General features: G+C 45.1%; 1 long non-coding RNA gene across 1 annotated transcript; it reads left to right on the top strand.

The window, feature by feature from the left end:
* The first annotated feature begins 47,701 nt into the window (after positions 1-47,701).
* On the top strand, positions 47,702-66,069 carry LOC147584010 (uncharacterized). The gene is made up of 3 exons (XR_015255093.1): positions 47,702-48,240; positions 59,512-59,580; positions 65,598-66,069. It is a non-coding gene; the product is annotated as an uncharacterized LOC147584010 (long non-coding RNA).
* The last annotated feature ends 6,020 nt before the right edge of the window (positions 66,070-72,089 follow it).

Genomic DNA, 72,089 nt, shown 5'->3' with positions numbered 1-72,089 from the left:
GAAAGTGGCCTGGTGCAGGTTCTTCCTCCAGCCTCAGAAGGAAACATCCCTGCTGACATTCTGCTCTTGGACTTCTGGCCTCCAGGGCTGTGAGACAATACATTTCAGTTTCAACCACCCAGTCTCTGGCACTTTGTCACAGGAGCTCTACCAAACCAGTATAGGGAGATGGCGTGAGTGACACTGAAATGAAGGGTAATTAAAAATCGGGAGAACTCTTTCCATTTAGGCCAAGAGAAATTATAGGGAGGTGGATTTGGGATTCAGTACCTTTTAGTCTCTTTGTCCTTCTCATCACTCTCACCCGTATTTTTTCCTCTCGTGACCCTCCATCGTTGGTCACTCTGCCTCCATTCTTCTGCCTCAAGTACTTTGACGTGCCCACTCGCCTCGTGCCAGGAGCCTCTGTTACCCCAGCAAGGTTACATTCCTGCAGGTGCATCCCTTGTTTCCCACTTCGAGGATCCAGAGAATTCTGCTGGCTTCACGTGTGTCCTGGGATCAGCCAACTTTCCACTCCAGGCTCTCAAAGATTACACGGGAGAGGCAAAGGCAGCGCAGCTTGGTCTCAAATGCCCTCTCTTCCCCCCCAGGCACAGAGCAAAAGAACGATTTTTCTTATGTATTTCCCAATGTGAAACATTTTCTGCACTCACCGGCTGAGTTAGAAAACTTTGAGATGGTTACCTGGGAGAAGTGTCATGCTCATTCATTGACTGGGAAGGATGCCAATAGGATAAATGAGACATGTTTTTGTTGCCGTTGTTTGCCTTCAAGAACGCAGCCGGAGATGGAAGCTAAGGCTGAACAGCAGCGTCACCTGTCACCCTCTGAAGCTGCGCAGAGGGGTCGGTACTGCGGGTGAACCCACCCATCGTCATGGTCTATTCCCCTGCGGTCTCACTTTCGAGAGGATTTATATTTTGGAGTCCCGCTAGAGATTACTTCGGAGACAGATGAAAGGAAACAATTTATAATTGTTCAACGTGTGTGCACAGGTCAACATATCTGCCCAAATTATCTGCCTTCTTAGGAATCACAGTTCTCGGGAGATTTATAGAAGGCACTGGGTTGCAATCACAGTATTAAATTTAGTGACCTTCAAAGGAAACGGGGAGCAAATTATAGCTTCTTCAACTTGTACATGCCTGGAGTTGGCCATTCGTCCTGCTACCAGACAAATGAGTATTGTAGTGACTTCATGCCAGAAAGAGGAGAGAATGAAAAAAAAAAAAAATTCTGGGCAGCGAAGTTGAGTTTGGACACACTTATGATCTACAATTAAGTCATCCAAAGATCCTAATGTCAAACTCTTGGAGTCATTCTAATTGAAAAGTGAGTGGGTCCTGAATGCTTTTGAAGATCTAAAGATGCGTGTATATCGGTAAATAAAATTAGAAGTTAATTTCTTCAAAACCTTTTATGTAAGACACCCCAGAGGCTAGATAGAGCTTGACTCATTATTAAAAATAATTTTTTTTCTTGCAGAAAAATGTTTCAAGCACCACTGTGATGTTCTGTAGGTGATATATTACCTTCTTGGAGGAATGAAACATTTCAAGCTGTCACAGTGAGGTATTCCTTCTATAGTGGGTGTTTCAACTTTTCTTCTTTTCTCTCTTATTCTTTTTTTAATGTCTCTGAACATTCACGATGGATACTTAAGCCCTAGTCAAGCCTCTGTCTGGAGCTGTCTAGAAACAAAGAGTGACTTTTAAAAAGCAGACAATAAGTAGACTGGATGGATTTTATCTACAGAGAAGCACCTGACGGCCCTAGAGTGACCAGCAAAGCCTGAGGTCTTTAAGGCTCTCAGCTTCCAAATGTTACAGCCCTGAGTGAACATTTATAGCCCATTTCAGAGACTGAGCACCTTCCAGGACTGGGCAGCGTGTTGGTCCAGGAACTCGGTCACCTGCTGGCCAATGGACAGTTGTTCTGCCGGATGATCTGTTTTCCATCGTGTGGCTTCCCCATGGTCCTCTAGCTATTTGGCACATCCTGTGGTTGACCGACTGGGACGTTCAAGCTGCACTTCTTGTGTTCCGAATGAGTCATGGGTACATTAGAGTTTGGAACGTAAGAGCAAAAACACAAATCCCAACGGAAGAAATTACTTGTGAGATCTACTGACTAAGTAGATCAATACAGTTCCTGTCTTCAGTGTCTCCAAAAAGCAAAAAACAAAAAACAAAACACACGGAACGAAAGTGCTTTCGAGTTGTAGGTGGTATCATTTCTTTGTCAATTGCAAGCTTTTAAAATTGTAGTGTCCTCCAAAGGCCACATTGGCTGCTCCTGCCACTGACGGTTTTGTCTAGCCAGCTCAGGCAGTCAGACGGTTAAGATAACCTCTGAGTTAATCAAGGTTTGCAGCTTGAGTTTGGACACGACTGCAACCAGGTTCTCAATAAGGCGGGATGTAGAGTGCCTTCTTCTCTCTGAACCCACGCTGTTGGAAAGTGGTTTACAGATGTTGGCTCAGATGGGAAGAGTTTAAACTTTTATTCACCCCTGTGTGTGGAGGCACGCCAGTCCCTGAGAGAAGCGTCTGGTGTCCTGCTTCCCCACTGGCAACCACAGGAGTCCCCGTCATGAGTTTAGCTGCTGCTTCAAGACATGTCTCAAATCTGAGCTCCACCTGGAAAGAGAAAGCATCTCTCTCCGGCTCCACGGATGCCACCAGCCAAAGCTTTAAAGGACGATGGTGTTTTCTTTCAGCTCTTTCTCATCCTCTCTCCGACTTCCAGGTCTGGGACTTTTTAACGAATGGATTCCAAAATTAGAAGAGGAGAGCGATTCCTTCCCAACACCTCACATCACCCAGCAGCGTGCTTTTCTGTTTGGACGAGGTGACGCCGTGTCTGAGAGACAAATCTTTCATTGGGAGCTCCGACCTGATGTGCACATTTGTGCCCATCTGTTTGGGTGGCAGGAGGCCCTTGGAGGGTGGCACCAGCCAGTTCCGAGAAGGCTCATTTGCCAGTGGAGAAGCTGGCTCAGGGGTGCAGCCTGCAGAACACAGAGTGTGCCAACGCTCCTGCCAAAAGAACCTTCTGTTTGGCAACAGTGCCTGAACAGGGCCGCGTGCGGCTCGACAATGGGCAGCATCTGCTGATGGGAAGCTGGCCGTGATGTGCTCTCTGTGATTGATACCGCGGCACGCAACCACTCAGCTCCCTTTAGGACAAGCTAACGGCGAATACCTCATTTAAGCAAGCAAGTTCTAACATCACTTATGCGTGGTGGCAATATTTATCAGATGCCTACTCTTTGCCAGTCATTGTGCTAGCTATTTCCGGACGGTGTAGATGAATTTGACGTGGATCTGAGCTCTAGGAGGCTGATAGCAGCAACAGAAATAGGCATCCGCACACAGCGTTTGTTAACTTGAGAGGAATGCCGTGAGCTAGACACAAACACACCAAAGTCAGAGATGTGCTCCCGAAGAACGGAGGAGGGAAGAAGATGCTCAGCCAAAGGGCTGGAGGAGAGTGGTGTGTGGATGGGGCCTTCAGGTCGTGTTTAAAAAAAAAAATGTCTAAGGGCGTCTGGGTGGCTCAGTCGGTTGAGCGCCCGACTTCGGTTCAGGTCACGATCTTGCGGCTCAGGAGTTCGAGCCCCACGTCTGTGTTGACAGCTCAGAGCCTGAAGGCTGCTTCAGATTCTGTGCTTCCTCTTTCTCTGCCCCTCCCCCTCCCTTTTTTAAAAATAATAAACATTAAAAAAATTTTTTTTAAGTCTAAAATAGATCCACTCGCCACGTGTAATGTTTTATGCAAGATTAGACATGGGGCAAAGGAAAAGTGTGGATGTTTCTAAGCGGTTGAAACCTGATGCCTGTGAATATAAGGCTCTTTGTAGAATGATTTGAAAAGGTTGTTTTGAGAGAGGAAGATCCATTCGGATTTCAGCTTGTGAGATTTGTGTGTTTGGGGGACATCCGTGAGGTGTCCTACAGGTACCTACATACATGGAACTTGAGAGAGGGTGAGTGGTCATAGCTGGGCTATAGCTTTGGGAAATGTTTTCCCAGTTCATAGCTACACCTTGGGGTTAATGATGCTACTGAGACGTTCAGCAGCCAAGAGCAGATGGTCTGGGACAGAAATTTTGAGACTGCCCTTAGTTATCTCTGAGGGAAAAGGAGCCTTCAGAAGAAAATTAGAGAGAGAGAGAAGCTAAATAAATGCACGGTCGGCGAGGCAGAAAAGTGTGGGTCAATTTTGTTTTCAGTTGGCCAGCTTAGTTTGGCACGTATTGAAATATTGGTGTTCTGAAGTTATGAGCCCTCAAGAAATTTTAGGCTAAGTGGTGTTTGTGTGTGTGTGTGTGTGTGTGTGTGTGGTGACTGGTGTAGACATGAGCAAACACTTTTACTTAAATGCAGTTTCTCAGCATAGTGAATAAACATATTCAGAGAAGGTGGATGTTGGACATTTTGGAAGAGAAGGCAGGCACGCACTGATGGAAAGGTGTGGAAAGGTTATGGTCTTTGTTCTGGTCATTTTACCTTATTATTCCAAGAGAGGGGACAAGGGTGTGACAGGCGAATCCAGAGAGGAGGAATGTCTGGGAAACACAGGCAGCAGGACTCGGTGTTTGTTGGACACGTATTGTTGGGGGGACACCGTGGCAAGCCTCTGAAGAGGCCTCCAGAATGCACTGGGTGCACTCACTGCCCTCCACAAACTCGCTTTCTTGTCCCGGAGAGACAGGGTCCTGTGTATGGAAATGACGTACCAGACTCCGTGGATAAGCGCCCCAAGTTTTGGGACTTAGTAAACTTTGCACATTGTTTATTTTCCCCTTGCAGTTCCCATTTTCTGCATTCAAAGACCTTTTTTGTTCTCTGGCCCTTTATTTGGAAATCTTCTTCGTTCCTATAAATCTCATCTAATTATATTTATGTCTCCCCCCCCCCTTTTTTTGCTCTTTTAAAAAATAGTTTATGGCTTCCATTTTCTAGCTTCTTCCTCGCAGTAATTGGTCCCAGAGTGAAACATTATCCTCGAGCTTATGCTAATAAATGAATAATATTTTTTCATTTTTTCTTTTAGATTTTATTTAGCATTTGACATTGCTTCTCGTGTTTCTGTTCGGTTTGGTTTTATTTTTGTTCTTGCTTTGGATTGTTTTCCCAGAATGTGCCTCTTTATTTCCCGGGAAATGCTCAACGCTGTTATCAATAATTATTAAGTCCGTTAGTAAGCCAAATTAAAAAGAATAACCAATAATCCATTGCATCTGGAGGACAGTCTGCAAGCTTTTCTCATTTTATCACTTGTTTCAGCCTTGAATTTAGGCTGAATTTGCAAATGGGTTCATTTGATTTTGGCTTCAGCCTCTTTCCTACCCCCCCCCCCCTTTTTGCTCTCCTGTGTGATATCTAGTTGCCGTCTGTCACATTTCCGAAATACTCGAGGCCCAATCCTACTTGAATTAATGCAACATCCTTAGCGCCTTGTGTCTTTTTCAAAGCTAAGACACGTTGAATGTCTGTCTTACCCCCTGGAGGTGACTCACCTCACTTCTGCCTTCAACTGGGGCTTCTCCAGAAACTAATTTCACTTGCAAGTAATTTATTCACCAAATATTATTAAACGTGGACTGCATGGAAAGCACGAGCCCAGGTTCTGTGGGGGAGACAATGTGGAATGGACTGAGCTTTTGATGTAATGACACATATTAATCTGGCAGAAAAACATGCCAGTGGTATCACACCCAGTACAAGGCACTGGGTCAAGGTGAGGTGAAGTGTACAAACCCCGTGACATTGAGTGCTGGGAAACAGAAATGGGTGGAATTCGCTGAAGGTGATCATTTCATCACAAACGATGGAGGAATTCCGCTTGCTGTCTTTCAGGTCAGCTGGCTCAGCCCCGTTTACATTTCAATATAGACAGTGGCCTGCTGGTAAATGGTTAAGAGCCGGCTCTGGGGGTCTCTGGGGGTCTCAGTCGGATAAGCATCTGACTCTTGGTTTTGGCTCGGGTCTTGATCTCACAGTTCATGAGTTTGAGCCCCGGGTTGGGCTCTTTGCTGACAGCAAGGAGCCTGCTTGGGATTCTTTCTCTCTCTCTCTCTCTCTCTGCCCCTCCCCTGCTCTCTCTCTCTCTTTCTCTCTCAAAAATAAATAAATACACTTAAAAAAATAAAAGTAATAATAAAAAAATAAATAAAGAACCGGCTCTCTAGAGCTTGGAGAGGGGAGTTCTGTCGTGCATGGAACTGGAACGTCCAGTTCCATGGGGTAAATATTTCCAGTATGGCTGATTTTGAGCTGCCAACCTGATGTTCCTGTAAACGCATGGTTGGGAAGGAATGCGCAGAAGTGCCTCTCCTGAACTGAAGCAGCTCCAGTGCACCTCGGAATGTGGGCCAGAAGTGCTCAGGTAGAATATTTTGCATTTTCTTAAAACCTTTTTTTTGGAGGGGGTGGAGGGACAGAGGGAGGGGGAGAGAGAATCTTCCACGGGCTCCACACCCGGCTCAGAGCCCGACGCAGGGCTCGATCCCACGAAACCTGGGATCGTGACCTGAGCTGAAACCGAGAGCTGGACGCTCAGCCAACCGAGCCACCCAGGTGCTCCTTAAATCCCCTGTTCCCTGTAGGAACCAGTAGTCGGGTAGGTAAACAAGGAGAAGAAACTCCATGGTGTTTGTAGAAGGAGGGTGCTGTTGGCCACTTTATATCCCGAGAATTTACCCCAGTGGAAAGAGGGGAAGAAGTGGGGGCCGTGGACCTAATTTGGGGCCACTGGGCCCCGGGAAGAAAAATCGATGCAATGTGTCACACTGGTGATGGGCGTGAGCTCTGGGGCTTAATCAGGCCCTAGATAACATTTGACATTGGCCGCTAAAGACAGGTAGGATTTATTATTGTTAATTCTGAACATTTTATTCTATACATAAAAAAAAAGAAAAAACAAGGTTTCATATAAAAATGTAAAATCCCCATGATAAATATCTAATGACAGTCTATTTCGACTTTTATTTCTATGTCATATATTTTAATGGTGTTGATATTCACGGAGAATATAATATTTATGTGTTCTCTTTTTTAATCAGTTGCTGTTACTCCACTTAGACATTCCCAAGCATCCTTACATTTTGCATTCAGGTTTTAAGGATTGACGTAGGTCTGTTTGTGTTTAATAGTGAGAAAAATCTTTCAGATATGGACACAAGTTGGTAGAGGTGAGAATGAGTGAAGGGCATCAAAATGGAACAGTCTGGTTTGAGTGCGAGGAACAGTGAAGCGTCCAGGAGAGTCTGGGATTCAGAGAAATGTGTCTTACACTAAAAAGCAGTGGGGGGCTGCTTTATCAAAATACTGTCAACTGGGTGGTTTAAAAGGCAGAATTTCATTCCCCACAGCTCTGGAAACTGGGATGTCTGAGTTCAAGGTGCCAGCGCATTCAGTTCCTGGCTTGTAGACATCTGCCTTCTTGCTGAGTGCTCAGAGTATGTGTGAAGGGGGAGACAGGGAGGGAGAGAAAAGAGAAAAGGAGGAGGGGTGAGAGAGAAAGGAAAGGGGGAAAGAGGGAGGGAGGGAAGGAGAGAGAAGGAGGGGGGACTGAGGGAGGAATAGAAGGAGGGAGGAGAAGGGAGAGAGAGAGGGGAAGGGAGAAAGGAGGGGGAGAGAGTGAGGGAAAGGAAGTGAAGAGAAAAAGAGAGATGGGGGAGGGAGAGAGAGAAGAGAAGAGAAAAAGAGAGAGGGGAGAGGGAGGGAGGAAGAGAGAGGAAGGAAAGAAAAGATGGGACGAAGGGAGAGAGGAGGCAACAGAGTAGAGAGGGAGCAAAGAGAGAGGGAGGAGGAGGGAGAGAGAGGGAAGAGAGACCAGGGGAGAGAGGGAGGAAGAAAGGGAAGGAGAGGGGCGCCTGGGTGGCGCAGTCGGTTAAGCGTCCGACTTCAGCCAGGTCACGATCTCGCGGTCCGTGAGTTCGAGCCCCGCGTCGGGCTCTGGGCTGATGGCTCAGAGCCTGGAGCCTGTTTCCGATTCTGTGTCTCCCTCTCTCTCTGCCCCTCCCCCATTCATACTCTGTCTCTCTCTGTCCCAAAAATAAATAAACGTTGAAAAAAAAATTAAAAAAAAAAAAAAAGAAAAGGAAGGAGAGAGAGAGAGGAGGGAAAAGAAGGGAGGGAGGGAGAGGGGAGGAGAGAGGGAAAGAGAAGAAAGAAAAGAGGGAGGAAGGAAGGGACGGAGAGAGAGAAAGAGACAGTGAGAGAGCCAGTGAGCATACATTAGGGATTAAGGCTTCAATACATGAATTCTGGGGGAATACAAACATTTAGTCCGTAGTAGAGTGTAACAGGAAATAGGTTTGGAAAAGCTGGTAGGGCCCAGATTCTAGAGGGCCTTTCAAGTCCAATAGGGAATGTAGAAAAAAATTGAAGTCAATCAACGCTATTGAAGACATCAATCATAAAGATATCATGATCAGACCTCAGCTTTGGGAAAATTCCCCGGGCAAGAGCCATTTCCTTCTAAGCCTCTGTTTAATTCTGGCTCTGTTCTCAGGAACCGGCTGGCTTGGAAGGGACTTTGACTAGATTCTTTTTTGTGGAAAATTGTATCCATTGCAAAAGGCCTCAACGATACATGGGAAGATTCCACAGAGAATACAGAATTCACAGCCAATGAGGAAGTAGACCATGGTGCCAGTCAGATCTGTACAACGTTTGCTACTGGTCCACAGCGACGTAAATACAGAAATTGAGAGTAAACATTTAGAAACTTTTCTATTAATTTGACAGAACAATTTTATATTTTCTGAGCCTAAAAAAAATTAGATTCCCAGTTAGTATGATTTTATTTATTTTAATAGTTTATTTCTGTTGTATTTCACAAAGGTTTTGGTGCATACGGTTTGTTGGAAATTAAGAATAATCGTTTGGACCTTTACTACTGGGAGCTTGAGAAGCACTGACTTGGTAGAGCCAGTAAGAGCAGACGCTGCTGTTGTTCTTTCTACCTGTGTTCAAATCCTCACGCTGTCACTTGCTAACTGCCCCCCTTAGGTAAATTATTCACGTCCTCTGAATCCTAGCTCTTGGATGATAGTACCTACTTCATAGGATAGGGTTAACGTGAGGGCTAATTGAGATTATCGGATCTCGTCACTCCAACGTTTAGTGTTTGGCACGCATTCGGTAACATGCATTATTCCTTCTCAGGTGGGCACATGAACAGTGGCAAGAAATTTAGCAGAACTTGGATATTTTTAGAGGTGAGGTTTTCACCCCAGAAGTGCTCAGATCTCTTTCTGATAATGATCCCTTCTCCTTTTTAGGTTTCTGTGAAAGTAATATATGAAACAGTAGATAATTTAACTCTGTGGCACTTTGTTACGCATTAATAGAAAACTAATACGCTGGTTTTTTTTTTTAATTTTTTTTTTCAACCTTTATTTATTTTGGGGATAGAGAGAGACAGAGCATGAACGGGGGAGGGGCAGAGAGAGAGGGAGACACAGAATCGGAAACAGGCTCCAGGCTCCGAGCCATCAGCCCAGAGCCTGACACGGGGCTCGAACTCACGGACCGCGAGATCGTGACCTGGCTGAAGTCGGACGCTTAACCGACTGCGCCACCCAGGCGCCCCTAATACGCTGTTTTAATGTAACATCCCACTGGTTACTTTTGGAGAAAGCATCCCTGTGGTTGCTCTTTTGTGGTTGCGAAAGGAGAAACGAGTGGATGGGGATAGACCGGTAACATAAGTCAGAGTCAAAATGGTATTGCAGGGGATGGAGAGAAGTGAAACGATGGAAACATTCAGGAAGTGCTGAAAGATGAGCGTAACGGAGAAGGGCATGTCAGAAGTGACTCCTCGGCTTCTGACTTGCAGCAGATCAGTGACTTTCCTGAAGAATTGAGAGAAGACTGATTAAATCTATTCTTAAAATCTGAATGAAGACACTGAAGAAATGCTGAAGCAATGAAGACTTGAAAGGCAAACCATTGAGAAGGAAGGGACTTACCGAAAGGTAAGCTAACGCTTGTGAGCTGCTTCTCTCTCAGAGCGTTTACAGGGGGTGAGGAGTTGAGAAACCAGAAAGAGATCCCTAGATATAAGGTAGAGAAAGCAGCTCAACTTTTAACATGAGGTTGGAGAGCAAAAATTTGTAATTTGAAGTTGCCAAGATGGGCAGAACGGGAGAAACCGAGGTCTTGGAAATATGCATGGCCTGGAGAGGGAAGTCCAACTTTGGTGGTTTTTTTCCCCTTTAAGGTATTCACCTGATTCTTAAGCTACATTGGGCTGGATGCTAAGGAGCTGAGTAGAAAGCTCCTGAAAACAGGAGGTTTGAGAAGTCTCAAGGTTTCCAGGAGACAAAAAATGGAGGTCAGGACTTGCCAAGGAGGAGAGGTCCTAGTACACAGTAGGTGTCCCAAGCTTCTACTTGGAACCCACAGGAAGCTGTATCCCAGGAGCAGAGATGAACCAGAGACAGGGATTTATAAAAACTGCAGCCTTGCCTCAAGTCAGTCTAATGTCTAGTTGGGTTGAGGTGGTCTGCTTCAACATAGACTGCCTACCAGAATACAGGAAAAACTTTCCTGGAGGAAGGTAATGTGCTCTAGAGCTTTTGCAAGTTTTAATAGATAACGTCCGACTTTCAAGAAAAATTACCAGACATATCAAGAAACAGCGTCAAGGGAAAAAAGACAATAGAAGCATACCCACAGATGATAGAGTTTCCGCACGTGTACATTAGAATACCTATGCTTGGGGGAGCCTGGTGGCTTGATCAGTTAAGTGTCCAACTCTTGATTTCGACTCAGGTCATGATCTCGCAGTTCGTGGGTCTGAGCCCCGTGTTGGGCTCTGCGCTGACAGGGTGGAGCCTGCTTGCGATTCTCTCTCTCCCTGTCCCCCAGCCCCTCCCCTGCTGGCTCTCTCTCTCCCCCTCTCTCTGAAAATAAATAAATGAACATTTTAAAATAAAATAAAATAGGGGCTCCTGGGTGGCTTGGTCGGTTGAACATCCGACTTCAGCTCAGGTCATGATCTCACGGTCCGTGAGTTCGAGCCCCGCGTCAGGCTCTGTGCTGACAGTTCAGAGCCTAGAGCCTGCTTCCGATTCTGTGCCTCCCTCTCTCTGCCATTCCCCTGATTTTACTCTCTCTCAAAAATAAATAAACATTAAAATAAAGTAAAATAAAATAAAAGTCGATGTGAAATAAAGACATTTTTAGATAAATATAAACAGATTTTGTAACTAACAGAACTTCACTGCTAGTGAAATTCGAAAGGCAGTTCTTCAGGTAAAAAAAAAAGAATACCATGGGGGGAAAAATACAGTAAGAGAGGATAAGAGGTAGAGGCAGTGGAAATAAATGAATACTGACTATACAAAGTAATAACGATGTCTTGGGATTTAAAGTAAGTGTAGAATATATAGAGTTAAAATGCATGACAATAATTATTCAAAGACATTAAGGGGCAAATGGAGTTCACGTGTTGGAACAGTATTTCGATGGTGGCAAAAATCGTAATTCATGTTAGACTTGAAAAGGTCAAGGGTGCATGCTCTAATCTTTAGACTCACGACTAAAAGATGGCAGATGATGTATAACTAAAACCAGATGGGAAAGGACAAATGAGAAAAACAGGGTGAATACTGGTGCCGTTCATTCAGTGGTGAACTCTGGAAAGTTTTAAGAAGAGCGGTAAACTTGCTGGTTGGATAAATTCGCGTGGATCTCAGAAGAGATGTGAGAGCTACAGGTAAATTCTTCTGGAGGCATCTGCTTCCCAGGTAAAGTTGAAGAGGAGTGAGGAATATTCCATTTGCGCAGGTCAGTCCTTAGTTTATCTCACCTTCTCTGCTGCTGGAATTGAAGTGATGAACGGAATAGGTAGCAGATCCCCACGAGGGAATCGGATGCGGGAAATACGTGGCAGTAAGCATAACGGTAAAGCTTTTACCGCATAGTCATCTTGTTTGCTGATAATCTTGGTCCATTCAAAGGTGAACCGACCCGGGTCTGGCCTGATAGGGGCTGAATGTCATAGCGCATAATCTATCACATAAAATATTCTATATTAAAATGGCCAAGATATAAATGCTTAATTGTGAAATATTGGAAAGGAAGAATAATGCTTGTGATTTTAAGTATAGAATCACCTGTAATGAACTCCTTTTTTTTTTTTTTTTTATAGGTGTATCTTTACTCCCTCTGACACCACGTTGCATAAAAAAGGTACTCATCCGTGGTGGTTCAGCCTCACAAAATGCTCAATACCTCTGATGTTAAGCCTGTAAAGAATTTTGCTCATTCATTCTTTATTGACAGCCGAAATCGAGCTTTGAGTAATTTTACATTTATTGGGTTCCTCAAGCACAATTTCTCATGTTTCAATGTAGAAAAACACCCTCCCCGTTGTGAGATCGTCGAGGGTGCTGTGATAGTAATTTCAAGGAGTTTCATCACCTCACTGAAAGCTTGTCTTCTTTATTTTGCTTAAAAAAAAAAAAAAGAGTAATGGAACAGATTTCATTCACTTAGGAGATCTGCTTGGATTTATAAAAGATTAAGGCTAAGGCTGGTCTTCAGTGTATTTCATTGTTTGGTAAATCAGGACGTCATTTCATGGCCAGTGTTATGTGTGAATTCTTACCCCTTGCTTTCTCATAGCAGCTAGAATGTCAGCAACCTGGGGGTTCAGCCTCCATTATGCATGTACGTGCTGGGTTTCCATCAACCCCTCCCACATTTGTCACTGCCTTTCTGCTGCCGTGACAAGGCCTGGTTTTGCCGATCTGCTCAGATTCCACAGCCGGGCACGGAGCCCCCGTGGCCCTGGTGCCTGTACCGCTGGACAGCGGTTGGTGACCCAGACCCGTGCGGCGGGCCTGAGCTCAGAAGTTCAGTGTAACACGTTGTGTCTGTGCACAGGCTTCTGGAATCAGGCCCCCAGCCTGCACTTACATATCCAGTCAGTCCAGGTCTGAAACCCGAGCCTCCCAAGCTCCCGCCGTGGACTGCTGGGTTAGCCCGTGGCCGATGTTTAAATGCACAGCAGAGAAAACGCTGAAGGTCAGTGTTCTCTATGTGAATCATTTCCAGCTCTGCAGATGACCTCGAGGGACCGAGCTTCCTTCACAATGAGATCATCGCACCTTCTTTTCTCATCCTGAAATATTCATATCAGAGAGGCCCTTTCCTGGGCTTGCTTTTTGACGTGATGCAGCGGAGAGCAAGGCTCTCAGAATGAAACTCTCACTCGGCACTTAAAGCTCCCAGCACCTCTGACTGATTCTGTCTTGGGAACTGTGGATGGGAAAATCAGGGGTGCATGTCAGTGGTGACCCCACGTTGCTGAGGAACAGGAATCTCTGCATCCCGAGGTGTCAATTTGCATCACTTATGCATGACTGTCACAGCTGTAGGTGATGGTTGTTGCCTTTTCTTTGCATATTTGGGGTGAAAAGACAAGCCATGGCTCGAGAGATGTCTCTGCTGGCACGAGGGGTGGGCTTCTCTGGGGACATTTAGATTAGTGTTGCATCTACAGTTTCAGAGTAATATTCCATTCTCTTCTCCAACCTCCTGTGCTCCCACACACGCTCGGTCCTTCTCAGAATCACACTCTGGGGAAGAAGAGGGAGCCACTGACGCTCCTGGAGAAGAACAAGGATGGAGTGAAGATACTGAGTGTGGGTGTGCCAGAGCAGAGCCCCCCCTCCCCCCAAGCTGCCTGGGCACTTTGACAGATTTCTGGACCCCATTCCAGACGGAGAGGATTAGAACCCCAGAGAGCTGTGCTTTTTCAAAGCTCCCTTAAGTGATTCTGATCATCCTCCTGACGGCCACACCTTTCCTGGGCCACTTGTCCCTGCGTCCTCACCCATGGACCTGACGGAGATGCTCACCAAGTATAACCAAGGCTTGGCCTGTGGTGTGACCCGACTGAGGAAGCAAGGCTGGGACTCAAAGATGTCAGAGAACAAGGGAAACCACAGGAGAGACACAGACTCTTCTCAACAGCAAGCAGATGATCTAGTCATTCATTCGGCACCTATTTACTGTGCACCTACTGTATACACCAGGTGCCTTTCGAGATGCTGGGGCACAGCAGTCAACAAGACAGAGAAGATCCCCGCTCTCTAGGACAATACGATCGGGGAGATAGGTAATAAGCCAGACAAATACAGGACTGTTCCGCGAGTCTGGAATTTTGTTTTGTTCACGTACGTCGTCCCCTGCATTAGAGCAATGCCTCGTGCATCGAAGGCCGCTGCCGAATGAAGGAAGAAGGTATTTCAGATAGAGATAATATCATGGAGGGAAACAGAACGAGGAGGGAGGCTAGGGGTCTGGGGTGAAGGAGTTTAAGAGGAGCCAGGCTCGTAGGTGCAGCTCCCGGGCAGGTGCTGACCTTGGAAACTGGGTGACGAGCTGCCTCTCCAGTATGGCTACCGTGGGCCCTGTTAGATGGATCAAGGATCGGTCTAGGGTGCCGCTCATCTATTTCCTCGCAAGGGATACTCTGGTCAATTAGCCACCACCTAAGATTCCTGTGGGAATCAAACATTCTGATGATCACCTTATCCTTGCTGCCCAGATGCTCACCTGGCTTGTAGGTAAGTGCTGTCACTTGGCCTCTACTGTTCTGGGATTCCATCATGTCCATCCCAGTCACCACAGGCCCAGTCTCTGGCCTTCAGAGAACTTTTTTTTTTTTAAGTGTTTTTATTTGAGACAGAGAGAGAGAGTGTGGGAGGCACAGAGAGAAGGAGATAGAACCTGAAGCCGGCTCCAGGCTCTGAGCTCCAAGCTGTCGGCACAGGGCCCGATGCAGAACTTGAACTCGCGAGCAGTGAGACTGTGACCTGAGCCGAAGTCGGACGCTTAACCCACTGAGCCTCCCAGGTGCCCCGATAAGTGCACCATCACCTGGAAAGTTACCTGACTCTATTTAATATGCAGTCTATGAGGAGTAAAGAATATTTTTTGCTGTCAAGTTCCCAGCATCTGATGATAATACAAAGCGGAGGTTCTCAGCTGGGGGAAGTTTTGCCCCACAGAGAACATAGGGGAACATGTGTCTGGAGACAGTGGTTTTTCACAGCTTGGGGTGGGCAAGCTAGAGGCGTCTAGTGGGTAGAGGTCAGGGATGTTGTTGAACATCCTACAGTGCTCAGGACAGCCTTTCACAACACAGAATTATTCAGCCCCAGTTGTCAACAGTGCTGAGGTTGGGAAGCTCAGTATAAAGGGATTTAATGGAGACAATTTATTCAATGTTGAAGCTCCAAATGACACATGCAACTGGCTTTCGCTGGGCTCTGATGATGAATTTATTCTAGATTCAGTTTGCATTAACATCCACTGGGTTCCTACTGGATGACCCATCCTGCACAATCTTCCTACATCATGAGCTTCTTTCTATAAAAAAGAACCCTAGGGGTAGCCGGGTGGCTCCGTTGGTTGAGCGTCCGACTTCGGCTCAGGTCATGATCTCACAGTTTGTGGGTTCGAGCCCCGCGTTGGGCTCCGTGCTGACAGCTCACAGCCTGGAACCTGCTTTGGATTCTGTGTCTCCATCTCTCTCTGCCTTTTCCCCACTCCCACTCTATGGCTCTCTCTCTCAAAAATAAAGAAACATTAAAAAAAATAAAAAATAAATAAAAAAGAACCTGAATTGAGAGAGGGTCTTGCCCAATTTCAGGGTGTCAGCAAGTGGGGGAGCAAGGATTTGAACTCAGAATCTTTGCTTCTGAGACGTGACTCAGTAGGGAATGGCTGTCATGGTGGTACCCTGGGTCCTTCCTCACAGGGCAGTGCTCCCCATTCACAAAACCTCCTCTGGGCTCGAGGTCTGTGTCTAGGATGTCGTTCAGGATGTTAACATCCTTCTGAGAATTCGTGCTGAATTCTTTTCTTTCAAAATTGGCTGTTAGAGATTGAATGGGGGACAGCCAGCAATTATTCCCTTCCTTCTTTGGCCTCTGTTCCCTGGTCTGATTGAGAGGGACAAAAGAAAACCATTCTATAGGCGTGGAGTGCCAGCACATTGCTGGGAATGGTTCTTAGATTAGCCACATGACACGGGATGAATGCTGAATGGGCCTTTTAGAGGCGTTTCTCACGTGAGGCCCTGTCTGCTCCTTGCATTTCGAGAGTGTGGTGACCGAGGGGCTCCTCCTGGCCACGGCCAAAGCTCTGGGAGGCCCCAGCTTGGCCAGACTCTGGGGCCCCAGACCATCACAAATTCCTGTGCGCACATGTTTCTTCTTTAGCGAACCGAGTGTGGCCCAGCGCTGCTCTGCGCTGGCTCCTTGGAACTTGCAACTACTTTGGGAAAGGAAACTTTTCATATCCTTTGGCATTTACGAGCCCGGGGAAGCCAGGCAGATGTTTTTCCGAGCTGCAGTCCTGCCCCTCGGAGCAGGCGGGCAATCAATGTCTAACCTGTTGCCAGGCAGCTCAGGCATCATGAAAGCGACTTAATCTCCAACGATTAAACATTAAGTGCTTTCTAACATTTAAACGTTAGGCTCGTTTTATGATTGTGAAAGCAGCAGTAAAGCAAGGGGGAGAGAAGTTTACTGCTTCTTAACTTGAGCAGCAAATTGAATTTCTATCGATGAGGAGAAATGCTTCTCCCTCTGGATGGAGAAGATGGGCAGAGGTTTGTGGGTTTCGAAAAAAGATACAGTAATAACGTTTATAGAGATGAAACTGTCAACACTACCCCTAATACTGCAGATTAATTTTGACAGTCGTGTTTATAATGCAGGGGAGAGAGGGATCGCCTGAGTCCCTGGGGAGTGTCTAGAGCTGAAACTAGGAAAATACAAGTATTTGCTGTGGTTGCTCTGCTGTATTTAATCTGGAGGTATTTCTTTCTCACGGTACAAACTTTCATCCGTATGTGTGAACACATTAGCATAGGTAACTCTGTACTCCGGGCATATTTTTATATCTGTTTCAACGGACGCACAGACTCGTCTGGAATTGCACGTGTCACGCGAACAGCTAGCATCTGGAGTTTCTTGGCGTGCCAGGCACTGTTAGGTTGAGGACTTTGTATGTGGCGACCCAACCAGGACTGACGTGACCCTCGGAGACAGGCCATCTGGGGCTCCGGTTCCCGATGAAGGAAGTGGGAGCCGGAGGTGGAGGTGGAAATGTGGCCCAGGCGGGACTTGAACCCTGGCGGCCCGGCTCCTGGGTCTGCTCTCGGAGTGCCTTCACCTGGGCCAGGCTCGGTGCGCATCCTTCTTTCTACATGTGAGGCGACCCCGTGCTCCTCCAGATTTGGGGGCGCCGGCTGAGGGGCCTTGAAAGCAGACGTGGTGGAGATTAGGGGAGATGGTAGGGACCCAGGTAATCTTCACTCTGAGCAGAGCAGTCAGCAGCCAGGAATCACTCGCTTGAGATGCCCTCCTTTGCTGCTTGCTTGGGGCCAAGTTTGCCAGTCAACCTTGGGGCTGACGCTCAAAGGTTGTCTTCACAGCAGGGAGTTTAGCGCTATAGCCAAAGGCCTGCTTCGAAGGATCTCAATTCTTGATCTCCAAGGAAGGATATACATGTCACATATTAATTTATTTGGTTCTGTTAAACAATGTCCGACCTACCAAAGCAGCAATTTCAGAGAGGGCAGCCGTATCTATGTTTATGTTATATTTATAACTAATGGCGAAACAACCCTTGATCAGATTTGGCGATTTTCGGGGGAGGATTTTTCCTTTGTACCAACCAGACATTTTCCTTCTCTTATAGATGCGTGTGGCTAATCCCGTTTTCCCGTTTCAGGTACCGTAACGGCAATTCCTTTTCATCTGATGAATGCTGTCACCCAGCTGCCTTCCAGTATGCGTTATCTATGAACATTTGTCGTCCTTTTCTTTTTTAACCCTGCTGGGTCATTTGGTCATTTACAGAGTTTGTAAGTTTGAAGTTTTTCGCAACTTACAAAGAAGCAGCAAGGTTGAAAACTTTTTTTTTTTTTTAAGTTACATGACATAGAGACGTATTTAAAAAAAAATTTTAATGTTTATTTATCTTTGAGAGAGAGCATGAGCAGGGGCAGGTCAGAGAGAGAGAAAGGGACAGAGGATCCGAAGTGGGCTTTGTGCTGATGCAGAGAGCCTGATGTGGGGCTCGAACCCACAACTCGTGAGATCATGACCTGAGCTGAAGTCAGACACTTAACTGAGCCACCCAGGCACCCTGTAGAGAAGTATTGTTAAAGCCCTTCAATTCTCTTATCAACATTTAAGAAACAAATTTTTTAATGTGTATTTATATTTGAGAGAGAGAGAGAGAGTGAGAGAGAGAGTGCAAGCTGGGGAGGGACAGAGAGAGAGGGAGACAGAATCTGAAGCAGGCTCCAGGCTCTGAGCTGTCAGCACAGATGTGGGGCTCAAACTCACGAGCCGTGAGATCATGACCTGAGCTGAAGTCCGGCACTTAACTGACTGAGCCACCCAGTGCCCCTATTGTCAATATTTTGGTTTGCTATGTCTTTTTCACTTCTTTCAATCAATCTTACTTCAAAGCCTTCCAGCTTGCACAGAATCACTTGCTTTGTCGACATGTCATGCTTTTTGCTCACTTTTGCTGTGTACACGTATACAATGTGTCCCACAAGGGAGACTCTTCGAATCTCAATGGTTAACTGTCTCCTCTGCCTCAAGGAAGGCTTGAGAAGTGGGGGTTCATGAAGATTACGGCCTGGCAAGGACCAGTCTCCAGCACAGAGTAGCTCCAGGGAGAACCTTGGCTAAGAGTAGATGTTGGCCGCGATGGCCAGCCTTCTACTCTCTCAAGAGTGTTGCTATTTGCCTCAATGCATGATTCATCGTTTTGGTCAAGTTTCTAACATCAATACTCAGCTATTTTCAGTCATGAGTCTGAGATCCTGTTTCAGGATGAGCACAATTGTCTTTCAGATGAGTCGCCTCCCGGATTCTGCTAAACCTTGTCTCTGCTCCTCTCCAGTATGTGAATAAGGAAGGTTGTGAATGTGTCTAAACAATCGTAAGGGAAACGATGCTCGTTATTTTACTGAAAATCGGTGAGATGCAAATTAGGTACATTTTCGTTTATCCTTAGGTTTCATGAATATATGAACAATGAGCATAAGACCCAGAGTGGGTTCCAGAAGAGAGAGAGAATGAGAGCCAGACCTGGGAGTGAAATGGATGTGTTAACCAGGTTCTGTAGGTAACAGAGTAAGAGAAGAGCCTGGCCGTGGTGCTGATTGGCTCTGGGACACCATGAAAGGCACTTCATTTTTCTTAGCCTCATTCTTTTTTTTTTTTTTTTTTTGCATTAAAAAAGTCTGAGTTAAACGGAGATAACTCGGGGCGCCTAGGTGGCTCAGTCTGTTAAGTGTCCGATCTTGGCCCGGGTCATGATCTCGCGGTTCGTTGAATTCGGTCCCCACATTGCGCTCTGTGCTGACAGCTCGGAGCCTGGAGCCTGCTTCAGATTCTGTGTCTCCCTCTCTCTCTGCCCCTTCCCACTTGTGCTCTGTCTCTCTTTCTCTAAAAATACAAATAAACACTAAAAAACAAAAAACCCAGAGATAACTAAAAATTCCCTTGCTTTCTATCTCTCATAACAGAGATCCTATGAGCTCTTTCATAATATATCAGAATTTTCTTTGGAAAGTTCTTAAAGAAGGACCTAGAGAAACTTTTCAGAGAAGGGTAACAAATGTAATTAAAGAGTTGATTTGGTAAGACTGTGAAGAAAAGGTTTAAGGAACAAGAATTATTTTGCCTTGGCAGAGAAAAGACAAGAGGTTGATAGTGATTTTAAGATTTAAGTAATTTTAAGATGTAAAAACGATGTATCTGGTAAGAAGCCTATGTGTTCTTTAAAGTTAATGCGTTGTGATTTGGGGAAAAAATGCAATATGCTCATTAGAAAGAAGTATAAATTGCCAAGGAATTCACACCCACAAAAGCAAAAACAAAACAAAACAAAAACCCTCAAAATCATCTTTCAATCGTTCATTGGATTTTCTTCTGGTATCTATTGTTCTCTGGTTTAAAAAAGTCTAACCAGTGTTGTGTGTTATACAAGTCAGTTATCTTGTTATTTTAAATTTATATTAAAATAAGCATTTCTAAATGTTATCATTTTTGTTAACATTTTTATAGCTTCATATTACTGTTTTGTGAGATTATTCCATAGTTTATACAGCTATGTAATCTTTTGCTTCTAGTCATAACGCCATAGAAAACATCTTGCATAACACTTTGCTCTCTATTGTCACTATTTCCCCGTAACAAAATACTATTTCTGAGCTTCCTGCACCCCTGGAAATGCACATGTTGGTGTTTGTCGATAATATTGTCCAATTGCCTTTCAGAATTCTGTCTAGCTGCGTTCCCAACGGCACTATGTGTCCTGTCTCGTCCGTGTGCTCTGCAGCAGTTATAATTATATAATTTGATATTAGATTTTAATTATATAATTACGCTATAATTAGAGGCTAATTTGATACAGAAAACTATTAGTTGCTTCAATTCTTTCTCTTTCTCTCTGTCTCTGTCTCTCTCTCTCTCACACACACACACGCGCGTGCGCGCGAATACTTTTCCATATGCTTGTTAATAAGGTTTGTTTCTTCTTTTTGTAAATGTCTCTTCATGACCTTGGTCCATTTTTTGTTGAAGTCTTAGTGATTTTGACCAATTACCAGATGAACTTAGATTTTTCCAAGGACATGAAAGCATAGCATGATTAAAAAAGAAAATCCACAGGTGTTGGAATGTGTTGGAAAGACTAATACCTCTGAGCGAATGCAGTCTCAGGAAAAATGCCACAGACTGAGTGAGTCGGTCTGCTTTTCTACATCTGTGTTCAACTCTGTTAAATAGGCATCAAGTGAGATTATCTTTATGACCATGAAAATATGCTCTTGGAGAAGAAAGAGGAAAGAGACCTCAGAGCTGGTGTCCTGTTTTTTAGAGGCACCGGAGCAATGACTCTTACTTTGGTGTCAGACTGGCACTTCCAGATCCCTTGCAGCAAGTTTTATGCAAAAGAATTTTCCAGAAAAAATTCAGTAGTTTGATACTTATACTTGTGTCTTGCCTACCTCTGTCATCCATCTGTCTATCTATCTATCTATCTATCTATCTATCTATCTATCATCTAGGTCTCCATCTAGCTATACATCTATTATCTGTCTACTGTCATCTATCTATCTACCTATCTATCTATCTATCTATCTATCATCTATCCATCTAGATAGCTAGCTATACATATATCTGTCTATCATCTATCATCATCATCTATCATCATCTATGATCATCTGTCTAATCTCCTTCTGTGTTTACTCAAGAACCCTTTCAGCAGACCTAGTGCACTTAACAGTTACTTCCCTCCATAGGCAAAACTGTAGGTGGTCTACGTAATACCCTTGTACCTTCATACCCGTTGAAGGTAAGCCCCCCATCTCTGTTTCCTCTTCTGAGCCCCCTTTTTCCTGCTGGTGTGCTGCCTCTGGTTTTGACTTACACTTCAACTACACCTCTCCGTCCTGATCTCTGAAGAGCATCTTGCCCTTCCAATGGTTAGTTGGACCATTCTGGAAGGGCAGGTACAGTTCCCTGCCACTCCTGGGCCCACAGCTTGACACTGAGATCTGGCAGAACCAGGTTTCTGTCTTTTCAGCAGAGCACAGAGGCGGGACTTAGTGGTGGACGTTTTTCTCCCTTACAACTGAAAACGGAAAGAGAAATATACCTGGATTCTAACTTCAACTATCAGTGAAATTAATTCTTCATCAAAAGGAGATTTTAGGGGCACCTGGGTGGCTCAGTCGGTTAAGGTCTTGGTTTCAGCTCAGGTCATGATCTGATGATTCGTGAGATTGGGCCCAGTGTCAGGCTCTGTGCTGACAGTGCAGAGCCCGCTTGGGATTCTCCCTGCCTCCCTCTCTCTCTCTGCCGCTCACTTGTTCTCTCTCTCAAAATAAATAAATGGATGTTAAAAACAAGAAGAGATTTTTATTTTGAATCACGTTAATGATTTTGGAGGATGAGAACTTTCCTTGTCTGTGGTTGTAAACAGAGGATAGAGGAAATATTCTCAGAGGAACAGCCAGGTGGTATCTCTGGGTCCCTTCCCCATTCCACGATTCTTATCTCTCTGATACTCACTTGCCATGGCATGATGAAGGTGTATTTTTTGTTTTCAGTAAAAATTGTTAGACCTCTGGATTAACAAAACAAGTGCTGGTGAGGTTAAAATTGTAATGCTTTTGATTATTCAAAAGTTTCTATCTCACATCTTTTGCAGAAATTTTAGCCTCTGGCTAAACAATCAGTACTTTGCAGCAATTTTTTCCCCTTAGCAGTAGATAGCCTTATATTTTCTGGCTTACCTTCCAACATAAATCCATTTATTTCAAGGTCTTAACCCAGCTGAGGCTCTTTATCAATTGCTAATTATCACTCACACTATGCAGAAACACATTTCCTCTGTATTCATGACATAGCACTTCTGTAATCTCAGCCTCACAGTGAATGTTCCAACAGAGAAAGGCCTGTGTCCCAGGCAGACATAATAAAACTATTCTCCACTAACCTGAGGTAAAATAAAAGGCTATGCCTTTTTGGGGGTCTTGTTGTTATTACGAGTGATGTTTCAAGGCTGAAGCATCATTTCTCTGACTTACAGCAGATTTGGAATATGACTGTACGATAAAACATAATCTATAGCATTTAATTAAGAATGGACAGCTGTTTATAGTGGTCTGGAATCCAACTGTATCATTCAGAATGAGTTACCCCCACTTATCTCTATATGACTCTCCAAGTTAGGAAATCACATGTGTTTTAGCTTCAAGCACATAAGAATGAGGATGTGAATCAAATTAAATGAAAAGTAATTGATTAACCAAATGCAAAGTAATCAATCTTAAAGATAGATTCTGTTTGGAGACTATCTTGTTATCCATGAATGACCTTAGTAATACTTATAGCTATTGTTAGTAAGAGCTTATATCATGTCAGTGCATTGAGTTGGTGCTTTCGGAGCATTTAACATTATACTGACAATGTGTAATTCCTAGGCCTCCAGTTGTAGTCATTAAGATGGGGCCTAAAGACCCGGCAGAGGGACGGGGCCAGGACAAGTGGATGGGCTGGGATGCCGTGTAGCAGGTGGGAGTGAGAGCAGGCCCTGGAGTTGGGTAAGAGAGGAGGTGACAGCAGAAGGGAAGTCTGATGGCTGGGCCATCAGGTGGGTGCAGTGTCTGACACCAAGAAGACTGGGGGACAGATGGAGGGGGACAGGATGATGAACTCAAAGTGCTATGTGCTCTATGTCCAATGTGTGTGGTTGTGTAATGGAGATAGCCTGTGAGCAGTTGGATGTGTGTGTGTTGGGGGCTCAGGAGTTAGGTCACGGGTAAAGCTATAGAATTTAGATTTGCTAATATGTAGGTGGAGATTAAAGGCAGGAGAGTGGATTCAATTGTCCAGGGAGAGACACAAGCATGGACGATCATAGGGAACACTGGTGTTTAAGAGACAGTGAGAAGAGGGACTTCAAATGAGCCTGAATATCAGGTGCAGGAAAGTCAAGGGGTGTGTTCCATGGATATGAAAAAAAGAATGTTTCCAAAAGCAGGGAAAAGCCTAGAGAACAAGGTGGGTTGAAGCTAACACGTGTCCCTTAATAAAACACAATTTTAAGTATGTTTTAAGGTGAAAAGTGGTTTAAAAGAGATGCTAACTTATCTTTAATATGTATTAAATGAAAATTCTGCTAACTAGTAAAGTTAACTTTGCCAGGATAAGTAAGACATATTCTTATATCTTGTGCACACATTTGTAAAAACAGTGGAAGGATGAACAAGAAATCAATGAAATAGTTACCTACTAATACATTTCAGTGTGTTCCTTTTGCATTGTTTTAGCTTCTGACTCATATAGGTATTAGTAATTTTAAAGCAAATTGAAACAGATGCAATTGTATGTCAAATTGGTGACATGACAGAGAAAGGATTATTTCAAGTGACTTTAATATGCGTACTAAATCACTTTTTTAACATTTTTTATTTATTTTTGAGAGAGAGAGAGAGAAAGAGAGAGAGACAGAGCACAAGCAGGGGAGGGGCAGAGAGAAAGGGAGACACAGAATCCGAAGCAGGCTCCAGGCTCTGAGCTGTCAGCACAGAGCCCGACATGGAGCTCGAACCCACGAACCATGAGCTCATGACTTGAGCTGAAGTCGAATGCTCAACCAACTGAGCCACTCAGGCACCCCTAAATGTAAATCTTTAATATGATGCCTCTAAAGAAAAAGAATCATAAAAATCATAAACTGCTATTACTGGTTTTATTATCAATAATATTAGCATCATGATTTAAAAATTATTTTATAAATATTATCGGATAAAGCTAAGAACACTATAATAGTAAAATTAAATAGAAAGCATGTTACATCTTCATTATTTTATTGTTTTTGAATTTATTATTGAAGTACAGTTGACATACTGTGAGTGTTATTTTAGTTTCAAGTGTGCAACATAGTGATTCGATAATTACATACCTTATGCAGTGTTCATCATGATAAGTGTGGTCACCATCTGTCACTATACAACGCTATTGCAATATTATTGACTATATTCCCTGTGCTGTACTTTCCGTGTCCATTAAAAAAATTTTTTTTAAATTTATCTATTTATTTTGAGACAAAGACAACATGAGCAGGGGAGGGGCAGAGAGAGGGGGAGAGAGAGAAACCCAAGCAGGCACTGTGCTGCCAGCACAGAACCCTGTGCGGGGCTCAAAACTCATGAAACCATGAGATCATGACCTGAGCTGAAACCAAGAGTCCAACACTTAACTGACTGAGCCACCCAGGCATCCCCCATGTTCATTTTCTATTTCTGACCCTTGAGATGGCCTAGAAACAATATCACCTCAGCAGCAGTGAGCACCCCTCCTAACCAGCTCTTGGCCTTTAACACCACTCACCTCTATGAGTAATCGTGGCTCCTTAGAGAAATGGCTTATTTCAAGCCAGGAAAGGTATGAGCTGGGGCTGGAACTGCTCATGATTCCAGAAAGCGAGGAAGGGTTCTCAGATTAGTGGACAAAAAGGGCATAGAATTCAGCTCAGAAGTGCTCCCATTGGCCAAAGTCATAACAGCTTGACCGTGAAAATGATTTTAGTTGATTTCTACAGAATGCCATTAATCTCCAAAAACACTTTTTATGGGAGTGGGTGGGAAAAGTCTTGCTTCTGTATAAAAAGTACAGCTACATGCACAGGACATAAACAGGTACTCAGCACACCTGGAGTTTTCAAATTTCATGAGGAGGGGAGATTAGGGAGAAAAATGTCGAAAATGTCTAAAACGGGGATGCTGATAAAAATAAGAAAACACATTAGGAGGCAGTGTGACTTCTCCTGAGAAGCTGCCTCTTCTCAGAAAGTTTACACTCCCACCAACAGAGGGAGTCTCCCTTCCTTTCTACAGGTCCTCTAATCTAGAAAGATGGAAAATCTGTCTTATTCACTTTTTTTCTTTTCTTTTGTTAGTGATGTTTTATAGTTTTGTTTTGTTTTAAACACACATCCTGTACTGTTCCCCTTCTGTGTTTCCAAGTTCGGATTTTTGAGGGGTGGAGAGGGTGCTTTCATTTTGAGAGATGAGTCTGGTTTGGGCTTACTCATCACTGTGTGATTACGTAAATAGTGTTTCCCTGCCCTGCCATTTTAATTTTGCATGGAATCTTGAGTCTCTTGCCATCCTACTCAGCCATCTCCTGTTTATTATCAGGCTCTGGTTTTCTCATCTCAGATCAATTTTGCCTTCTGGATATTCTGCAGGTGTTTCCAAATAGCCAGACCTTCTTTAATCCTACTGAAGATGCCAAAAAATAAAAAATAAAAAACAAATACGAATAATTGCAAGGTGTGTCTGTCTAATGCAGAAGATTCATCAAAGATCTGTTCATCTATTGATGTTTCTAGATTTGAAGTAGTGTTTTCATTAATACTTACCATCAAACAAAGAAGCACCTGTTCCAACACAGTGTTTACGAGGAGAGAAGGCAAGGCGGGTGGGTGTGCCTGAGACTTCTCTGCCCTCTTGTGAGATGAATGGATTCCTCCTCTAATCCACAGATGTACAGGGGTCCTGCTAGGATTCCCAGGTTCTAAGTCTTTCACCTAATGTGCATCTGTTCTCCCATGAGACACCCTCCCTTGTTGTTTTCTTATAGTCAGACCCAATGAAGTACATGAAAAGCTACCATTGTCGGCCAGTGCTGCTGTCAGGACTCCCTGTCTCCACCTATAAAGCTTACTCCTGAGACATCATCAACCAGAAACCACCAAGATTCTGCTGCCTTCCTTCCTGCCAAGTTATTGCCTGGATTTGTATTTCTGTGTAAATATAAGTTGACAGTGGCAGAGAGTGTAAAGTTGGCGGTAAGTAAAGCAACATCTCCCAGTGCATCCAGAGTGGGCAGTTGGTCTGTTTCTCAGTCTAAGATCTTAGTGCTTTGAGTTTTTGTGCTTTGTGCATGTTTGAGAGAGAAGGTGGAAGAGGCTAGACACTGAAACTGAACATTTCAAACTGAAAATGATTATGTAATCTTGGTAACCAACCTCTGCAATGATTGTATATTACTTTATTAAGTTGATGTACCATAGTTGACTTAACGACTTTCCTATTGTCGATCATTTAATGTGTTTCCAAATACTTGCTATTACGATTGACCTTGAACGACACAGGTTTGAACTGAAGGGGTTCACTTATACATTGTTGTTGTTGTTGTTTTAAATAAGTACGGCACAGTATTGTAAATGTATTTTCTCTGATTTTCTGTTTCCTTTTATTGTTCGAGGGCGAACTGTATTATCAATAATTCTACAACAAACATCTTTGTGCGTAAAACTTTTTCTAGGCTGTAAGCACAGGTTCTACATATGGCAGCAATGTCTTGTCCAACAGTTTCTGGTTCTCCTTTTTCCATAGAAATTTAGATCCCATGTCTGTCTTGAATAGAGATGCTATCTACCAATCTTGCGTTCTAGTGACTTCGTTTCCAAGTGATTAAGTTCTGGCCAATGGAATGTGAGTGGAAGGGTAGTGTGCAAACTCAATGAAGTTTCTGTAAAGGGAGGGGTTCTCTGCTTTTTCTCTTCCGTTCCTCCAGTTTCTGTCTGGGATGTGATGGTTGGAGCTTGAGTTCTGCCTTACACCATGAGGTTTAGTAATGGCAAAGTGGTGAGGTGCAACAAGCGGGGTCCCTCTGGTTCCATCGCGCTCACTTGTATGACAGTGCTGGGCTGCTTACATGAGAACAAACAACTTTCTATCTCGTGTAAGTATTCTGGTTTGGGGGTTTTGCAGCTGTATGCAATCCTGTAGTACACTTGGGCTAACACGAATGTCCTAGATTTTAACAAACAATCAGTAAGTGGCAAAAGACTGAAAGGAGAGATCCTGGAAGGTAAGGTAGGAACGCACCCAATATACACTTGCCCACTTCAGAGTTTTCCTTTCTGTGATTGGCCAGGCTCATGGGATCTGGTTAGATGCACCTTAGACCAACATGCTATATCCATCCATGTCTACTGCTGCCTCCCTTGAAGCCAGATGGAGCAGATATGGTTATCCCCGTTTCTTCCTTAATAAAACCAAACTTGCCCAGACAAACTGGAACACTTGCTAAAATTATAGGTTTTCCCACCTATTAAACCCCTGAACTTACTGAATCATAATGTCTGAGAGTGGAGTCCAAGAAGTAGTATTTGTCATAAGTTTACTGAACGATTCTTTTAAAAAAAATTTTTTTTTACACTTATTTATTTTTGAGAGACAGAGAGAGACAGCGTGAGCAGGGGAGGGGCAGAGAAAGAGGGAGACACAGAATCAGAAGCACGCTCCAGGCTCCAAGCTGTCAGCAAAGAGCCCGATGCGGGGCTCGAACCCATGAACCGTGAGATCATAACCTGAGGAGAAGTCGGACGCTTAACCGACTGAGCCACCCAGGCGCCCCGAGTTTACTGAACGATTCTGATGTGCTGAGATGTTTGGCAACTTCAAGTCTTCTCTATTTCGAGATTATCATTTTGTTTTCCCAGTTAGTTGCCCTCGCTCTATGAAATTAAGCAACGTAAGATGGATCTGAGAAAACATCTGACCTGACCTGGTGGTCTCATCTTTGAGGGACAGAGAATACAAGAACATAAATAGCTTTTTGCATTAAGAGCCATAATCCCAGCACTTTCCCTTGACTTGAATTCACCGAATGTCTTCAAGTGTCTGTTGACCATCTCCAGACCTCTCTCAGAGACCTTCATCTAACATCCTAATAGTCCGGTGTCTGTCTGGTGTCAGAATCAAACTCCCTTCTCTCTACACGAAACGGTGAGGTGCTCTAAAGAGAAGTGGGCCGCACAGTGGTAAGGGATATAGATGCATTTCTGTTCGTGTGGGGATGTTTTCTCTAGTGGAAATGCTTTCTCTTTGAACGATACATGACTTGGAAGTCATTAAATCATCATGGTCCTCGTGTCCCTCTGGGAAGATTAGCTCCGTGAATTGAGAGCTCTTGAATATTTATTTCCTTGTGTTCAAAATTTTGGACTCTCTGTTGCTAGAGCTGTATAGTGGGTTCTTAAATAGTGACCGCAATTATTCCTCTCCCTATATCCCGCATCTTAGAGTGTGACCCCCACGATTCTCTCCACGAGAGGTAGAGCCTGTGTCCCCTCCCCTTGGGTCTGGGCTGACCTTGGGAATCCATTTGAACAGGAGAGAGTGTGGATGAAGTGGCCTCGCATGCTTCCCTTGTTCTCTCAGAAGGCTGCCCTGTGTGAGCAAGTTGGCTTAGCCCATTGGATGAAGAAGGACGTGTGGCCCACTCACGCTACCAGCCCAGCTCACAGCCAGCTAACCTACCTGACTGGCCACTGAACGTGGATGCTGAGTGAGCCCAGCTGAGCCTCAGCCCAAATGGCTGACCTGTGGAATCGCGAACTACATAAGTAGTTGTTTTCAGTCACTACATTTGGGGATGGCTCTTTATTCCGCAAAAGTCAGCTGATCCAGGCATCACCACAACTACAGATAATGATGAAAGGCTGGGGATGACCATGCCACAGGGGCAGTTTCTCGAATGTCTCCAACTCTGAGCAGGTGAGGACGTTTCCTGTCCTGGTGAGGTAAAAATATATCTTCCCTGAGAGTCTCCCCTGAGTATGGCCAGGGCAATTTGATTTGAAGAAAGGTCCTACTGTTGGGTAAGATAGCCTCGGGAGAACAATGGCCTCTGCTGGTTTGTCTGAAGCATCCTGTGTCTCTCCTCATCATCTACTCTGGGCTGAAGGGAGACACAGTTGTTACAGGAGAAGAGTTCCAGATATTTCAGCCCCAAATCAATGCTCCCTCCTCAGTGCTTTCTGGCTTTGTTTTCGTTTTGTTTATTTTTTGACATACAATTCACATAGAATACAATTCTTAGTATATGCACAAGGTTTGGCAACCATCACCGCTCTCTAATTCTGGAACATTTCCGTCACTCCAGAAAGACACCCCCATTCGTCACCTCAGTGACTTCCTAAACTTTTTTTCAGTTTGCAGAGTTTTAAAGATTAAATTTTTTTTCTGTATCCGTTCCTCTTGTGCAATTGTAAAATGTGTGCATTTGTGATCATGTCGGATTTTCATTAAAAAGTCAAACTTTTTCAAGGAAACTAGGAAACTTTTTTTTTTAGTAGATGAAATACAGAAATAAAGCAACACAGAACAAATATGTGTAAAAGAGAAAGTAAAATGCACTCTCACTCCCATCTCCATGGAGACCACCGCTGTTTTCAGTTTGGGGTGTATTTTTCCAGAAGAAGAGGATGTTTTTACAGATATTAAAGCTCATCCACGGCGAGTTTTAATAAGACATGTTCCTTTGGCTTGGGACCTGTGAGTTGAAAGTAATTTTCATGATGTTCTGCTTGATTTTGTGGGCCTCAGAATTTTACTGAAGATTTTTAAAAAATGTTTATTTTTGGGGGCGCCTGGGTGGCTCAGTCGGTTGGGTGTCCGACTTCGGCTCAGGTCACGATCTCGCGGTCTGTGAGTTCGAGCCCCGCGTCGGGCTCTGGGCTGATGGCTCAGAGCCTGGAGCCTGCTTCCCATTCTGTGTCTCCCTCTCTCTCTCTGCCCCTCCCCCGTTCATGCTCTGTCTCTCTCTGTCTCAAAAATAAATAAAACGTTAAAAAAATTTTTTTTAAATGTTTATTTTTGAGAGAGAGAGACAGACAGAGAGAGAGGGAGAGAGAGAGAGAGTGAGCATGAGTGGGGGAGGGGCAGAGAGAGAATCCAAAACAGCCTTCACACTGTCAGGGCAGAGCCTGACATGGGGTTCCAACCCATTAACCGTGAGATCATGACCCGAGCCGAAATCAGACGTTTAGCCGACTAAGCCACCCAGGCGCCTCTGATATTGAAATTTTAAAAATAAAACTATTAACTCTAGATTGTAGAGAATTTGGAAGCTTGGGAGAATAAAATGAAGATGATCCTTTGTCAGATCCACCCTAAGTTAACCACTACCATCATCTTGGTGCATTTCAATTTCAGCATTTATTTTGTGTATTTTAATTTAGACTTCAAGACTTATGATGAGCTTGGGAGAAAATTATATTTAAAATGTGTAAATTACCAGTTCTATTATTATTAAAATTATGAATTGCTTTGCTGTTTCTTGGTTCCCATGCAAACTTGTGGATACCTTTTACTAAAAACCTTTTAACAGACCAAGAGAACTCGGTTAGACTAGCTCTAGTTATAGGCTTCTCATCGCCTAATAATGAAAGGTTTCTCCCTGAGATGAATTATTTCCGACTAGTTCTGATAAGCATCTCTCATCTATGGTAGTATGACACTATCTTGAGAAATGTCTACAGAGAAAATCAATAGATTTTTCAATTTATGCTCATTCATGACTCAAGGCTGTTTTCATTGCGGGGTTTTTTATTGTTCTTTAATTCTGCTCCATTCCCGATCATTGCTGTATGCTTATTTCAGTTCTTAAAACCTTATTTTAACAATAGAATGTTTCAGATCCTCACTGTCTTTGTTTGAAAGGCAATGAGTAAAAACCCTATTGTAATTGATTATCCTGCATAGTAATATGTTATTTTATGGGCAGATTAACACGGTATACTATCTTTTCAAACCTAAATGTGCTTGAATAAGACAACATAGTCATAAAGATCATGTTGAAAAGGAGGAAAGCAAATAATCAAAACAGGGTACAAGGGACAACTGATAAACTATAGATTACAAGATACTCACTTTTTATGGAAACTTATTATTTTGTTTTACAGTAAAGACATATAATGAAGGGGCACCTGGGTGGCTCAATCAGTTGAGCATCCAATGCTTGATAGCAGCTGAGGTCAGGATCTCACAGTTTGTGGGACTGAGTCCCAGTGCTGTCAGTGTAGAGCCTGCTTGGGATTCTCTCCTTCTATTTCTGCCCTTTCCCTACACATGTGTTCTCCCCGTCCCCCCCCCCAAAAAAGAAAAAGGGCATATAATCCTTAAGAGAGGAAATATATGCCCTGATCAATTCATCTCCATTGACACATAAGAGTTAATTTCACAATCAACTTAAAGCAAAGTTCCTCTATGTGTCCAGGTTGTTGCTTACTTGGAGCATATATGTATATTAAAAAAGGATAAAAATGCCAGTTTCTATGATGAGTACCTTTTAGGAACATTAATGACTCTGACAGGGTGATAACTTCTCATATGTATAATTTCAAAGGAAATGGAATTATAGAGTCCTGAGAAATAAATATTAGTTTCCTTTAGCTTGAGTTTCATGAAGAGTGGACAATTTTTGGAACAAACGCAACACATGTTCATTTTGGGGAGTTTACTAACCAGGTTGCAATTGTACCTGACTATAAGCTGCCAATATATGTGGGATGTTGGTTATTCACATGTGTGGTTGTCCTTATTCTACTAATGTCCTTTTGTTTGGTTGTTTATATTTACAAAGGAGTAACGAATGATACAGGCTTCTTATGTCGTTAATACTTGCTGTGGATCGTGTGCTGTCCTCTCCAGCATGCATATGTCGCAGAAGGAAATCCTTCCCTAGGGGTCCGCGGATGTGTAAAGCTTTCCCTCTCTTTTTTTGTGGTTTTTAAACTGACATCTTGGTCTTTTGCCATTAAACAAAAAATAAGCTGTATGTATATTCAATTGTATGCGCGTGGAGAAGAAAGAGAGAAAGGGAGAGAGAAAGAGAAGTCACTTATGCCAAATGTTATGTCATCCAAAGGCTTCAGAGATGGAGTTTGTTTCATAGTTGTTGACAAACGTCTTATCATACTTCTGGTGCCTCTTTTCCATCCTGTGATGTTCTGGGATTACATCGCATTCATTCTTTGGTGGTATCCCAGTATGCCCTTTGTCTCCAGGGTCAAGGACTCTGATGTACCACTTTGATCAGTTACAACCTCCTTTTCTGTCCCTTCTTTAAGGGAAGTTTATTTGGAAGGCTTTTTTAGGAAGCTTAATTACCTTTCCTTTTATCCATTTCAAAATAAATTAAATAGCATTTCATTTACATCGCCCATGTGTTCACCATTCTGCCTCGCCTCCTCCGACACGCCACGTAAACGGGAGAAGGAGAAACAGTGCATTAAGTTGTATATTTCATGCAGAAATTTCAAAATGTCCTGACAGATTGCAGAAATAAATGCTACACAATAACAGTGTTTACACTCAGTAATGAGATAATTTATTAGTAAATTATGGGACTTTGCTTTCCCTGTTTTGCAAATGAAGAAGCAAAGTCAGAGAAAGGATATTTTCTTTTCCCAAGGTCACACGCTCTTTCTCTGACCAAAGCCAGAGGAAGAAGTAGGATTTTTCCATATTTTCTCTTCTGCTTAGTCCATCAATACACTAAAATATCACAAGTAAAAATGGATCATAGGGGAGGTACGTTATGTCAGTGTTGAATGGTTCAAATATATCCATGTTACCCTTGATTCCAGAGTAAAAAAGAATGTAGGACTGATTAGTTTGTATTTGTAGATAAGTGCTTCAGTGAGTTTTAATTTTCATCTGGAATGTAGAACAGATCCTCTATTTGAACCTTCATAGGGTATCTGCATACAAAGAGGTCAGGAACAATGGAATGGATCATAATAAAAACCCTGAAGCAAGCCATGTTTGATGTTCAATATTTTCACTCATACATTCTAGCTTAGATAAGAGAAAATTCTTGCCAGGGAGTTTCCTTAAAGTAAGATAGAATTTAATTAGCATTTTGTACTAGTATTTTTTTTTTTTACCTTTTTTCTTGTACTTCTATAGATTAAGAAAAGCCAAGCATATAGATATTATTTAACAATGGATCTGAATATTAATGTCAACATTAAAAAAAAAAGGCCAAAAATGTCTAGCTAAATCCCACTGCCTCTGAATGCTACCTCAGGAAGAATCCCTCTAATTTCAAGGGGGATCTTACTCCAAAGCAAAAGACATAGAACAGAGGTGGACAAGTGCTTCGGGAAAGTGCTTACCTGTAATGATGATGGCTGAGTCACATTCAATCATGCCTGGGTTGAAAAGAAAAAAAAAAAAGTGCAGTGGCAGGCTTGAATTCCAGAAAGCATTTTGAACTTGAAAACCCGATTGGAGTGAAATAAAGGGAACATTGTGGTTGAGGGATAAGAAGGAGAAATCTTGGAAGAGGTGTTCTGAGTGATCTGTAAATGGGAAGGGCAGTGCAGGTGACCATGAAAACCAAGGTAGGAGTTGATGAAATCAACTAACCTGGAGATTTAGGAGGTAGAAAGGGATATGACAGGATGCATTTTAAACTCTATAAATATGATGCATAATGTATAACAACGATGAGAGGTCAAGTGTAATTCACTTTTAAGCTTTTCTTTGCTAGCAATGTGTGCGTCTGTCTACAGCTAGCCATGGCCTGTGTGCAAGATGTGTAAGTGAGGACATAGGTTAAGCTGCTGTAACAAACAGACCCCAAACATAGTGGCTTAGAGAAGTTAGACTCTCTTCTGTAACAGTCCAGAGGGGGTCAGTCTAGGGTGCTCTGTCAACAATGGTGTAGCTCTGACAAATCAATACACAGCTTCTACCTCCAGATCCAAGATAGCTCCTCCTGGCGGGCAGAGAAGGAAGTGTGCCCACAAGTTTGCCCACCTTCCTTTCTGGGGTCATGACCTGGAACTGGTAGTAAGTTTTCTAGGGCTGCTCCAACAAAGTGTCACAGAGTGGGTGGGTTAAGCAATAGAAATGTGTTGTTTCTCAGCTCTGGAGACCAGAAGTCCAAAATCAAGGCATTGGCATGGTTGGTTCCTTCGTAGGACTGTGAGCAAGGGATCTGCTGCAGACCTCTCTCATTGGCTTGTAGATGGATGGATGTCTTCTCTTCTAGTTCTTCATAATTTTCCCTCTATGCATTTGTGTCCAAGTTTCCTCTTTTTATGAGACACCAGTCATATCAGATAAGGGCCTACCCTAATGACCTCATCTTAACTTGCTTACCTCCATGAAGGCCCTATCTCCAAATAAGTTCACATGCTGAGGTACGGGGGATGATGACTTCAACATGTGAATTTTGGGAGTGATGCAATTCAACCAGTAATGGCATTCCTCACTTCTGCTCTCATCTTGTTAAAATTTAGCCCGGGTCCACACAAAACTGCAAGGGAGGCTGAAAAATGTAGTTTCTATCTGGGCAGCCAGGGCAGCCATATGCCCGGCTAAAATGGAGGAGAAAGAAATGTACTGGAAAGCACAGCCTCCACTAACCAGCCCTTGTCCGCGTGACCCACTGTACTAATCATGAACAGTCTGTGGGCTGTGACCATTTTTGATTTGGTCACCACTCATTCTCTGAGCCTGCCGTGGTGACTGATAACTAGGGGGTTCTCCCAAAGTTTGGATGGCAGTCTAACATTGGCAAGCAGCTTCAGTGCCCTGAAAGGGGGTTAATTCCGTTATCTACCCTCATCTTTTACTGAAGTTTACACACAGGTGTGTTCATTTAGACACCCCAGAGGCTCAGTCCAGTTCTGTAGGAATGCTGCAGGGTCAAAGGAAGGCATGGGGCAAAGAATGCAGGAAGGGTCTCCATTGCTATTTCTTCCAGCATTTCTTCTACATTTAAAGTTCCTGACCCATACACTAGACAAGACAGAGGAGTTTGGGCAGGAGGACTTGGTGGTGACTGAGTGACAGGTACCTCTTGGTGGTTTTCTATTCTTGGCTCCCTGTTCTCCTTTCTCTGCTGACTTTCCCTGGGCCATCACAGTCTTGCTCCTGGCTTTAGCCATAATTTTAGACTCCCTACCTATATCTTTATCTCTGACCTCCCTTACCTTTACACTTACATATCCAGTCATTTCCTTATCAATCCATCCATTTGTTCTCTAGGTTCCCCAAGCTCAACACGTCTAAAATGAAATTCATCCCTTCACTGACCTCCCTATACCTCTCCAACTTCTTCTCCTCCTGTACATCCATCTTAGCTACAATCCCCACCATTCATACATTTAAAGGATATTTGGTGCACGTCTTCTATGGATTAGGTAGTTTTCCAGGGGCTGAGAATAGTAGTATAGTCACTGCCCTTGTATGGGTCAGTAGGCAGTGAAGGACACTATAGATAAATGCCCATAGTTATTAACACTACAGAGGGTGTATACATAGAAAACAAGAGGGAGGTCCTGCTTTAGATACAGAGTGACAGAGGAAGTGCCTCCAAGGGATGACAGTTCAAGTAGTAACTATAGGAGCAAGCAACGTAGAGCAGGGAACATTCTGGGCAGAAGCAGTATCATGTGCAAAAGGCCTGTGACGAAAAAGGATATGTCATGTTTGTGAACTGAAAGAGGGCCCAGAGGCTGTTGTGTTCGAAGACTGAGGGGAGACTGGCAGGATATTTGGGTGGAGAGATACGCAGGAGAAAATCATAAGAGTCCTGTAACCTTGGACGAGAAGTTTGGGATCTGCAGATGTGGACATTGAGTGAGTAGTCAGATGTCTCAACTGGAAATGGGGAGGTGAAGTTTGAATGTATCAGTTTCAAATCATCAAAATATGGATGTTATGTAAAAACATGGTAAGGGATGTGATTATTTTGGCATAAAAAGAAGTAGAAAGGACTGAGTCTTGAGGGGCTCATCACTTAAGGGTCAGATGAAGAGGAGAAGAACCAGCAAATGAGACTGAGAAAAAGCATCCAGTGAGGTTAGCGGAATGGGAAAAGAGGTAGTAGGAGAAGAGGGTCACTAACACCTGTCCTGGCTTGTGTCCCTTGAGCTTATATATTTTATCCCTCTTCATCTTTACATTTAAGAGGAGGACACTTGTGTCCCACTTTGTGACCAGACTTCATGCTTTGGGTTTATAGGGGGAGCTGTTCAAATACGCGGAGTCATGGAATGGGAACAAGACACGTTCTTGGGGCATGACTAGGTGAGTCAATGCATAAGGTGCTGCTATGGACAGAGAGGAATTCTCTCTGGTGAGGTATAGACAAAGGGACCCGATCCACGTGCAAGTAATGGGAAATTCTCTATAGAAAGAAGCCTGGATGATTGTCAGTCAAGGCTCAACTCTTGCTGACGCCCTTGGCACTCAAGCAACACTCCCCACCGTGGGCTTCTGACGGGTTCACTCTCCCAGCGCTGCCTGGATTATGGCTCTTCCCCCCTCTCAGTGGTTCCCAGATATCAGCTTTTCCCTATGGTGGGGCCCATCTGGTGCCCATCTCTCCATTGCCTCCCTATCTCTCCACTAGTTCCTTGTGCTTCCTCTCTCCCCACCCTTCTTATCTCCACTAACACTTGGAAACGTACTTTCTTCTTACTCTTCGTGGCCCATTAAACTTAGAGCCAGAGCAAGTGAAGGTATAGATGGTTTGCCTTTCCACGGAGAGCAGGGAAACCTAGACTTCCAGCCTCCCCCAAAATTGAGGGGAGGCATTTGCCTTCCCTCTCTTTCATGCAGCACAAAACAAGCAGAAAAGAATGGTTAACTTTCCACAGGCTGAAACTTTCATAACCTGCCATACTGGACTCATAGCAGCCAAGAGAGCAGAATGTTTTCAGAGATGGGAATGTGTCAGATACTAATGAGAAGTCAAGTAATATCTCATTCACTTCCTCTGGATTTGGCAGATGAATGCTTTGGTGACCTTGTTGAGGGAGAAATTTCTTTGGATGGTGGAAGCAGAAGACAGAACGGGGTCCTTTGAAGATTGGGTGGGGGCTTAGCGTCCTCTAGCATGCATGCTAAAAGTGTGCTTTTTCCATCCCAGAGACCAAGGCAAAATCAACCCTTTGGGCAACACGTGTTTCACACATAGGTGAATCAATAATACAAGTAGGGGATGAACAGAGATGGAAAGGATGATTGGGAGAGGCTCCTTGGAAGGTTTGAGATCATGAGTCAGCTTGATTGTATATCTAGTAACTTTAGTTGTTCAATTGTGGGCACGCCAGATAGCTGGCTTCATCCAGGATTAAGGTGTGTGGCTTTTTCTTTAAAAATCAGACCTTTTGTTTTGAGACGATTGTAGATTCCCATGCAGCTGAAGGAAGGAATACAGAGCGACCGTGTGTAAGGATGAAGGTACTTCTAGGCACTGATAATGAAAGGAGAGAGAAGAAAAGACTGGAGGGTGTGATCAAGTTGATGGTTTTTATTAGTGGATCAAGGACTCTAAACCAGACATGCAGAAAAGTGAAGAGTGCAGAGGGTCACTGGATGGGGTAGCCTGAGAAAGACTGGATGCTTTGGTGCATCAAGAGTGCTGAGCAGATATTCTAGAAGCTGAGGAGGAGGAAGTCAAATAATGGAGGATTGAAATCAAGAGTTGTGATTGAAATTTCTGGCCATGACAAGGCATGAGTGACTATTATGTAGGTGGCCCAAGTGGAGGGGAGAAAGGTCACTGGTGTGAAGAGGTCAAGGCTCCAACAGGTCAGGAAATCTCAGCAGTCAGGAAATACCAGTCATCCAAGCTAAAATTTTGGAGGTCATTCTAGAACCTTCCCTTTCTTTACTGCCTACACACAAACTTGTCAAGATTTTACCCTCCCATTTCTTGTTTCTGATCCATTCCCTCCATAACCACCACTCATGACCAGTTTCTGGAGTAACTTCACACCTGGTCCTCTTCCAAGATTCTCCTTATATTCATTCTCCACCCGGGATCAGGGTGATGACCTTTGACTTGTGACCCTCACAAGATGACCTGACAGACAAAGCCCAAGCTTGGCATCCATCCAAAGTACTGCAGGAGCTGGACCTCCCTTCCCTTGCTTTCCACCTGGTAAGGCAGAGCTGCTTGGAGGTGCCCACACATCTGCTGGCCCCTTGCCCTCTCCTAAGTTCGGCCAATTCTTACTTATCCACTGCAGGCCTCAATTCTCTTACCAGGCCTTTCTTCATCCTTGATGGTGTCAAGTATATTCCCCCTTGTTCTTGACAAGATGGAGTCCCCAGTAACACTCCTTGTTCTGGAGAGTACTTCCATATTACATTAGAAACGTGTGTTTGTGTGTCTGCCCATGTAGACTGTAAACTCAGCACAGGCAGAAAACGTGTCTCATCCACAATGATCTGAATGTAGATAAAACTATCTTCTGTCTATACCAGGGTCTCTCAACCTCAGTACTGCTAACATTTGGGGCTGGATAATTCTGTTGTTGGGGGCTGTCCTGTGCCCTGCAGGATGTTGAACAGCATCCCTGGTCTCTACCTGCTAGACACCATTAGCATCCCCAGTTGGGACAAATGAAAATGTCTTCCGTCATTGCCACATACCCATTTGGGGACAGAATCCCTCCCTGGTTCAATCCTCTGGTCTATACTAGGAATACTCAGAAGGAGGCTGGCCAAAAGAGGGAAAGAAGGCAGGTGTGTTTTAAGGTTCCCAGCCAAGTTTGTGTGCGTGTGCTCCCCTTGGTAGTTTCTGCCTTTCCTTTTGGGCTAAATCTCATCTGAGCCATATACGCCAATACATATCCAAAATGCTTGTTGGATTTTTTATGAAAACAAAGTAATCTTTTAAAAAAAAAAAAACATTTCCAGTGAAATACTGTGTCAGGAAGTTTATGATATCCTCAAAATGCCATTAAGAGGAAACTGTACTTGAGAGCAAACATCTGTTAGCTCGTCTGAAGCTGGGCCAGCCCTCAGGATCTAGCACTCACCGTTTGGCAAGGACAGGTCTTCAGTTTCTTTAAAGTTTAGCAAAAGATGCCATGAGATATTTCTTCCTTTCTCCTCTTTTTTTTTTTTTTTTTTTTACTTAAATGCTTAATTGGGAGAATTCTGCCCCGTAATTTAGTAAGGCAGTGACAGAGTTGCAAGTCATTTCGGAGGCTTTGCAAAGTAACGCAGTATAAGAAGACACAGATGGATTGTTTCAGCCGAAGAAATAATTCGTTGTTTCCAGATGGGTATATCTCTTCTTAGTCCATTGCTCTCACTGAAACAACACGCTTGATACTAAATGTTGGCCACCCACTGGTAGAAAGGCTGGACCCTCTGTCTAATGACGCCCTCCATTTGGGCCTTCTTAGCTCATGCTCCAGATTTGGTACAGCCTGGCCAGGTGTCTCTCCTTGCGAGGGAGCCCTCCTTGGACTATGGTCGCATTGGGTGAATGGGGGGATGTGATTGTCATCATACTTGCTGAAATAGTTTTTGCTATGCATGACATGAGTGGAGATTTGGGAATGGAAGTGGCAGCATTTTGGAAAATATTTTGAGTTGGGGTGACCCCCCCCCCACTTTTCTTAAGGACCTAGAAGAGATAGGAAGGAAGACCAATGCTCTTTGCTGTAGATAGTGAGAAGGTACTTTGCAGTATGCACGGAACGCTCCTAGCTGCTCACACTTAGGGGCCGGGAAAATAAAATTGGGTTTCCAACACTTCCTATGAAAGGAGATTTCGTCTCTGGCATCATTCGAAATCATTTTAAAGATGCCCACCAAAAGTAACTAGAGCGCAGCCCACAGTGAGAGGAACGTGCATAGAGGGGGGAGGCAAAAGCAGGCTCAGCAGGAGTGGCCCCTTTGTCCACGGTGATTATGAAGGTCAGCACGGGCGACGCAGCGTCTGAGCAGCACGGGCGAGGTACCGACATGCGTGAGTGGGTTTTGAAAGGCAAAGGGGAGAGGATACGAGGGAATCTAAGGCAGAGGTTGAGTCACATAGACCCACCGTCCTGAGTCTTGGAGGCTTTGACTTTAGTGAGCCTCAGTTTTCTCATCTGTGAAACAGGGAGAGTAAGATCCATCCTGTGAGGACCTTGCGAGGATCACACGAATTGGTGATGTGTACCGAGGGCTGGCGAGGTGCCCCGCCCTCAAATCACGAGGGGGCCCAGTCCTGAGTCACCTCCGCAGTATGAGGGGGTCTCAGCTGGACTAAGGGGCATTGGTTCCCTTGACAACATTCACATGAGGATGTTTGTATTTGGTTGAGGGTATAGAGGGTGGTTTGGGGGCTGCTAGGGTATGGAGTAGTGGGTGGGGAGGAGTGGGGTGGGAACTGGATCAACCAGGAGGTGTCTGGGCCCCACTCAACCACCCACCCTGAGGCAGCTGGAGAGGAGACTGTGGGCAGAGGGCAGGCGTGGTTCTTCCCGAGGGCCCAGAGGATGATGAAGAGGGGAGGTCTGATGCCCCCCCACCACAGGCACAGTGGTACAGCAGCGTGCAGGGGTCCCCCTGGTCCATACAATGCCTTGGTTCCAAATAGGAAAAGGTGCCCCTCCTCTGCACGGCCATCATCCTACATGGGGGCACTGAGCTTAGTGAGCTGAACATGGAATGGATTTCAGTTCCTCCTCCATCCCCTTGACTGGACTTCCTTGTGCTGGCAACAACCTGTAGAGCTACATATGGAAGCTCTACTGTCCCGGCCCACTTGGTGAGACTTCTTGGTGAGTGTGGGAACAGTGCCGCCTGGGGACTCCCCCAGATATATGGTGTGGACGTCTTCTGCTTCCCTGTTGAGCATACGGGCATGGAACAGTGGTAGGAGGGCCATCCGTATTCCTCCATCCTTTGGAAAGGTGGCGGTTCTCCAAGGCTGACCCTGCTTGCTCTCCTGCACCTTCACTGGTCATCCCCTAAGTACGATGAGCCTGGCAGGCAACGGGGTCTGAGTTTAGGATGCTAACGGCCAGGCTGTTGTCCAAAGTGGGTGAAGTGACACCATGGCCTGACTTAGAAGGGGAAGAGAAGCCCCCTTGGGCATTTGCATACGTACTGGAGAATCGAGCAGCTCAGAGGACAGACCCCACCCTGGCCCTTCCCTGGTTGCGACATCCTCTGTGTCTCCATGAGATATTGCTACGGGGTGAGTTTGGGAGAGAGAGCATCAGCTATGCACGTGGTCCCGGACGTAGATGGGCCCAGGCACTCGCTCTCTATAAAGCGAAGTGAACTTCAGAGGTGATGCAATTATTACAAAGCAATGACGCAGGCCCACGAGTCAATTCCTATTGAAATATGAGTAGTCAGTCAACCAAATCTCACAGCATGAGAGGTAGGAAGTACCTGAGGGCTCCCAGTTAGGTTACAGTTTGCGAAGCAGTCCGGGAGCGTATCAGTGCCTCGTTTTCAGTAATGCAGTTAATTATACGTAGAATCTGGACTAGGATGTAATGTCTTCCCCCCGCCCCCGCCCCCGCCACCCCCACCCTGTCAAGTGTTCTTTCTATAACATTCTCTACCAAATACCAGAGGGAAAAAATCCTTCCAAGTCTAATAGATTTTTTGGTGAGAGCTTTAGTGAGGTATAATTCACATACCATAAAATTCACCTGCCTTAAAGGCACAATTCAATGACTTTTAGTAAATTTACTGACTTGTGCAGTTGTCTTCAAATCCGATTTTGGAACATTTTCACTACCCCAGAAGACCCTCGTGCCATTGGCAACAGGTCTGGTCTAAAGTCTCTGGTCTTGCTCCCTCTTTCAACTCTAGGCAGCCACTAGTCTATTTTTATAGATTTGCCTTTTGTAAAAAAAAAGACAAAAAAAGACACCTCATGTCTGCCGGACTTACAATATGTGGTCTTTTCTGTCCAGCTTTGTTTACTTAACACAATGTTTTCAAGGTTCATCCCTGCGGTAGCCCATGTCTGTACTTTCCTTTCTATTACCAAGTAGTCTTCCGTTGTGCGGACAGACCGCATTTTGTTTACCTGTTCGCCAGCTGATGGGCATTTGATTATTTCCACTTTTTGGCTATTCTGAATGACACTGCTATGAACATTTACATACGGGTCATTGTGTGGACGTACCAACAGGTTTCGTTCGTTTGTTTGTTTGTTTGTTTGTTTGCAGTGACTTCGCAAAGCATCCCAAAGAAAGTTCAGTACTGTGCTAAAACCTGTGCCCTCTGTAACTTCCTTCCTGCCTGTTTGTTTTTCTTCTGGTCTCGGGGTCTGACACAATTCCAGCAGAGAGGGGCTGCAGAATCATCAGTGACACCGCCAACATCGTTGTCAACAATCATGGTCAACAGCCATTATCAGACACTAGGTTTCCCTAATACCTGGGGTGGGTGGGAGATGTTGTCCCCCCACAGGCTAGAATTTTTTGCTTTGTGACATTGTCTTCTGGCTCTCTCTAAAAGGCAGGTGGCTCTCTCAGCCTCGGAATCAGCAAGCATCTTCATTGTAAAATGTGATAAATGTGCACGCTTTGGGCCATGGTGTTGGGCCCATGTGGTTGTTGGGCCATGACTTTGGAGCCCTGTAAGTGCTAAAGGACCAGCCTGAGAAGCCCTTCGTTCCCCTCAGCACGACTGACACTGCATTCTTTGCTGTGAGGGCCCGTCGCGTGCATTGCAAGGGGTCTTAGCAGCATTCCGGACCCCTACCCGCTGGGTACCAGTAGCAAACCTCCTAGTTGCGACAACGATGTCTGCAGACATTGCTAAATGTCCCTGGGTCAGGGGGCTGGCTGGAAGCACAGTTCAGGGGACAGGTGTGGGGCCCACTCCTGTACTGCCCTGCAGGGGGACCCGCGGGGGCTGAAGGCTCCTAGATGAGGCATCTATAAATGGAACCGTGTTAGCCGGTGACTACAGCCACATTAGCTTCATTTAAAATACACTGTCTGGAGTAGATTCCATGGTTCATCGCTTACATACAACACCCAGTGCTCATCCCAACAAGTGCCCTCCTCAATGCCCATCACCCCTTCTTCCCCCACCCCACTCAGCCTCCAGTTTGTTCTCTGTATTTAAGAGTCTCTTACGGTTTGCCTCCCTCTCTGTTTGAAACTATTTTTCCCCCTTCCCTTCCCCCATGGTCTTCTGTTACGTTTCTCAAATTCCACATATAAGTGAAAACATGGTATCTGTCTTTCTCTGCCTGCCTTATTTCACTTAGCACAATACCGTCCAGTTCCATCCACGTTGTTGCAGATGGCAGGATTTCGCTCTTTCTCATGGCCGAGTAGTATTCCATTGTATACATAAACCACATCTTTATCCATTCAGCAGTTGATGGACATTTGGGCTCTCTCCATAATTTGGCTATTGTTGATAGCGCTGCTATAAACATTGGGGTGCCTGTGCCCCTGTGAGTCAGCACTCCTGTATCTACTCCTGAAGCCAAGAGCACACCGTATACACTATATGCTAGCTAACTTGACAATAAGTTATATTTAAATAAATAAATAAGTAAATAAATAAATAAATAAATAAATAAATAAAGGGGCACCTGGGTGGCTCAGTCGGTTAAGCGTCCGACTTCAGCTCAGGTCACGATCTCACAGTCCATGAGTTCGAGCCCCGCGTCGGGCTCTGGGCTGATGGCTCAGAGCCTGGAGTCTGCTTCTGACTCTGTGTCTCCTTCTCTCTCTGCCCATTCATGCTCTGTCTCTCTCTGTCTCAAAAATAAATAAACGTTAAAAAGAAATTTAAAAAAATAAAAAATAATAAATAAATAAATAAATAAATAAACAAATAAATAAAATAAAACTTTTAACTCTGAAAAAAAAACGTGTAGCCAGCCTTGAGAACAACTCATATCCTTTGGGATATTGCCCTTTGTTAACCTGGCGTGAATCAGAAAGAGTGTGACAACAGAAGGAACGCCAGGGGATCAGGTTCTGGACCCAGCTGTATGACAAGGTGAGCAACCTTCAACAATGCATGTAATCTCTTTGGAATCCACTTCCCTTTTCTGGAACATGAAAGCACCGTACTGGATAAATTAAGAGGTTTGTTTCTTATTCTAACAGTCTATTAATTAAATATTAAAAAAAAACAGTTTTGCATTGATGAGTTCATTGGAAATGGTTTCTACAACAGTGTTTTTAGTAGAATAATAGATTATGCACTCTTCGATGCAGCTTTGTATTTGGCTGGCTTCGTTTATCAAAGATTCCTACACATGGCTAATTCTGGAGGATCCTTTTAACCCACTGTTGGAAGCGGGGATTCCATCTTTTCATTATCATGAATCAGTGGGACGCATCAGCCATGAATAAAGATGCCTCGCTGTGAAAAAATAGATAAATAAAATGCAATGTCTGCCCAAAGGAGAGTCGCGTGAAGGGAAACAAGTATAGGCTAAGAGGGGATTGTCATGGGAAACAAGGGGATGAAAACATGACAGCCTGAAGGGGAAATAACTTTTCCTTTAACTCTGATTTGAAGCCAAATGCTGCTTGAATCAAAGCCGGCTGTCCCCCAGAGCTGAGTCTGCCACCGCGCAGGGGATGAGTGTCGTGTGCCCCAGGTGGAGGGAGACTTCGATTTTTTGCAAGAAACAACAGTCTTCCACACGCAGAGGTTTTGGTGTGTTTTCCAATGACACGGTTTTCAAGGACTTCTAGGACCCTCCCTTCTCTTGGTTAAGGATGGAGCTTGGAATACTCCCACGGAAGAGGGAAATTTAGGGCTTTTTATTTGTAGGGCAAACAACCATCCCGAATTTCAGGGTCTGAGAGGTCTCCTGGGATGCAGGACTTCCAGGGTAATACCCACAGTTGGGTCATCTTGCTCAGAAGAGACAGGAGGCTGCATCAGGTTCTACGTGTGAGCCTGGCTGGTGGCGTCACCTCCCTACCCTGAAGCTGAAGTTCTCCCCAAGGCGGTGGGTGAGGTGACACATCCCTGCATCCCTGCGGGGGTGGCCAGCTGGGTGGGCACATGGGTGGGTGTGAGCAGTGGGTCCGTGTGAAGAGTTTTGTCCCGAGTGGAGGGCCATGGAAGATGCATCATCAGGTCGGCAGGCATCTGGGTGTTTACCACGGGGTCTTGTCAAAATTCAGTCATTCTGCACTGCAATACTCAACCTGTCATCTGAAAACACCTTCAATGTCTGTGTCAACGTGCCTGACACGCCTCACGTTTGCCTCATTTGCTGTGTAAAGTTGACACTGGTTCTTGAAGAGTAACACGGATGTTCCAGGCAGCCCCCGACAGCTCTGTTGAGGCTGATTTGTCTACCTGCCCGCAGGGTCAGTTCATGGGAATCCCAGGCGGTGGACAGAGGTGAGGAGGTGAGGACATTTGGACAGTGGGGTGGAACGAGGAAGTACCTGCAATGCCTGACCTCCAACTTTCCAACTGTGGAATCATTTGCAAATAGAATGGCAGCTATGGATCCTCTCACCATAAAATGGCACTACTTACGTTTACCCTAAATTTGGCACACAAGGTCAGGGTTCCCCGTGAGGCCCATCCCTTGTCCACTGGGTACGGGAATCAAGTTATGGTCCCGGAAACAGAGCCTGGGGGCTCTGACAGGCTGGGTGGGGTTCCCAGGTGCGCACAGGGGAAACCAGAGGGGAGAAATGTGAAGAAAGGGACTAAAAAGTGTTCCCACTCTGTCTGGGGTCAGTCCTCTAATGTCTGAGTATAACCAGGGAAGGCGGGTTATACATGAACCCCTGGAATGGCTGCATCTTCTAAGTTCTGAAGTTGCCATGTGAAATCTTCCCAGGGCTCCTGCCTCCCAGTCTTGGCCACGTTTTTCTGCTGGAGGCCTAAGGCAATGAAGGCTTGATGCTAGGGTGCTAAGAATAGGGGCCATGTGTGTGGAGCACCCACCTTGTATACGCACCGTGCTAAGCCCTTCTCATGTTAAAGGGCTTTTAGCTTTGAAGCCATTATTTTTCTCTCTAGCCTCAAGGGGGAAAATTCTAGAAATGGAGTAGTCTTAGCTGTGAAGTCCAAGGACACTTGACAATGATTAAGTAAAGCGCTGTGCCTTCAGATTTCGAGTGGACATTGAGAAGGTCCAGAGTACAAATTGCTTTCAGTTGCTGTAGAAAACACTGATTAGATATGCCAGTGGACACGCTTTGAGAACCCCCAACTGCTAAAAATATCATCATTATATTACTATTGAGTGTAAGTTGAATGGTTGCAACCTAGAAACTACACCAAAAAAGATAGTCTTCAAGGTGGTAGGGGCTTTAAAATTCGCTGCAATACTGAGAGCGTTCTTTCTCCCTTCAAATGGCTATGAAGGAAAAGAAAGCAACCCTACTTGGCTTTCAAAGCAAAATGTGATGCCTTTCTGAGTCTATTTGAGGTATATAGTAGTTGAGATTGAAAAAAATCAGTAAAGATTTTGTCTCAAAAAACTATTTAAAATAATTTTTGTATAAACCAATGCTCAGTTTTTAAAGTTGAAAAGCAATTTTTAAAATATTTGTTTAACTCTTCACGTTAAATAAGACTCACATAAACAACCAACGAAACTCGGAAACTCAGTTGGTTAAATTCCCTTAAGCATTTAAAAACTCTGTTCTCAAAATTTGATACATCTGAAGCGCCTCTAATTCCTGTCAGGACAGACTTACAAACCCAGCAAGTGAATTCTTTCTAAGCACTTAGCTCTTATAAATGTATAGGTGGATAAATCAGGTTGTCTGCCAACTTAATCAAATTCTCTTATTCCTTTCAACCTAAAACCACAAGTCTACAATCAACTGAGAATTTCAAATCACACCCCCGGGCTGCTATGTCATATACTCTTGTGTGCTGAAATCCCATGTATGTTTCTAGTGACTTAACATGACACATATTTTGTTAAACGATCGCATCGTTTATTCCTCAATTCTACACCAAAGTATTAATACTGTGGGTTAGAGTGGCTTCATTATCTCTAAGTTTTTGATTCACCTTCCTGATTACCAAGTTTTCTCAGTAGTCCGGAGGGAGCCAGCTTGCATCTGAGGCACAGTTCTGGAATGTGACTCAAGACCCAGTTTTCGTTCCCAAAGTTTGGACCCAGACCCAGCATCTGGGCACCACATTCAGAATGATGTGCTCACAGGGTGATAGATAGGACCTCTCAACGCCTTACTTCTCATACCTCCTGATGTTTTATGCTGTCTCCCTACCCAGTCTTTAAAAATAGCAACCTAATCATTCACAACTTTAAATTCCCTGACTTAAGTTGATGAGACCCTGCACCCCCTCAGGGTTGCATCTGGTTTCTCGTCTGTCTGACCACATTCTGCATCCAGAGGCCAAAGAGCTCCTCACCCCCCAGACTGCAGGCTTGCTCACAGCCTGCACTGAGAACCACAGCGGACTGTCTACACCACAGGTGCATATATGGTATTCGGGATTATTTTATCGTGTCTTTCGAGGGCTGCTTTACTTTACTAGTACACTCTCGCAAGCTCATACTCTCCCTCTCCATCTGTTCTTAAGGTTTTCCCATTTGCAGTCTTTGGTTTCCTTTGAAGTGATCAAAGCCTAGTTTTCTCTTTGTTACTTGAGTTGAAAGAACTACCTTTTTCTGATTATCCCTTAACACCACAGAGAGTACTGAGTTGTTTTGAAAACAAAGATTCCCTAACATGAATCTTTTATTCCCTTTTATCTTTACTTACCTTATGTAACTCTTAATTTCTAAGATGTAGCTCAATACATATCCCATATCCCTTAGCCCCCAACGACTCCCCCCAAAAAACCTACAAAGGAAAAAAAAAAACACCAATGGCTCTACTCTTAATGGTGAGCTCTATTTCTGTTCTCTCTTTTCAGGATTTAGTCCTCTGCAGTCTCTTGATTGCCCTCACACTGTATTCGACACAGGCTGGAGGAAAGTGTGTTTCATGAAGGTAGTTTCTCGTGCTCTGCTATCCCCCGCAGCACAGCGAAGAGGTTTGAGCTTCTCACTATAAGCCGCGGGATGGTCTTTAACTTCCAAGAACATACAGTTGGATTGGAGGTAAAATGGCTATTTTTTTTTTTTTTTTTTTTTTTGGTATCAGAAAATCTCTAGTTTAAAGATGAAAAGTAGAACTGCGTGGAGGAAGAAAGATCATATAGGGGCGTTCATGGTCTTACTCCCAGTGAATCCTGTTTTTTATCTCCCAAAGTAGAAGTCAAGATTCATGTACAGATGCTTTTTTCATTACGCATACCACTTTCCCCATGAGATTAATGAGCACTGCCACGTTTCGCCTCCGTCGCCAAGCAGGAGGAGTCATTAGGGAACGTCCCAGAGACGTAGTATTGACACCTGAGCGAAGAAATATGGGGGAGCCAATGTTCATCCTATCTTTTGAATTTTTTATCCTTTTGGATGAAATTTTGGATGAATTTTTTATCTTGTTGTCAGTAGCTTCAGCGAAAGTGATTTTTTTTTTTCACTTCAGAAGTCTGGGTGATGGCTGCCAACATTTGTAACCCAACTCAAGATGGTTAGACATTTCAAAGGTAGAATACGTGAAGGTCTACTTGTTTTAATAATAATGCCATCCTCTCAGATGTTTATAGATGCCCAGATAAACAGATGGGCTCATTCTATATCTATGACCCTGACAACCCAAGAGGCTTTTAAGAGTGGCAGAGGGTCAGGGGAGCCTGGCGGGCTCAGTTGGTCGAGTGTCCGACTTCAGCTCAGGTCACGATCTCGCGGTCCGTGGGTTTGAGCCCTGTGTCGGGCTCTGCGCCAACAGCTTGGAGCCTGGAGCCTGCTAAGGATTCTGGGTCTCCCTCTCTCTCTGCCCCTCCCCACTCATGCTTGCTCTCACTCTGTCTCTCTCTGTCAAAAATAAATAAACATTAAGGAAAACTTTTTTTAATGGCAGAGGTTCGCCATCTCGTCAAAATCACTATGTGTGAATATGAATGTTCATGCACATATGCACATATATCTCGACATACATATGTGTGGAGACATGCACATATATGAAACTCTCTTAAAGTATGCCACTTTAACTACCTGTGCAAAAACAAATATCATCAATTATACATATGTAGTGAAAAAAAATCCTTAAATGACCTCAGAGAAAAATGATACTAATACCAAAACAAATACCATTCCAAAAATCCTGCCCATTGGTGGCAATATTTTTACTGGTTATTTTCTGATGTAATTTTAGTCTTCCCTTACAAAAACCCTCATATGTCCTCATAAGGTGGAGACTCAATTTGGAAGTTGAAGAAGACAAACTAATTCAGATGACATAGTCTCTCATAAGTTGGTTCAAGTGTGGAAATAAAAAATCACCAACCTCCCTCCCCCAGGTGTGCTTGAAAAATATTTTGTGGTGCCCAAATTTAGCAAACCCCAGTGCTTCAAGGAACCCAGTTTGAAACTCCTGATTTTGGCTTGTTTACCTACCCTCAAATGATATAAGATAAAAGGCATTCTATTTTAAATTATAAATAATCTGTAGCTCTTTAGGGAGAGAAAATAAACTAAAAACCATTCTAAAAATGTGCACAAAAAATGAACACACCTTGTCTCTGCATAGTAAGATTCATCTTATAAAGAGCATCTCTGTAAACCTCAGAATCCCATGAAGTGTGGAGAGAGGCTGGTATCATTTTTAAGCCCATTTAACAGAACAGGGCACCGAGGCTTGGGGCGTTTAGCTGCTTTATTTAGGGTTAAAGAAGAGATGATCCGGGTCTTTGGACTTTAAGTTAGTGTGGTTTCCCCGTATCACATGTGCGTGGGCTGTTTACACATGAGTTTGCAAGCAGATCGAATCCCGAGTCCTCATTCCGCTGCTCAGTCCTATTAGCCTAGCTCCTATCGGCTCTAAACCCTGTGCAACACATCTTTCTCTTTTCTGCCCCTAACTTGAGTCCTATTTATACAGTGGCCCGAGTGAAGGTAAGGACTCAGGAGCTCACAGGAGAGCTTGCCAGTTCTGCTCTCAGCTCACAAACAGACCTCCCTTCCGCTCCCCGCTGCACTCCCCCAGCCCCCTGAATGGGAAGCCCCACCCAGGTTACACATCAGTCAAGTGCCCCAAACTAAATGAATCTCCGAGAGCGAGGCCCAGGCTTCAGTATTGTTAAAAAACTTCTCCAGATGATTTTCACTGTGGCCAGGGTTAAGATATCCAATCTGTCCTTGTCACTCTTGCCGAATGAGAGAACTCTTCCCTCTTGCCCTATTGGCTGGAGCTCCAGCATGCAGGAAGGAGTGGGTGTCAGCCCGTCGTCTCCATGACCCGTGTGCACGCACCTGTGTGTTCACTCCCTTATGATGCACTTACCAGCTATGACATCGACGTTACTTAGAATACTACTTATCATGCTTAAATGGGCATGGGGATCACCTGAAGATCCTATTAATGTTCCCAGTCAGTGGGTCTTGGTTGGGGACGGCAATTTGCATGGCTAAACCAGCTCCCAGGGGGCGTCAATAGCCGCGAACCGCAGGCCACACTTTGAGGAGCAAAGATGTAGAACATCGAACTGATCAGTCAGTCTCATTTTACATGCACATACATATACGCACAAGTACTCTATTTCGTTGATTGTAACAGACATTTTTTCCACACTTCAACAAATGTGCAATTGAAATGCGTCTTGCAAACAATGACGGCTTAGGCTCGATGTTGACCAGGAGACAGCAGACGCGGTTCCCGTTGCCTCTGTGTGGGTAGACTTAGTCCTAGCCTTCGTCCTGGCTGTCTTATTGATGGTGCTTTGATAAGTCATGAGTGTGTTGTAGCTACAGGATTGAGTTTTTTTTTTTTATTTTATTTTTTTTATTTTTTTTATTTTTTTAACGTTTATTCATTTTTGAGACAGAGAGACAGAGCATGAATGGGGGAAGGTCAGAGAGAGAGGGAGACACAGAACCCGAAACAGGCTCCAGGCTCCGAGCTGTCAGCACAGAGCCCGACGCGGGGCTCGAACTCACGGACCGCGAGATCATGACCTGAGCTGAAGTCGGACGCCCAACCGACTGAGCCACCCAGGCGCCCCGAACTACAGGATTGAGTTTAACTGACACTAAAATATCTCCAAAAATTATATATAATTTTTCCCTTAAAGAAAAAGTTATTAAATAAAAAAGCATGAAAACAGAGCAGCAGGGTATAAATGTGTGTTGGTAGAGCGCATATGGCTCTTTGGTAGAATGACTAGATTATCTAACTTACTGAAAAGTGACCATCAGAGGCTTAACGACAGATTGCAACATCTGTTTAAAATATTCACTGCCCTTCCATTCGACCTCTCCCTCCAGGGCCCCTCCTTCCTGTATCTATCTGTGGGTGGAGCATACCCCACACCCAATCCTGACACGCTTGGCCACGTGAGCATGAGTTAATGGCCTGGGAGTAGAGTGACGTATGTATTTCTCAGCACAAGCCACAGGAGCCACCACCACCCGTCTACTGTTTCTCTTCCCCTCTGCACTGAGGACGGCGTGCCTCTGATAGGGGCCCTGCCCTCAGCCCGGACCCCAGAATGAGGGCCTGTGGAGCAGAGCCACAGCCAACCTGCAAAGCACATTTAACAGGAGCGAGAACTAAACCCTTTGCTGTTTTAAGCCCCGGCGATTTAAGTGGTGTTTGTCACCATGGCACAACTTACCGAAAGCTGACCAAGAGAAGGATCTAAGAAAAGAAGTAGGTGAAAAGGAATTAGTACTGAGATATATGACATGCAGAAGGATTGCCTAGTGCAGGGCAACCCATGCGAGCAAAGGCAGGAGACATTGCCAGATCCCTGAGGAGAGAATAAAGGTGCTCAGAGTAAGGAGAGACTGGTGTGAACCATACAGTGCTCTAGTACCCAGACCGTCATTAAGGCATCCTGCTTCACTTACAAATTATTTTTCTTAGTCGTTTGAAAGATAGAAGCGTGTCTTATAATCAGTGTTGTCTTGGAATCATGACGCAGTCACTGGTTCCAGTGGAGGCGCCATGTTGTATTTTGGTGTGTGTGTTGGGGCGGGGGTCTCGTCCCGTTCATACGCTCATCACTTGGGTGCCCCTTTCCCCAGCATTTTGATTTAAAGTCTGTCAAAGGATTTGTTCATTTCAAGGCTACCTAATGAAGAAAAGGACTATGTGTAGGTGTATCCTCTAAATAAGGAATTAATTGGGCCATTTTTTAAGGCAAAATTGCCTGTGATCAAGCTCTCCTGGCTCACAGGTCCATGCTCTTTTTTTGTTTTTCATTTGGATGGCCACCCTTTTTTTTTTTTAAGTTATAATTTCATTTTTTAAAACTTATTTATTTATTTATAATAAATTTTTAAAAGTTTTTACTTAAATTCCAGTCCGTTAACATACAATGTAATATCAGCTTATGAGTACCATAGAGTGATTCAGTAATTCTATACATTACTCAGCGCTTGTCATGATAAGTGTGCTTTTTAATCTCCATCACCTCGTTGATCCATCCCCTAGACTCCTCCTTTCTGGTAACCATCAGTTTGTTCTCAAGAGTTAAGAGTCTCTTTCTTGGTTTGTCTCTTTCTCTCTCATTTTTTTTCCTTTGCTCGTTTGTTTTGTTTCTTAAAGTCTACATGTGAGTAAAATCATATGGCATTTGCTTTTCTCTGACTGACTTATTTTGCTTAGCATAATAGTCTCTAGCTCCATCCATGTTATTGAAAATGGCAAGATTTCATTCATTTTATGGCTGAATAATATTCCAGTGCATATACATACCATGTCTTCCTTATCCACTCATCTATCAGTGGACACTTGGGCTGCTTCCATAAGTTGGCTACTGGAAGTAATGCTGCAATAAACATAGGGGTGCATGCATCCCTTTGAACTAGTGTTTTTGTGTTTTGGGGGGTAAATACCCAGTAGTGCAATACTGGATCATAGGGTGGTTCTATTTTTAATTTTTGGAGGAAACTCCATACTGTTTTCCATAGTGGCTGTGCCAGTTTTCATTCCCATCGACAGTGCAAGAGGGTTCCCCTCTCTCCACATCCTCACCAACACTTGTTGTTTCTTACGTTGTTGATTTTAGCCATTGTGACAGGTGTGAGGTGATGTCTTATTGCGGTTTTGACTTGCATTTCTCTGATGATGAGTGATGTTGAACATTTTTTCATATATCTGCTGGCCATCTGTGTGTATTCTTCAGAGAAATGTCTGTTCGTGTCTTCTGCCCACTTTTTATTTGGAATATTTGTTTTTTGGGTGTTGAGTTTTGTAAATTCTTTATATATTTTGAATACTAACCTTTATCAGATATGTCATTTGCAAATATCTTCTCCTGTTCCATAGGTTGCCTTTTAGTTTTTGATTGTTTCCTTCGCTGTGCAGAAGCTTTTTGTTTTGATATAGTTCCAATAGTTTGTTTTTGCTTTTGTTTCCCTGGCCTTAAGAAACCTATCTAGGGGCGCCTGGGTGGCTCAGTCGGTTGAGCGAGCGACTTCGGCTCAGGTCATGATCTCACAGTTTGTGAGTTCGAGCCCCGCATCGGGCTCTGTGCTGACAGCTCAGAGCTGGAGCCTGCTTCAGATTCTGTGTCTCCCTCCTTCTCTGCACCCCCCCCACCCACACTCTGTCTCTCTCTCTTTCAAAAATAAACATTAAAAAAAATTAAAAAAGAAACCTATCTAGAAAGAAGTTACTAGGGCTGATGTCAAAGAAATTACTGCCCGCATTGTTTTCTAGAATTTTTATGGTTTCAGGTCTCACATTTAGGTCTTAATCCATTTTGAAAATATTTTTGTGTATGGTGTCAGAAAGCTTCACCCTTTTTGCACGTTGCTGTCCAGTTTTCCCAACACCATTTGTTAAAGAGATGGTCTTTTTTGGGATATTATATGTAGATGATGAATCACTAAATTCTGTTTCTAAACCAGTACTACACTACAAGTTAATTAACTTGAACTTAAATTATAAATAAGTAAGTAAATAAATAAATAAGAGACTGTCTTTTTTCCATTGGATATTCTTGCTTCCTTCGTTGAAGATGAATTGACCATATAATTGTTGGCTTATTTCTGTGTTTTCTATTCTGTTCTGTTGATCTGTGTGTCTGTTTTTCTGCCAATGCCACACTGTTTTGATCACCACAGCTTTGCAATATAACTTGAAGTCTGGAACTGTGATGCCTCCAGCTTTGGTTTTCTTTTTCAAGATTGCTTTGGCTATTTGGTGTCTTTTGTGGTGCCATACAGATTTTAGGATTGCTTGTTCTAGTTCTGTAAAAATGCTATTGGTATTTTGATAGGGATTGCATTGAAAGTGTAGGTTGCTTTGAGTAGTATAGACATTTTAACAATATTTGTTCTTCCTATCCAGGAGCATGGGATGTCTTTCCATTTCTTTGTGTCATCTTCAATTTCTTTCATCCGTGTTTTAGAGTTTTCAGAGTAGAGGTCTTTCACCTTTTTGGTTAAGTTTATTCTTAGATATTTTATTATTTTTGGTGCAATTGTAAATGGGATTGTTTTCTTAATTTCTCTTTCTGCTGCTTCATAATTAGTGCATAGAAATGCAAGAGATTTCTGTACATTGATCTTGTATCCTTCAGCTTTACTGAATTCGTGATCAGTTCTAGAAGTTTTTGGTTGGAGCCTTTAGGGTTTTAGGAGCGCTTTTCCCCTAAGGTTAGGAACACAAAAGTGATGTCCACTCTCACCATTGTATTCAACATAGTACCGGAAGCCCTAGCCGCAGCAATCAGACAACTAAAAGAAATAAAAGGCATCCAAATAGGAATGAAGCAGTAAAACTCTCATTGTTTTCAGATAACATGATACTGTAAATGGATGGCAACTCTTTTGAGATGGTAGGTACGTTATGGGGATGATGGGAGGAGTTGGGCAGAAGAGTTGTGTCTGCCAACATGTTTTTGTTCTATTTACTTTAGAGGAGGAGAGGACAGAGGTGATTATCATGAAATCATGATACATATAAGGCACTGAGATTTAGGGTACACAGGTGTGTGTGTATATGCATGTGGTGTCCACACCATGGCCCTTATGCATGGGTCGGACAAGCAATAATTAATGAGGCCACACTTCTATTTTTCTTTTCTTCTTCATTTTGTCTCTATTTGATGAAGAAAACTTACAGAAAAATTTATCCTAGTTTTAGAACGCAAAATATTTTTATTTTTTACTTATAATTTCCACTCTGTTCTTCTCTAAAATACCCTACCAGCTTTGAATGAGTTGAATGACATTCAGCTGAAATTAACCCACTCGTACAAAAGATTCACATTTCCCTCAGAGATGCAAGGCAAGACAAATAGAACTATAATTACGTTTCCTTTTGGCTTCTATCTCCTCCTTTATTCCTTTTTTTTTTTTTTTAAAGAGACAAAGATCTTAATAGAAGTGCTTCTCTCCATACCTGTTGGAAACTCTTTAAATTCCAAGAACTAACTCTGAAGGATTTTTAGGTCAAAGATAAGGGTCGGCCAGACTCGGTGAGCGACAACAACATAACTGGATGTCAGCAGGGATTACTCGGTGGCTTTGAGCCATATTAGGGATGCGGAGTGGGAGTGACTAGATACCGACCATTTGTACAGCTTCAGCGTCACTTGATCAAGTTGATACAATCGGTCATCCTTAAGCAGCCTGCAGGGTGAAGAGTCAAATGAAGTTCTGAAAATCAGCAGGTGTGTCTGGACAGTGCAAGTAGCCAGTTTAGATTAGGCAGGCAGAAGACTCCGGTTCAAGCCCCACATTTGGATCGGGCATGCATGTACCTCTCCGTACGTTTCTTCAACAAGAAACCATTGTGCTCTCTGGTCTATCTTAGTTCCTCTGCAATATGAAGAGGCTGAACGAGATGGTCTCTTAGCTCCCTTTGAATGCTGATCACCCCACGATTCTGCCACCTCCTCACCCTGTGTGGCTGTCGACAGCCCTCCGCGGGCTTGCCACGCGCCCGGCACGGCAGAATCGCCTGGATTGTACCACATTAAACTTGACAGTGTACATAAAGCATCTGCCATCCAGGCACTCTTGGTCAAATTGCTGTCTAATGCAGAGTCTAATGCAGAGGGCCGCACGATCGCAAGAAACCCTGGACGAGAACTCCATCTTTAACAACGTGGGCTGCACATGGCGGGAGAAGTTTGCTCCCTGCTTTGGCATCAGCACCATTTGCTCAAGTGCAGACACTCTCCAGGGGCCTCTTTCAGACTTGATTGTTTGTAAGGAGTTCTGACAGCGTCTCTTGTGGAAGTTGCTGGAAAGAGTAGCCCCAGGATCGCTTAGCACACAGGAGATGCTAGGTCCTTAATTGTCGGGGAAGACAGTCAAGGAATAAATTACCAGGTTCTGGTATTTCTGAAGTGTCACTGCCATTTGGCTACTGAGTTTGCAAGAAATTGATTAGGGTGGGCAGCAAACGTTTGCAGCGATGTGTTACGGGGCCGTGTAATCTCCCAGAGGGAAGGGTTTCTTCTGTAGGACCACTTGTAGAAACTGAGTATCTTCTGTTTCCATCAGGCTGCAGAAAAATAATGTGGCTACTAGGCTACCTTTAGGTTACTTGGCTTCCTACAATGAGGGCAAAGAGGAAAAATGGAAACATTTAGAAACGCCATATAAGACGCGACTAATTCTCCATTGCCCCTTTTCCCCATAGTGTTCTTTTTTAAGCTTTTGGGGGCTGTCATCGACAGAGCAAATTTTCTCTTGCATGTGTATATGCCTGCCAAGACTGTACATTTCTCAAGATTATAATAAATGAGTAACTGATACATGCTGCGTAACGCCGTCCTGCTTCCTGACTTCACCTCCTACTCATTTGCCGTCTGCGATTTCCAGCGACTGGCCTAGGTGATGGGAACCCAAAATGAATGGGGCAGTCTCTGCTTTTATGGTGTTTGCTGAAGTCCGGTGGAGACACAGGCACCGAAACAGATCATTAAATGCAATCCAGTGGGTCCACACCTTAGGGGATCATAGGGAAGCTTCACTGGGATGGGCCTTTTAAGGTTGAATTGCCAAGAATCAGCAAGAGTCATTTAGGGAGCGTTTCCTGGAAGAGGGAAGGCATCAGCAAAGCAACAGAGGAGAAGCGTGTGGGGTATGTGGGGGAAAGTTCGGTTCTGCAGCAGGAAAGTACAGGGAAGAATCAGAGAGAAGGCTGAAGACCAGGGCTGAGAACAGCCCATAGAAGGCTGTGTTGCCACATAAGGAAATTACTTCTCATTCTCAATTTCATCTTATTGCACAGACAGCCCTTCTAAGTTTTAGCAGTTTTAATCCCTTGCAATTGAATCTTCTAGCGATGTGGGTCTCAGCCCCTGCCGACTCCAAGTCACATGCAGAGCTTTAGAGATGCTTAATGCTCAGTGTGTTCAGTACCAAGTGGTCAAGATGCAGGCTTCGGTACTCTTATAACTTCCCAGGCGGTTACAGTGTTTAGCCCAGGCTCAGAACCACGTTACCGTCCGCTATCTGAGGAGGGTAAGAAACGTAAATTCTAGGCACCACTTAATTACCTTTGAAATTCACATCCCTTCCTCATTGTGATTCTCCCTGGTCACTCTGTGCACCATCACAGTCACGCATAAATTGATTGGCAATTAAAGAAACATACACTGCAGTATACTTTCATATGGGTGTTTTTGTCAAAGGCTCCCAATAATCTTTCTAGAAAATGCACTCCTAGAAGTGGCGGAGTCCTGGTATAATTTCATAGGCCACCGCTGTCCTCCCCCGGTTCAGTGCCCGAAATCCCAGGCTTCTGTCTCTCTTACCACTCACCTCCCGATGATTTACTGCCTGCCATGTGTGAGTCGTTTCTCTTGTGTCCTTAGAAATTAGACTTTTGGGGGGCGCCTGGGTGGCGCAGTCGGTTAAGCGTCCGACTTCAGCTCAGGTCACGATCTCGCGGTCCGTGAGTTCAAGCCCCGCGTCAGGCTCTGGGCTGATGGCTCGGAGCCTGGAGCCTGTTTCCGATTCTGTGTCTCCCTCTCTCTCTGCCCCTCCCCCATTCATGCTCTGTCTTTCTCTGTCCCAAAAATAAATAAAAAACGTTGAAAAAAAAAATTAAAAAAAAAAAAAGAAATTAGACTTTTGGGGTGCCTGGGTGGCTCAGTCGGTTGAGTGTCTGAGTCTTGATTTCGGCTCAGGTCATGATCTCAAGGTCGTGGGATGGAGCCCCTGTCCAGCTCTGCACTGAGCATGGAGCCTGCTTAAGATTCTTTCTCTCCCTCTCTCTCTACCCCTCCCCTGCTCACGCTTTCTCTCTTTCTCTGAAAATAAGTAAACAAACATTGACAAAAAGAAATTAGACATTCTTGTGTGACACGTCTGACTCGGAAGCCAAGTCGCCAATTTTAAATAAGCAAAGGAGAGTTAGACCAGTTCTCTGGGTTGCTAAAATTCTGTAAATCTTCGGTCTGTTTCATCACGTTGTCTATTTTTAATGGTCGTGAGACTTTGGAGACTGGGTTCGGGAACAACCACATCTAGGCTTTCCAAGTGAATTCTAGCAAAAGAGATGCTATTTCTCTTATGAAAACAGATGAGGAGGAGAGAGATGGTCTTGGGAGATCTATAGATCAGGGTTGGAATTCTGAATCTGACCAGCAAGCTACGTGGGTTAGTGCTCACCCCTCAGAGCCCTGTCCTTGGCTATAGAAGCATTTAACGCTGTCAGGCTGCTATGGTGACTTATGTAGAATGTTGACCATTAGTCTCTGGGACCCGAAAATGTCAGTGTTGGGCTTTTTCTGCTTCTTCATTTTTGTTTTTATTTTGGAGAGAGAAAGAGAGCGCAAGCAGAGGAGAGGGGCAGAGGGAGAGAGGGAATCTTAAGCAGGTTCTAGCTTCAGCGTGGAGCTCAATGACCCTGAGATCGTGACCTGAACTGAAATCAAGAGTCAGACGCTCAACCAACTGAGCCGTCCAGGCGCCCTGTGTCAGTGTCCTTTTTAAGCAGCAATAAGATTATGTATGTGATACCAGTTCTACTGGAGTTGGAGTTTCTGGAAAATGCTTCACTCACAAGGCAGAGACACGCATGCTTATTGAACAGCCATCGTATCTCAGGTTGCATGCTAGCCCCACATAAACAAGGATGATGGACGAGAGCTCCTGTCTCCAAGTATCTGAAGATAGTCACTGTTAATTTTCAGCTAATGCCCAAACTGCAGAATGTATTATATAACCATTAAAAATAGTGATTTGGAGGCTTATTGGGTAGCTTGGATAACTTCTGCCGGATGTTACTGTGTGAGAAAAGCAAGATTCAGAAAAGGCATAGAAAATACTCTTTTTGTTTGTTTGTTTTTTAAACAGTGACAAAGCCGTGTGGAGATGGGCGTTCACATAATGAGTAAATGCCTGTGAAGATGTGTGCCGGAACCAGTAAGTAGAGGCAGACAGACAGACACCCACTTCCAGGCCTCAGCTTAGCTGGCCTGGTGGGGTGGGGGGAGGGGAGAACTCAACACGAGGTGTTAGGGAGGGTGACAACGGTGGGCAGGATAAGCTCTCTTTCAGGTAAAAGTGTGTGTGTGTGTGTGTGTGTGTGTGTGTGTGTGGTTTTCCAGAAAGAGATGTAGTCATTTGTCATTGTTGAAAAAGATGTAGCTCTTTTTTTTGACTCTTTTTTAATGTTTATTTATTTTACAGGGAGGGAGAGTGAGTGTGGGGAGGGGCAGAGAGAGAGGGAGACACAGAATCCAAAGCGGGCTCCAGGCCCTGAGCTGTCAGCACTGAGCCCAACACGGGGCTCGAAACTCACCCACCCAGAGATCATGACCTGAGCCGAAGTCGGACTCTCAACCGACAGAGCCCCCCCAGGCACCCCAAGATGTAGGCTCTTTAATTCAACACGAGAGGCTGTCATGGGCTGAATTATATCTCCCAAAAAAGATACATTGAAGTCCTAACCTCCAGTACGCCCGTCCGTGACCTTATTTGGACATAAGGTCATTGCCGATGTAATTAGTTAATGTGACACGTCCCCACGTGAAGACAGATGCTCACAAAGAGGCACCGCATGAAGACGAGGACAGACGTGATGCTGGGACAGCAAGGGAATGGCCGTCACTGGAACCACCAGGAGCTGGAAGGGGCAGGAAGGACCCTCCCCCAGCGCCTTCAGAGGGAGTTTGGCCTTGGCCCTGCCCACACCTTGATTTTGGACTTCTGGCCTCCAGGACTGTGAAAGAATAAACTTCCGCTGTTCTAAATCACACCGTTGTGACACCTTGTTACCACAGTCCTGGGAACTGAATATAGACACAATTCTTGATGGTGTTTTATAACCTGACTTTTTTATGTAACAAGATATTTCCATGTCATTAAAGCTTCGGCTACAGTATCCAAGATGGAGTCTTACATCTACTCTGAAAGTACGACTGCATTTTGTATCCTGTAAACTGACCTTGTCGAGTAAACCCGACCTGGCCGCTCCCGTCGGCTTCTCGAGGGCAGGCTGGAGATCTGGAGTTCGGGCCTTTTCACAGACGCTTAAACCCACGGCTACGACCGTGTGCTGCGCCCACGGGCCATGTCCTCATTTCTCCTTTGCGGGCGTGGAGTGCTGGGCTCTCTCCAAGCCTCACGCTAGGTGCTGAGGATACCACACGGGCCACGGTGTCGCACGTGTGCCCTGGCACGTGGGTTCTTGGGAAACTCGGCCAGAGCAGTGAGGCCGAAGCCGGCACAGGAGCCTCGGACCTTCGAGAGGTCTTGGGACTGAGCAGGAATCTGTGTGGACAGACCTGGACCCACTGACAGCCCAGAGCAAGCCCTGAAGACCAGAGCAAGGCAGCTTCCGGCGAGCCTGTTTGGATAGACGCTCAGACTCAAAATTATATTTATTTATAGAAAATTAAGAACTAATGTTCATAGGAGACTCTTCTATGGCACAAAACAGTACTACCTATATTCTTACATGTATTAACTTACTTAACTTCATGATATGCGAATGCCCTACATACTGTTACCATCCTCATTCTATGGATGTTTAAAACTGAAGCACAGGGGCACCTGGGTGGCGCAGTCGGTTAAGTGTCCGACTTCAGCCAGGTCACGATCTCGCGGTCCGTGAGTTCGAGCCCCGCGTCAGGCTCTGGGCTGATGGCTCAGAGCCTGGAGCCTGTTTCCGATTCTGTGTCTCCCTCTCTCTCTGCCCCTCCCCTGTTCATGCTCTGTCTCTCTCTGTCCCAAAAATAAATAAACGTTGAAAAAATAAATAAATAAAAATAAAACTGAAGCACAGACAGGCTAAGCCACTGGCCCGAGGCCACGGAGCCAGTAGGAGACAGAGCTGGGAATTTGAACGCAGGCAGTCTGGCTGCAGGGGCTAGGTTTACACCCGCTTGGCTACGTGTCTTTGAACAATATTCTGGACTTTTTGATCTGATACCATACGGTGTTGGTCTTCACATTTTAAAGGGGTAGAAATAACCAAGAGGAAAAAAAATGGAATCGTCTCATAACGTTAAAAAGGTACAAAATACTTTTACTCTAGAGGAAATCAGGTCGAACAGTTATTCAGTGACTTGAAGAAGTGCCTTCGTGCAAAGGAGAGGGTATGGGCTTGAGGAGTGCGGTCAGACACGAGGAAGGACTTTCTGGGGGGGGCAGGGTCAAAGGTCATCAACTAGGACCTGGCCCTTCCCCCCCCCCCCCCCCGCAGCCGAGCTTCCATCTGGTTCTGGAAGGAACCAGTCTGGCCAGGGCTCTTAGGAGCAGCTCCTGCTTCCAGAACCGGTTTGGTCAGTGGACGATACTGCCTTGCTTCATAGGCACCGAGTTAAAGCAGCGTCACCATTGAGGAGGACACCTGTTGGGATGAGCACTGGGTGTTGAATGGAAACCGATGTGACGATAAATTTCACATTAAAAAAAATAAAAAATAAAAAAATAAAAATAAGAAAGTAAATACATTGGATGAGGTGAAAACAAACGAGCCAACAAAAGATTGCCTCTCCAGATGCCCAGGTGAGAGGGTTTAAGCGTGTGAGGAGTGACATGGTGTCTTAATGATTCCTTTAGGTAAAGGGGAGCTAGGCCAATGCGGGCATTTAAATGGCTGGATTTAAAAGTTAATGAAGTGCTGAGAAGCCAACAGGCGCAGACAAGGAGAAGGCAGCGGGGCTGCAGCGATTTTGATGAGGACCGGACAGGCCCCCCGCGCAGCCAGCAGGGGAGAGAGAGAGAGAGAGAGCGAGCAGTCTGCAAACCACACCACCGCCTGCTGCCTGTCAGCTCCAGCAGCCCCCCCAGAGAGCCAGCCGGGCCTGTGACCTCCTTGCTTGGAAGTTCCTGTCTCCCCAGCTGTCCTCATTCGGAGAGCTCGTCCTGGCTTTGATCGAAGCTTGTAAAATGCTAGCCCTTTTGCCCCATTCGTTCCCAGATAAGAATCTCTCCCTCTTTTCCCCAAAGGCCGTGTTTTTCTAAGCAGGACTCTTTTTCCTTGACGATGCAACACTGAGTTCCGGCATTAGAAGGGAGAGCAAAACCCTAATTGCCTTTCAGCGTGTGTGGAAGTCACGGATGAGGGCGACGTGAATTCTGTCACACTGAACGTTGAGTCTCCAGCGAATGTGCGCACGGGTGACAAAGCCAAGTTCCCGGTGACTGGAGACAGAGCGGTGGATAGATCCGGAGTTCTAAAGTGATGCCTGGCTTGGCTCGGAGTGGCTTCTCCGATTCGTCCGAGGCCGGAGTGTTCAGGCCAGGCATTACTAGGCTGGGGGACCTTCTCCCGTTCCGTCTGGGATGCAGAATGCCTGCCTGGGAGAAGTCAGCTTCTTGTGGTCATTCGGTGGTGAAGGGGGACGGGCAGGGCCGGGGTCCTCTGTCAACTGGTGTTGTTGAAAACAATGCTCATGGGGCGCCTGGGTGGCGCAGTCGGTTAAGCGTCCGACTTCAGCCAGGTCACGATCTCGCGGTCCGTGAGTTCGAGCCCCGCGTCGGGCTCTGGGCTGATGGCTTAGAGCCTGGAGCCTGTTTCCGATTCTGTGTCTCCCTCTCTCTCTGCCCCTCCCCCGTTCATGCTCTGTCTCTCTCTGTCCCAAAAATAAATAAACGTTGAAAAAAAAATTAAAAAAAAAAAAAAGAAAACAGTGCTCATTTCGGAATCCTCCAGAAACCAGCAAGGCCCAGCCCACTGTGTCCGGGGTAAGAGGGTGATGGGATAGTGTAAGTGGTGGGACCTGGCCCCCCTTTCCTCTCTGAAGACCCCCGTCGGTCAGAGAAGCTATGCCACTGTCCGAATGCCTACATCCCCCCGGAATTCCCGTGCTGAAATCCTGACCCCACAGGTGACGGTGGTAGGAAGTGGGGCCTTTGAGAGGTGCTTGGGTCATGAGGGTGGAGCCTCATGAATGGGATTGGTGCCCTTATGAAAGAGGCCCTAGAAAGATCCCTCACCTCTGTAAGGGTGACGTAAGGACACAGTGAGACATTTGCAACTCAGAAGAGGGCCGTCACGGGACCGTGCTGGCGCCCCGATCTCGGGCATCTGGACTCCAGGACTGTGAGTTGTTTGTAAGCCCCGCGGGCTGTAGTGTTTTGTTACCGCAGCACGGATGGACTAAGACAAGCTCCTGACGCCTCCACAGAGATTGGTGCCTGCCGGCCATCAGGGCCTGTATGAGGGCCCGCGTGAGAGGGACGGCAGCTCGTCCTCAAGGAGCTCACGCCCAAGTGCAAGAGAGAGACCAGGACTAAATGCGCGGAGAAGACACAGTCACACAGGACCCGCTCAGCCCACATGTGCTCGTGTCCTTCTGCGCATGGGGGAGACATCGTGTCAAGAGCCGAGAGACATCTGTCTGTGTTCTATGGGGAAGAGCTAGACACGCAGCGGCTGTAACGGGTACACACGGTGCCGAGACGGCCGTGAACCCCAGGAGAAGTTAGAGCAGGATGAGGACGGTGGGGGGCTGTGCTGGAATGTGGTTAGGTGACGTACACGCTCAGGGAGTCTTGGTGAGAAAACACATTCAGGCAAAGACTTGAAGGAGGCAGGGAGTCAGCATGTGGGTACCTGGAGAAGAACGTCCCCGGCCGAGGGAACACTCTGGGGTCTGAGCCCTGGAGTGCACCTGCCGTATTTAAGGAACACCAGGGCTCAGTGTGGTCAGAGTGGCTCACGTGGAGGGGAGAGGTCGGTGGGGTCAGTGGGGAAAGGGGGCAGCTCCTGTTAAGTCTGGGGGGCCACGCAGAGGTCTTTGGCTCTTATTCTGGATTCCACATGAGGTGCAGTCTAGTCCAGAGCGAAGGGATGGCTAGCTTGGGTTGCGCATGAGGAGGAGTTCATATTGGGAGCCCCCGATTCAGAAGCTATTGCAGCAATCGGGGGAGAGGTGACGGGGCCGGGGGCAGAGGTGGAAGCCGAGGAGGGCATAGGGAAGAAGGGAGAGCCCACAGGACTTGATTATGGGGCGTGAAGGAGAGACTCACAGGCTTTAAGAACAAGGCTGGAAGGATGGAGTTGCCACTAAATGAGAGGGAATCTGCCGGTAAGATTCAGCCTCGAAGAGATCCTTGTGTTGGATATCCAAGTGGAGGTACCGAGCAGGCAGGTGGATACACAAGTCTGGGTTCAGGAAAGTGACCTGGATGCAAAATATGAATTTGGGGGTCATGGCACATGGATGGTATGATCGTTAGTTTTCATCGAATACTCCCAAGGTATTGCTATGAAGGTATTTTGTAGGGGCGCCTGGGTGGCTCAGTCGGTTAAGTGTCTGACTCTTGATCTCAGCTCAACTCTTGATCTCAGGGTTGTGAGTTCAAGCCCCTCGCTGGGCTCCGTGCTGGGCATGAAGCCTACTTAAAAAAAAAATAAAAGAAAGGAAGGAAGGATTTTGTAGATATGATTAGATGTAGATGTGGTCAAATCGATTAACCTTGAGTGAAGGAAGTTACCCTTGACACAGTGGGTGGGCCTTGTCTGAGCAGTTGAAGGCCTTAAGAGCAGACACTGAGGTTTTTCAGAGAAGAAGTTCTGCTTCCAGACTGCAGCATCGATGCCTGCCTGGAGGTCAATTGATTTTTTGGGGGGGGTGGGGGTAAGATGACATGACTAACATCAGGTTTCAATGCGGATGGGAATGAACTCATAGAAAAGATGGAGTTGGGAATACGAGAGAGGAAGGTGGCCTGGCTGGAGCAGGGCTCCAGAGGGGTGTAGGTTGGCCTTGATCTCTGCTGGAGCAACGCCCTTGAGTAGGTCAGGGGGGCGAAGCACGCAGGAAGGTCGGCCTTTGATGGAAATGTGTCTCTATCTCTAGCAGTAGTTGTCAAATTTGCAAGTGCCTCCAAATTCACCCAAAGGCTTGTTAAAACACAGAGTTTGGGGCTCCACCCCAGAGTTTTTAGGCCTGTGATGTGACCTGTAGATTTGCATTTCTTCCAAGTTCCCAGCGGACCCTGATGCTGCCGTTCCAGGACCACTGTCTGAGGACCACCGACCGACAGTGAGTAGATGGGAGGCAGGATGTGGAAACCCAGATGCATGATGGAAGAGGGGTGTGGTTGGGGGCAATCTCCCAGTCAAGCAGAAGGCCAGGCCGCTAGCTGCAAAGGGGGAGAAGAGGTTGTGGGTGCCTGAGGAGAGAGGAAAAGCTGGGGAAATAGTCACCGAGGAGAAATGGGAGAGAGAGTGAACCACGGTTGACACGTCACATGTTTGACATCACTATGGTCCACTGGGGCCTGTCCATCATGAATTCCAGGTGAGACCAGGCAACGTGCTGTGGTTTTTGCCCAGCTACATCCAGTTGGCGGAGGCCTGGATTTCAGAGCAGTGGCGTGGCTGAGCTAGTGTGAAAAAGCACGAGGGCAAGAGGGTCGAGGATATAGGCAGACAAAAATGGCAGCGACCGCACAAGGAAGGGAGCTGCGAAAGGGTGGGCGAGAAGGAAGGTGGGGAGGGACGGAGGGAGGACAGGTGGTGGCTGAAGCTCCCGGGAGGGAAGGGCCAGGGAGCCAAGCCAGAGGCCCTGGGCTGGATGCACCGTGTCTGCAAATATTAAAACTGCCCGGAATGAAACAGGAGTGAGTGGTTTGGGTGAGGGACTCTGACTTCGGCAGAGAACTTCTAGAAATGACAGGAGGAGGGGGCAGCCTCCCGTCAGCGGGGAATACGGTTGGTGGCATGGGATTCAAAGTCGGCAGGCTGTAAGGAGGGGAGACGGATTGAGCCCAACAACACACAGCAGAGACGTAGAGACAGTGCCGGGGACGGGGACAGGATAGCAGGGTCCAGGCACGTCCCTCTGGGCAAAGGACATCCACGCAGAGGCCTGGACGCAGGAAGAAGCCGGCCTCGTGAAGACCACAGGTGAAACATTCGGACAGACAGAAGGACAGGCTTCAAGGAGGGATGCAGCTGGCGTGGGCAGGAAAACACGCGAAGGAGGGAGAGCGTGCTGGGAGGGTCGTGAGCCAGGCAGGCCCCGCAGCAGACGCAGTCAGATGGTCCGAGACAGTGCGGAGAGACCAAGTTCACGGGCCCCAGCAAGGGGTATGGACTTGATTCCAGTAAGAAGTGGAAGCCAGTACAGGGTGTTAAGCAGGGAGCCGTGTGATCTGGTTCACGTTGGTTTACCCTGGCTGTCACACAGGGGGTGGACGGCGAAGGGCAGGAAGAAACAGGCCCATCTGGAAGCCCGCTTCAGACCAAGGCCCCTGGAGACAGTGCTGGCTATGCGCCTGGATGGCCTTGTGCAAGCGCTTCCATAACCTAGGGGATGGGAAATAGTCTTTTCTCCATGTTGCAGCTGGGGAAACCGAGGCACGGAGCTTTACCTCGGCCAATAAGAGATAGAGCCAAGATTCAAGCCTGGGTCCAGATTCAAGGCTCGGAGCTCCGTGTGCTGTTCCGTGGGCTCGGATGAGGGGAGAAGGAGGAGAGCTCGTGTGGAGAGGGCAGGGGCAGGAGATGTTTTGGAGACAGAACTGGCAGGATCTGAGTGACACGTGGACTGCAAGGCCGAGTGAGAAATTAAGATGCGAGGTCTGCGCCACTGTGTGGATGGATGGTGGTGCCACCTGCCAAGACAGGAAGTCCAGTGAAAGCAGCAGGTTTGGAGGAGAAAACTACTAGCTTTGAGTATGAAAAGTTAGGGATGCCTTCCAGAAACTTCCATGCATTTGTGGGGTAGGCAGTGGGATATAGTCCAAGAAGCTGGGGAGCCGCTGGAGCTGGAGAGGCAGACTGAGGCATCACCCCAAGCAGGTGGTCTTTAGACGGGTGGGGAAGGAGTGGGAGGAGGTGCAGGAGAGAGAGATGTGGACTGGGCCTGAGCAGCACCAACCTGAGTGGTCAACAAGAGGGGATTTCAGTAAAAGACACGAAGGGAGGGCAGCCAGGAGGTGGGAGGACACCAGGAGAGGGCTGCGTGAGCTCCTGGCTGGGACTGCCTCTCTGGTGGTCTCATGACTCTGGGAACAGACAGCAAGGGCCATCGATCTGAGTCTACCCCCCTGGGTCAATGTTTGCCCGGACAGAAGGGCATCCCAAGCTCTCCCAGATGAAGGCGTCAACCACAGTGTCCAAGGTCTAGCCCCCCTGGAGCTTGACACCCCTGTTTTGTATTTAGCTGTGTTGTAGGGACACCGCACGCTGAAGGATGAGTACTGATCCTTGATCATGGTCTAATGAGGGGTCATGAGACCCATCCAGCCAAGGCGGATCCTGGGATCCTTTGGGGGATTCAGACCAGCCTGAAAAGCAGATTTGCCTGAAGAAAAAAAATCCCACATCATGGGCCGCCTCCTGCCTTCTTTCAACATCTCTGTTTTGTTTCCCATGAGGAAATCCCCAGCCTGGAGGATCTGAGGCCTGCTTGCTTCTTCATCCTGGGCCAGCTGCAAATTTTCAAAAACATTCTAGATCATTCTTTCCTACATGTTTTGGCTTCACACAGAAGCTGATTTTGAATTTAAGGTGAGCATTTGTAAACTTTTACTTAACATTTTTTTTTTGCATTAAAAATATTAAACTCCTATATCGTCAAGATTATCTAAGTTTGTTGAAGGCTTTCCCTGACAAAATTGAAATATTCCATTATGTTGCTTTTCTGGTTGGATGATAATGATTTACTCTAAAAAATACATGACACAGATCTTTGGCTCTTGTGCTGCATTCCTGTATGAAGCTTAACGGTTTTATCTGGAAACAATGAAGAATAACCCTGAAAGGCCAAGTAGCATTCTGGCTATGAATAGCTCAGCCCTGTGTGATCACAGAACACCAGACAACAAGAAATGCATTCATTTAAAATATGAGTAGGACACAATGAAAGCATATTTCTCGACCACCTGTATGTGCATTTGACGCATTGATGCTTTTGTCTTAGGGTAACCTAGTCTGTGTCCTTGTGGGACACGAAAACACAGCTTTAATGATACGCTCTAAATTTATTCTGGAGGCACCGATGTGATAATTTGCTCGCGAATCGGGTGCCGGATCGTTTATTCTTGTATTACGTCTCGCGTTATTTTCATCTCCGTGTGTCTTGTTGCCGCCACTACCACGAAGCATCTCTTCAATGCTTCCCGCACCTGGCATCCGTCAAAGGGAGGGTTGTTTCCTGCATTTGGAAGCACCTTCCGAATGGAGGGGGCACTACAGATCGGCAGTGTGGATGTCATATCCCCGTGCTGGCGGAGAAGTAGCGACAGAAATACTCATCTGGAACAGGCTGGTTTCTTTTTGACCGATCAGGGAGTACCTCCACTGTAAGTATTTAAATTCGGCTGGCATTTCTTCCTACCTGCTTTGTGCTAGAGTTGTCATTGGCATGTAGAATACGTTATTTTAATTGAATTATTCCACTAAATCTCACCCCAACCCAGGGGGGCATATAGTCTTGTCTGAGATTCAGAAAAGAGAAGTGAACTTGTCTCTGTCAATTCAGGAACACGTCATGGTGTCAGTCCCAGCCCAATGTTGCTCAGAGCCTGGTGATGGGGACTTCCTTTGTGCTTTATTTACATAATTAAATATTATTATTATTATTATTTTTTCAACGTTTATTTATTTTTGGGACAGAGAGAGACAGAGCATGAACAGGGGAGGGGCAGAGAGAGGGAGACACAGAATCAGAAACAGGCTCCAGGCTCTGAGCCATCAGCCCAGAGCCTGACGCGGGGCTCGAACTCACAGACCACGAGATCGTGACCTGGCTGAAGTCGGACACTTAACCGACTGCGCCACCCAGGCGCCCCTAAATATTATTATTATTATTATTATTATTATTATTATTATAAAAGCTGTTCTAGAGAAATTTTGATGGCCTGTAGAGTAGAATTAAAGTTGTATTTTCTGCCATCCACTAGTAACTCATTTATGTATTGACTACCAGGCTTTTTCTAGGTGTGTGTGTGTGTGTGTGTGTGTGTGTGTTATTTTAACATATTTGGATTTGGGTTCACACCATTAATAAATTTCATAGTCTACTTTTTAATCACTTGATATTATATTGTGCACGTTTGCACGTTGTTAATTTTTTCCAAGGTGTGGCTTTTATAGGTAACCTAGTGGCTGTATTGTGATTTACTTAACATTTCCCTTGCTGGTGACTCCTCAGTGCTTGACAGTTTCCTTCTTCTTATCTTCAAAAGGTTCCATAAGCAAATATATGCATAAATCTCTGGCTCCTTCTCCAGGCCTGGTTTCTTTTCTTTTTTTGTTTCTTTTACTATAATTTCTTGTCAAGTTAGCTAACATACAGTGTATATACAGTGTGCTCTTGGTTTGGGGGGTAGATTCCCATGAATCATCGCTTACATACAACACCCCGTGCTCATCCCAATGAGTGTCCTCCTCAATGGCCATCACCCATCTTCTCCTCCCACTCCTGTCCCCCATCAACCTTCAGTTTGTTCTCTGTATTTGAAAGTCTCTGTATTTGAACGCCACCTGGGTGGCTCAGTTGGTTGAGCCTCCGGCTTCGACTCAGGTCATGATCTCACGGTTTGTGGGTTCGAGCCCCGCGTCGGGCTCTGTGCTGACAGCTCAGAGCCTGGAGCCTGCTTTGGATTCTGTGTCTCCCTCTCTCTCTGCCCCTCCCCTGTTCGTGCTCTGTCTCTCTCTCTCTCTCTCAAAAATAAATAAACATTTTAAAAAAATTAAAAAAAAAACAAAACAAAAAGAAAGTCTCTTATGGTTTGCCTCCCTCTCTGTTTGAAACTATTTCTTCCTCTTCCCTTCCCCCATGATCTTCTGTTACATTTCTCAAATTCCACATATGAGATATCTGTCTTCCTCTGACATCTTATTTCACTTAGCATAATACCTTCCAGTTCCTTCCACGTTGCTGCAAATGGCAAGATTTCATTCTTTCTCTTTGCCGAGTAGTATTCCATTGTATACATAAACCACATCTTCTTTATCCGTTCATCAGTTGATGGGAATTTGGGCTCTTTCCATACTTTGGCTATTGTTGATAGTACTGCTATAAACATTGGGGTGCATGTGCCCCTATAGATCAACATTCCTGTGTCCTTTGGATAAATACCTAGTAGTGCTAGTGCTGGGTCATAGGGTAGTTCTATGTTTAATTTTTTGAGGAACGTTCTCACTTTTCCAGAGTGGCTGCACCAGTTTGCATTCCCACCAACAGTGCAAGAGGGTTCCTGTTTCTCTACATCCTGGCCAACATCTGTTGTTTCCTGAGTTGTTAATTTTAGCCACTCTGACAGGAACGAGGTGGTGTCTCATTGTAGTTTTGATGTGTATTTCCCTGATGATGAGTGACGTTGAGCATCTTGTCCAGGCGTGGTTTCTAAAACTGGGATCACTGGATTCCATGCCATGTGCTCTTGTGTGATACATGTAGAGAAATTGTTTATCATGCAAGATGCTTCTCTGAGTTACGACAGAGTGGATGTAAATGATCTGGTGTCTTCCTGTCTTCTTGGAGGCTGGTGATGTTTGGATGCATGTTTATATGTGTAGGGGACGTACGTGTTAGTGAACAATGCTAATTCTTCTCAGATTTGCCTTTTTCTTAGCAGAAATTGTTCCTAGACCCAAGTCACGAGCTGCTTGTGAGTTGCAGTTTTTTGGAAGTGCAAATTTCATCTTCCTAGGTGGCCTTTACAGTATGTTAGTAAGATTTTGGAAGCAGCTCAAAAATGCCAGCCAGAAAATATTTTAATCTAAAAAACCCCACTCCCACCAGGGCACTATAATCTGAAAGGTACTTTCAAAGGTGATCTCTGAAGCTTCAATAGAACCAAGTATTTTCCTTAAAAAGCGAAGAAAAATGATGTGACAAACGTGAGAAGTAAGTCCTGTAGGGGGACACAGAAGTGCTTGCCACATTGATACACATTTGTGAAGATTCCAGGTACATAAGTGATTTATAATCCTTCTGGAGTTAGGGAAGAAATATGATGAATTTTTCATTTAATTTTCCAAAACTTAACTTCGCCTCCTGTAGATTTTCTATCATCCATCTGTTCCCAAGGCCCCTTGTTATCCTTCCTGTCTGACTGGTTAAACACATAACCTTTTAATTTATTTTTGAATAGCGTCCCTAAAGGAAATGTAGGGAAGATAAAGGCCAGGAGGTCATTTCAACTTTCTCTTCAATCTTTTGTGCTTTCTTTTCCATCCTCCCTAAATTGTAAAGTAATTAGATTCTTGCATTGTTTTGCTTTTTGAACTTCTACAAACATTCGCTTTTATTTTCCATATTGTTTTACTAGCTATGCAATGCTCCTCTAGATGGGTTAGGAGCGCACAGCAATTCATTTGAAAATGGTCTGTTTTATGTTTATTTCCTTCTCCTTTTTTCCTCGCAGAATCTAATGCCTCATCACTGTGGCTTTCCTGGCTTTAATTGTCAGCTGTACGCTGGGGTTCGCGGTACTTTGCTCTTTCCCGTGCTTTCCTT

The sequence above is a fragment of the Puma concolor genome, chromosome A1, assembly GCF_028749965.1.
Source record: "Puma concolor isolate L17-30 chromosome A1, mPumCon1.1.hap2, whole genome shotgun sequence".
Lineage (NCBI taxonomy): Eukaryota > Metazoa > Chordata > Mammalia > Carnivora > Felidae > Puma > Puma concolor.
Note: the sequence above shows the minus strand (reverse complement) of the source record. Positions and strands in the feature narration are given on the sequence as shown.